This window comes from Coffea eugenioides, chromosome 1 (assembly GCF_003713205.1).
Source record: "Coffea eugenioides isolate CCC68of chromosome 1, Ceug_1.0, whole genome shotgun sequence".
Classification (NCBI taxonomy): Eukaryota; Viridiplantae; Streptophyta; class Magnoliopsida; order Gentianales; family Rubiaceae; genus Coffea; species Coffea eugenioides.
Genome location: NC_040035.1, coordinates 2638994 through 2711082, shown reverse-complemented (window position 1 = coordinate 2711082; position 72089 = coordinate 2638994). Strand labels below are relative to the sequence as shown.

At 34.1% G+C, this 72089-nt stretch overlaps 2 protein-coding genes, 2 long non-coding RNA genes, 1 other non-coding gene and 2 pseudogenes across 12 annotated transcripts in view; 6 read left to right on the top strand and 1 right to left on the bottom strand.

Moving 5' to 3' along the window:
* Positions 1-4052, top strand: part of LOC113771544 — a 9292-nt gene extending 5240 nt beyond the window's left edge. For 3 of the 8 annotated variants that reach the window (XR_003468452.1, XR_003468453.1, XR_003468451.1), the window contains 2 exons: positions 1-1422; positions 1543-4052. The exon at positions 1-1422 is cut by the window's left edge and continues 318 nt beyond it. This is a non-coding gene — a long non-coding RNA (uncharacterized LOC113771544). The remainder of the gene's footprint in view (positions 1423-1542) is intronic. The other 5 variants (XR_003468455.1, XR_003468459.1, XR_003468454.1 and 2 more) reach the window with 5 other exon arrangements.
* A 2543-nt stretch (positions 4053-6595) lies between these two features.
* On the bottom strand, positions 6596-10728 carry LOC113750063 (putative late blight resistance protein homolog R1A-3). Its single transcript, XM_027293985.1, has 2 exons — positions 7317-10728; positions 6596-6970 (listed from the first exon to the last, which is right to left on the bottom strand). The coding sequence occupies exon 1, from the start codon at positions 10461-10463 to the stop codon at positions 7356-7358; it is 3108 nt and encodes a 1035-aa protein (XP_027149786.1). The 5' UTR covers positions 10464-10728; the 3' UTR covers positions 6596-6970; positions 7317-7355.
* Positions 10729-12897: 2169 nt separating this feature from the next.
* LOC113775976 (linamarin synthase 2-like) lies at positions 12898-15194 on the top strand. Its single transcript, XM_027321042.1, has 2 exons — positions 12898-13451; positions 14093-15194. The coding sequence occupies exons 1-2, from the start codon at positions 12932-12934 to the stop codon at positions 15064-15066; spliced, it is 1494 nt and encodes a 497-aa protein (XP_027176843.1). The 5' UTR covers positions 12898-12931; the 3' UTR covers positions 15067-15194.
* Positions 15195-16865: 1671 nt separating this feature from the next.
* Positions 16866-23620, top strand: LOC113776715 (annotated as a pseudogene).
* Positions 23621-41079: 17459 nt separating this feature from the next.
* Positions 41080-54070, top strand: LOC113760935 (annotated as a pseudogene).
* Positions 54071-57331: 3261 nt separating this feature from the next.
* On the top strand, positions 57332-65487 carry LOC113762738. Its single transcript, XR_003467257.1, has 2 exons — positions 57332-58878; positions 58986-65487. It is a non-coding gene; the product is annotated as an uncharacterized LOC113762738 (long non-coding RNA).
* Positions 65488-66750: 1263 nt separating this feature from the next.
* On the top strand, positions 66751-66834 carry TRNAL-CAA. Its single transcript has one exon. It is a non-coding gene; the product is annotated as a tRNA-Leu (tRNA).
* Positions 66835-72089: the final 5255 nt, after the last annotated feature.

The window sequence follows — 72089 nt, the reverse complement described above, 5'->3', positions numbered from 1 at the left end:
AGTGGATTTCTGGTATGAGGAGGCTAGAAGAGCTCTCTCTTGGATGGATGTGAATAAAATCGGGAGATTTTCTTTTCAATCTGGTCTTTCTTTGTTCTCTCTTGCCTGAAAAAATCAGGGTGGTGATGGCTTCTTTCTGTTTTGATTTTAGGGAAGCTTGTTCCAGGAGTGTCGTTGTGTTTGGTACCCTGCTAACTGGTTTTGTAACAAGATATTGGATAAGCGCTCTCTTTCCCTACTCTCTTTTTTTGACTGTTTTGTTTAAAAAATGATTTTCTCTGCTTGTTCTTTAATTTACTATGTCTGTGTCGAATCAGAGGGGTGGCCAAAACATAGGTCTCTGTCCTCAGGTCGAAGGCTAGTACATTATTATAGAGGGGTTTATCTTCATACCTATGCTCTTATTATTCTTTTTTGGCTTGAGCATTTCAAGAGTTTTGGTACTTTTTGATGTCTGTAGACTATTATAAGTATAATCTAAATTCTTTGTAAATCTCTTCCTCCATAGTCCACCATGCTTGTAGAAATGCCTTATGCATTATTTGTTGTCAGTAATTTCTTGAAAGTCTCTGTTCCTGATCCTCAAGGAAAAGTTATCACTGTGTGTTTTGTTCTTGTTGATTTTTCAAGATTTGTCCTTTCTTCTCTGCTTCTTTTGATATCTTTCAAGAAAAGTGGATTTGTGGTGTGTGTAGGCGAGGAGCTCTCTCTTGGATGGCTGGGAATAAATCGGGGGATTTTCTTTTCAACCTGCTATTTCTATGTTCTCTTTCCCTGAAAAAATCACTGGGGGTGGTGGGTGATGGCTTTTGTCTTTTTTGATTTTTAGGAGCTTGTTCCCGGAGTGTTGGTGCATTTGGGGCCCTGCTAACCAGTTTTGTAACAAGATTTTGGATGAGCTCTCTTTCGTTGCCCTTTTTTTTTGCTGTTTTGTTTAAAATGGATTTTCTTTACTCGTTCTCTAATTTGCTATATTATTTTGTGTTGAATCCTGGATTTCAGTGATTCGGAGGTGTGGTTAAAACATAGGGGTCTGTTCTGTCGTCGGTAGTTTATCTTTTGTGCATGAGGAATTTAGGGGTTTTGATACCTTATTTGTAATTTTTCTGTTAACCTTTTCTTATTGTTTGTTACCTGGTCTGGCAGTAATTCCTGCAGAGTCAACTCTCCTGATCCATGAGAAATGGATTGGCGTATAACCAAGTGTTAAATTCTGTCATCTTAACATGTTTGTATAGGTAGGGTTTTTGGTGTTGCCGATTCATCATGGTCTGAAGAAGAATGAATGCTACATTTATCAGTTTTGATAAATATGGCAGATCTACAATTTTTATTTCATCTTTGTGCCAAGTTGAAGTCTGTGTTGGCTATTCATGTAATCACACACTTACAGAATTCCAGTGAGGGTGGTGACAGAGTATGGTACTCTTCTGATGTCAAGCCTATTATATAATTTAAATTTAATTTAAAATTTTCATGATCCTTTTCTTCTATAGTCCATCATGTTTATGGGAATACCTTATGCATCAATTATTCTGGCAGTAATCACTTGGGAAGTCCATGTTCCTGATCCTCATTTAAGAGTACAGATTTGTGTATCACTGCTTAATCCCAAACTTGGGAAGTCCATGTTCCTGATCCTCATTTAAGAGTACAGATTTGTGTATCACTGCTTAATCCCAACTGTTAGTTCCTGGACTCCTGCAACCAGCCCATTTAATTCACCTCCACTGATTTTGCGGCTGCTCCATTAATTTCCGATTAGCTTAATCCCAGGCCCTTCCTTTCTTTGGGGACTGTTTTCTTGTTAACTCATATAATTCTGAAAAGAATTAACGTTATGCTTGGTATGCTAATTTGTTTTGATGGTATGTATATAATCTAAATTTCTGGATGGTGGCAACTAATGGATGGCTCTGATATTGGTTTTCATCTTGGTGTCAGAGTTTAAGTTGGGTTCTGATGTCCTGGTATCCCTTGCAGAACTCTAATCTTAGCGAGAGGATTGTGAAGAAATAGAGGTCTCTTGGATGTTCTGATGTCCTGGTACTGTGGTTAGAGGTCTCTTGGACGTTATTCTTTTTCAGATGTTCTGATGTCCTGGTACTGTGGTTTGAATCATGGAATCTCTCTTCATGCTGTCCTGTTGTGTTTGTTGAAAACATTACTGATGCATTCGTCAGGCTTTATAATTTGTTTAATTCTGCAGATTGGATATAGGAGCTTTGATCATGGTTAGGTGCTCGAGTAACAGGTTCAAGAAAAATGTTTTATTCGTTATGAGTATTCATGAGCTTTTGATGGATGAATTCTGAATTAGTCATGGTAGTTACCCTGTTATGCTGTGTTTTCAGCGTTTTACTATTGAAGTTCATTAGGAAGTATTTGAAAGAATAAAGGGTGCATAGAAATATTTGGTTTGTCGTGTTCGTCAGGGTCCGGTATAAGTTCTTGGAAAATTTTGACATCAATTAGCTTCTTGATCTGTTAAAACTCTGTCACTATTCGATGTTCTTGCACAGAATGACAGATGGGGGGTGAATTATCAGAATTAGGGGATGCAAAGAAGAACTTCAGAGGAATGGGAAAAATTATGGTTTACCCTGATCCTGATTGATTTTGCATATGCTGTGTGTGATTATTGCTGGGCTTATTATTAGTCTTATCTGGTTTCCATTTAGGGAGCTTATTTGCAAGAATCTCTGGTTATATTGTTACCTGGTATTGTGATCTACATGATTTCGAAGGAGCTCTCCTCTCGTGGTTGTGCCTGGTTTTCTTTGTGGTTTAATTTCAGGAAGAGCTGGGAGTTGAACTCAGATGTATGTTTTCAAGCCTGAATTTCTGCATTACTAACCCATCCTAGTTGCATGCTACTGATCACCATGAAATCGAAGCAGATGTAGAGGTTTTTTTTATCCCTGATCATTTGTAATGGATGTCTTGAGCGCAACTGCAGTGTCATTTTGTTTGTCCTGGTTTATTCACGACGGTGTTTTTAATATTCAATGAAGTTTGCAGATTCTGCTTTGATAGCATGAAAGGAGTTTTGGTGGGTCTTTAGCAAAGTTTTGTATATTCTTGTAGCAAACATGCTTATTCCAGTGAATTTAAGATATCCAGAAATTGGGATTTTCTATTTTTGTCTCCTTTCAAGTCATATAGATGGTAAAGATGTGGCTCTTCCTAGTCTACATGGAATTTGATTGACGATTTTGATGTTTGAATGTGGAAAGAAACTTCTGATATGCCATGGGGTGCGGCCTAAGATGCAACTCAGTATGGGTTCATGGTCATGGCGAAGTAGGTATATTTCTTGCCTCCTATCGTTCTTGGGCTTTTGGTGTGTGGTATTTGGTATGTCCATTATTGTTGAAGAGGGTCTAACGGGAGTCGTCCTCTATCACCATTGAATACTCAGCTGCTAGCGTTCATCATCTACAGTTGAATGGAAGAGAAATTCGGTTATTCTCAGTTAGTTAGCAGATGCTTGTTCAGTCATGTTAGAACAGATGCATGCAATATCTGCTTTCGTAGTCATGTAAGAACAGGTACTGGTATTGTTCAGTCATGTAATAACAGATGTCATGTAAGAACAGGTACTGTTATTGTAGTCAGTCATGTAAAAACAGATGCATGCAATCTGTTTTTGTAGTCATCAACTTACATACCACTGGTACTGGTATTTTGTGTGAATTTCATTTCATACTTGAATTTTGTGATCCTCTGGTACGTAGGTTTAGTATGCAACTTTAAAGTGCATGTAACTGAATTCTGTCGTCCTTGGGAAGAAGCTGTTGGACAATCTTTGCTTATGGTCCTAACAGATATGGTGTGGCATCAAGAGGTCCAATCTAAGATTGGCAATAGTATGCGTTGCTGTTTTGGGAGATGGTTCCATTTTGGCAGGCTCTGGCACAGGTTTTTATGTTCATGTAACCATTTGTCAATGATTGACAAATTGAGAGGAATCCAAATGCCTTGTTTACGAGTATTGAAAATCATTAATTTGGTTGAAGTGCGTACACAACTTTGAGGTTGATTTCGTTGGATTTTTCATGAAATGAAAGAGTTCCTGTTTTCCAGGTCAACTTATCATTAGTTCTATATGGCTTGCCTGTGTGCAGCTTTAGCCCCTGTGATTGTATGACGGTCCCATAAGTAAGGTCTATTTGTTGGATGATTGCAATATATAATATTTGATCTTTATCAGTCTTTAGCATCATGACTTTTTTTCAAATTTTTTAAGTTTTTTATTTTATTTTATTTTTTGTATGTAAATCTGTTTTATATCCCATTCTCTTCACTGGAGCTTTCCTTGAACCTTTCCAAATTCTTTTTGGTACAATGCTGTAGAAAATTAACTGTTGCATAATATTTGTTTCAGTGGTTGATTCCTCTAATTTGCAAGTTCGCAACTAATGGTGATGATTTAGTTGATTTAATGGTAAAGTCTGCAGTTATGATAAAAGGTGAGACTTGGTATGAAAACAAGTGAAGAAAGTATATGGTAAGTCTTGGTATTCGTTTGGTGTGTCGCTTTGAAGGAATGTGTAGTAATTTGTGATATAAGTCTGCACTTTCTTCTCTGTTGTTCTTGATTGTGGCTTGCTTGTTTGTATGTTTGTGCTGTTTTGTGTGGTAGTATGCTTGTAACTCTGCCTGTCTCCACAGACAGCCGGTCCCAAGCCCGGGAAAAAGAGGAGGGAAAGCCTGATCTTACGCGATAGTATGGTTCTTCTCCAGGTCTTCCTAGTGAAGTTAACGAGGCAGTTGTGATCTGGGAAATACTTGCTGATGCTCTTCCTTCTGAGGGTATCTTTCCCTTTTGGTGGATTTGTGGATGGCTTGGGTGGTGGGGGTTCCATCATACGTCGGACAATTTCTGCCGAGGGGTACGGAATGTTACAATGGTTTGCCTAGTGCTAGTATCCGATGGATGATGATATGTGTTAGATTTATTGATATGTGTTTTTTACTCTCTTGATTTGCCTAGTATGCCCAAAATTATATAAATATTAGCTTGAGTGTAAAATTGGGTATCATGCATAATTTAGAGAATTTGCCTACATGTCGAGATTTACAATTTAGCTACAATTTGAACTTCATTAGCCTTATCCTCTTTACAGTCCATTATTAACACTAATACAAACACTTATCGCCAATATCCGATGATAGGTGGTGGTAGATACTACTATAAATTCAACAATTAAGCACTCTATTGAAATTACTCAGAAAATAATAATAAATGAGTACAACGATTATTAGATGTTTATATGCCCTACAAAATTTCCAACAGAAATTTCAATAGACAAAAAGAAAACAAAAGCAAAGGAAAAACTCCGATTTCATAAGGAAAATAATCGCACGATCATCAATAATTCATTACATATATGTTGTACTCAACATCACCCGTCTCGGGGTCAAACCGTCAAAGTTGTGAGTTGTCTTTTTTTTTATGGTAATAATAATATTTTTATAATTTAATCTATTCTAATTTAAGACAAAAGAGTCTAAAGAGGTTATGTAAAAATCTACTTGATCAAAAGGCATTCATTTAATTACAATGGTGTTTTTTAGTAGTATTTTTTTTCATTGGTTGTAGTTGAAAAAGTGGAAAAATCAATGTTATTTTTTTCATTAATATTAGTAAAATCAATTTCTTTATTTTTTTAGTTGTATTATTGCATTTTTTCATTGTTTTTCGATATTATTATTTTTAGTAGTTTTAAATTTTTGAAGTAATAATAATAATATTATTATCATGTTTAGTAATATTACTGGTATTGTTATTACTATTACCTATTTAATAAATCTTATATATAGTGACGGTGTATACACTATCACAGTTGGATATACGACATATATGTAAAATTTGAGTTTTAAATTAAAATTCGAATTATGTGTCATGCATCTAATGATGAAAGTGTATACATTGTCAGTATATAGAAGATTAATCCTTAGTATCATTAGTAGTGTTATTATTAATGTAATACTAATATAGTAACAATATACTAATAATTTATTATTAGTAATAATGTACTAATAATATTATAATATAGTAATAATGTTAGTAATAATGTATTAATAATATATTAGTATTAGTAATAATATAGTAATAATTTTTTATTAGAAATCATTAGTAATAATAATATTATTATTGTTATTAGTAATATTACTAATAATTTTAGTAACCATTATGGTAATATATTTAACTGATATTAAATCTCAACACAATAGCCATTACGAACTTTGATAATTAATCAGGGATTTCCTGTATCCAATTTCGAAAGTACAACAACCACTACCACCTCAAAGGTACAATACCTTTAAGCAAGGAGAAGCACTCGAAAGTACAAACCATCCATTTAAGCAAAGTTGCACTTGAAAATCGCTCTACTGTAGAAACGGAAAGCTTGAAAATCGTTCTTATGTATTAAGTAAGGAAGTAAGGATTTCAAGGCCATTGGTCCCAATACACAACATCCAATCTAAAAAATCCACCAAACATGCCAACAAATTCCTCAATATTCCACGATGAACAAGATCAAAATAATAAAAAGGTGGTCACCAATGAGCATATCCAAACACAAAATGAAGGGTGAAGAAAGTTGGTCTTTGACCATAACAAGCAATTGCATTCCAATTTCATCAAACAAGCATCTAGTGGCTCCCTGCTTCATCAGTTCTTTGTGAATTCAACATAAAATACTCACTGTATGATATAACAAGTAGGTAGAGCTCTATAACTAGAGGCAATGGCAAAATGCTAGTTAGCAATCAGGGTCAGATTGCTACATCAGTTCAAAAACATAATCTAGAATACAAAATTAGAAGGTTCCAATGAGAGGCAAAGCTTGGCAACAACTTCTTGCTTATGGTGAACGAGACCCTCCAAAGTTCCAGCTGAGTAGTCTTCAAGTTATAGACCTGAACCTCCATTCCTTTGAGCACCAATTCCCCAAAATATCTAAGGCAAAGAAAATGCTCAGAGGTTCAAGTTCAAACATGATTTACCAAATCAAAATCCTAGCTTAAGAAGCTACGAGTGGTCCGTTGCAAAATTAGCAATTAACAGTACTAACGAGTTTAAATCCAAGTTAGCACTAGAATTAAGACAACAACGCGCAATGAGTTTCGAGAGGACAGAAAATGCACCTTCCCGGATTTTACAGAGCTTTGCAATTTATGAAACAGCAGATTAAGTAGTTTTCGACTAGCTATATGTCTTGAAGCAAATAGAAATACAAGAGGTGTCATCTCAAAAATGAATGGAGCAATTGTATGAAAAGCTGGAAATCATTAAATAGACTTACAAGTTGCTGGAAGTACAACTAACGTGATCCAAATTGTGCTCATGAATTCAAATTTGAACTCCTGATAAGGACTTCGATACCTTCAGTTTCTTTTCCAATCTTAATTGCTGATTTTTCCGCCGATTCACTGCACCAATGTACTTCAATCATCTCCAATGTGTATATGTCTGCAAACTCTGCAGGAATCTCTTCAAGGTCTTTGCAATTTTGTAAGATGAGTCTTTCAAGCTTGGGAAAATCATAACAAGAGGCATTCCATTGAGCAATGTTCAAATTGTCTAAGCTCAGGAACTTGAGATTCTGAAACTCTTCTTCCACGTCCCATATTTTCCCCACAAAGGCACCAGAAAGTAACTTGAGAACTTCCAGGTTTGGTAGTCTCCCAATTGTGGAGATATGAGTCCATGGAAGGCGAAAGTTCCATAAAGTCAATTTCTTTAGATTCAAAGGGAGGTTGAACTCGCCATTGTTAAGAGGGCTTCCATAGTAGAATATCCTGAGTGACTCCAAGTGAGTGAGACATTTCAATCTCGGAAACTGATTGCAGTTCGTGGAAGAATCTGGTGATTCATAGAATATGCAACTCAATTTGCGAAGGTTTGGAAGCCTCCTTATTATCCTTTCTGCATCCTCACCACAAGAAAAAGATGGGCAGGAAAAACTGATCAAATTTTCTAATACGGAGCAATCACCAAGCTCTTCAGCATCTGAATCGAAATCAACGTGGACACTCACATGAAGATGCCTTAAACTTGTGATGCGCCAGATAGTATTTGGTAAGGTGATCTTACCACTTAATCCCTTCACAATAAGAGTTTTCAGTTTCCTGAGGTTGGCTATCGACTGCGGAATGGACCTCAAATAGCCTCCAACTGCTAAATATCTCAATTGTACCAGAATTTCAATTTCTACGGGAAATGAAATACCCAAATTGAAGCATTCAAAATCCAAGACTCTAAGCAATTTGAAGTTGTGCCAAATGAATGAGATGTCATAAGGGCGTTTAGGTTCTGAATCTGTAGAAGCAAAGAAAACCAAGGAACGGGTGGCCAAGCCAGAAGGTTTTGATTCAATAAAGTGGCTTCTCTTCAAAGATATAGCCAACCGATAGGATGCAAATGACACGGGAGATGAATGATGGTAAAAATCAAATTCGAAACCATAATCTGTATTAGGAAAAGAAGCATATGGATTATCCGACCTGGTTATCAGCTGAAAGAAGTTCTCATCCTCGGTTTGAGACTTACAGAAATCAAGGACAAGATCGTGGAGGCGACATGCTCTAACTTTGCCGTTGGATCTTCTTTTGGAGATTATCACCAAGCTTCTGTCAATTAGATCCATCAAGAAAGCCTCGGCCACATCTTCAGAGCCCTTATTAGTTTCTGGTATGAAACCTTCTGCGATCCAAAACCGTATCAGCTTGCTGACAAGAACATCTCTATCTTCATTAAGAACTCCCAAATATAGAAAGCATGATTTAAGATACTCCGGCAAATGTTTGTAGCTGAGATTTAAGACTTCTTTGCACCGAGCTTCGGGATTATCAATTATTTGTGAGCTCAAGTTATCTGCGATTGTTTTCCACGAATTTTGGCTTTTTTCTGTCGTTTTCAGTATACCAGCAGCCGCAACAACAGCAAGAGGCAATCCTTGACAGTGGTAAGCAATGTCCTTTCCGACTCCCACCAGCTCATTGGGGCAACATTCTTCCTTGAATACCTTCTTTTCTAACAACTGCCAACTTTCCTCCCGAGAAAAAAGACTAAGAGAAAGAGGAGGACTGTCTGGTTTAATTTCCGAGGCCACTTTGTGGAGGCGACTGGTGAACAGAATTCTACTTCCATTTGCATTATCTGGGAATGAGTTTTTCAAGTCATTCCAAGCTCCAATACCCCAAACGTCATCCATAACTACCAGATACTTGTTTTTCAGTAACAACTTACGCAATTTATCTTGGAGATCTTCATCCCTCATTTGGCGAATCTCTTCTGTAAGCCCATGAATCCCTGTTAGAATTTCGAGCAACAATCTCCTTTTCTCATATTCTTGGGAAACAGAGCACCATGCACGAAGATGAAAGTGACGCATGACTTTAAGACTGCTGTACACCTTCCTCGCCAACGTTGTCTTGCCTAAACCAGGCATTCCAGCAACAAAAACAATATCCAGCTTTGAGGGTCCTCTAGTCAGCTGGTTGAGAATTTCATTTTCTCTGTTACTGAGATCCACCACAATTTCGTCAATTGCTGATGTATTTTTTGTTGATAACTTGTCAACTGAAACCTGGGTGACACTCTTGGAATCTTGGACTTCCATATCAGGGGTTGTCAAATGAATTCCTCCGGCCTTCTCGCTAAGAAGTCTTAACTCATCCAGCACATTGTCCAACCAGACGAAATGCTGCCATTGAGCATCATCCTCTATTGAATCAATTATGTACTCCGCCTCATATGCCAACTCAGTGAATCGGTCAACGAGATCTTCTATCTTTGGATGCTCCTCAATGTCCAACTGTGAAACATTCTGGAGGTGTATTTGTATCTCTTCCGTGTGGAGCTTCGCCAATGCAGTTGATGCAGAATTATATTTCAGCAGCTCCCTGAGCTTCCTCCCAAGAAAATCAAGAGACTTCAGTCTGGAAGTTTTTGGGAAATTAAACTTTGGAAATTTAGGAATAAGATCCATGAGCTTTGCCTTGATCAAATGTGTCTCCTTATCTAACAGCTCAGGAAATGAAGGGTTGGTCATTTCATCTTGTTCGTTGAGGAAGAAAGGCAAATATGGCAGCCTGTGAAAAAATTCTCCAATTGCTCCTAATACGTCCTCTCTGTCCTTAATTCTTTCATCTGAGAGAATTAGTGCGATACACTCGAACTTCTGAACGAAAAGTTTAATTTGATCTTTCTGATGAGCCATAAGCCTTTCATCATTCCTGCTCTTCAGACGTAATAGCCTCTTCAGAAAGAACTCTCCCTTGTACATCTCAATCTGAAAACGAAGCAGCGGAAGTGAGTATTTCACCACAGATGACTCATGATCCTTGAATGTTGATTCAATCCGTGCCAACAACTTTTGGGGATATCTGCACAGTCTTCTGGGGATTTGTCTACATTTGTCCATGACATCTTCAAAATCAGGAGGCATACTGAAGGAAAGGATTTGCTCCTGCCTCGAGAAGACAAATCTTCGTAAGTAACTCAGAACACCGAGGTGAGTTGTCTAGTTTTGCCCCTTTCGACCAGCACTGTTATTTACACGAAAGTATGAAGGAAGACTGTATGAAGAAATAGTCTGGCCTCTTCTGAAACAAGATAGGCGCCGGCCAAGAGGAGGGGGGAAGAGCAAACGGGAAGGAAAATTTTTTTCTATTTTCTGTGGAGAAGATGATGAAGTGGGAAAAGGTGTGAGGGCTTTGACAAATAAATAAAGGACGCAAACCAAAGGCGGTATAAGCCCCCGGGTTTGCCTGGGCCTTAGATCCTGGTAACGTGTGGTCGCGATTCTAATCCTGCTATCGTCTTGTGTCTCTTGGAGACGGGGCACAAGTACAGTGAAAATAGTCGAGTCCGAAATATAATCCGACGAATCTCGAAAATTCACTGCATCAGAAAAAAAAAAAAAAATGACGGGCCACAAGTACAGTGAAAATAGTCGAACCCGAAATATAACGCGTCGAATCTCGAACATCCACTGCATCAGGAAAAAAAAAAAAAAAGAGCGAAGCAAAAGGCGGTATACCGTGTCCCGTGTACGTCAATAATGGATGAAAACGTGGCCCTTTTCTACGCGTGTTTGACGTTTCTAATGGACGTGGACATTTCTAAAGGAGTGGGTGACTACACGGGGAAGGCATAAGCTGTGAAACAAGCAGCGGGGTCTATTTGGATTATAATAATTTTAAAACATATCTCATTTCTATAATATATTAAATTATTAATTTTAAAATTTTTTTGTAATAAAAATTATATATATATATTTCTATGCTAAAATTTTGTCCCTACTTGCATATATTCTCTATTCAGCCCAAAACAACAGAAACAAATTGAATTTTTGGATTTGAGATGGATCTGAAGAATTTGGCCTACGAATTCATCTTCCAGAAACAAATTTAGAATGTGCTCAGCTTGTGAGCAAGTTGGTATACAGTATACTGATGAAAATATCTTAAAGTTGTGTACTGATGAGTGGGACCATGAATGTCTACTTTAGCACAATCTGGACAAACTTGAAGCTGAAATAATTGAAAACATTGTACTGGAAAAGAAAAGCTAAATGATTGTTTCCAAGCTATAGAGGGAAGAAAAAGGGATAACTGATTGGGGAAAGCTGTACAAGAGAATTAGAATTTAAATCTGCGGGCTTTAAACGAAATCCAACCAATCAGTAGTGTTGAATTAGAATTTAATGAATTCCATAAAAGTTAAATGTAAATTACATATAAAACATAAAAATTAGACAATAGTCATCACAAACAATCATTCCCTTGAGTTATAGTGAAAAACATTCCCTTGAGTTATAGTGAATTAAATCCAAAAAAGAAGAACAAATTTTTTTTATAAATAATAACAAAATAAATTTTAGTGGTGTAAGCAGAAAATGAGATTAGTCTGTGTGATGTTTAGGGCCGTAAATTGAACTAAATAGTTTGGTACTTGATTTGAACTCGGTCGAACCAAACCCGTTCAAGTTTGTTTGTTTAGGTTTTAATCCAAATTTGAACATAATTTCAATCTCGAAAATATGAACAATCACGATTTTCACGTTGTCTAGCTCGATATGTTTAGAAATATATAAGGCAAGTAAATTTCATAAATATACATCTAAAGTTTTCCTTCTTAACTCCACTTCTTTCCTTTTCGTATATTGCTTATCTTATAAAATAGCAAGCATATAATGCTCGTCTCTTGAATAGGTATAATTGATTTTGATTACATCCATAATTCATTGTAATAGTTTTCTTGGATAGGCATAATTGACTTTAATTGCATCCCTAATTCATCGTAATAGATTTCTTGAATATCATAGAGCAAAATTTAACGGGAAAAAAGGCAACAAATTCGGGTGAAAATCTCCATATAATACAAAATGAAATTTCAAGTCAAGCAAACTTTGATGGTATGTAATTGAACTCGATATTTTGACAAGTCAAGTTTTTCATGAACATATGTCTGAATTTTCAAACCAAACTCGATCAATTTCTTTCAAAAAATTATCAAACACAAACTAAGTTCAAACATCCCTTTTAATTTTCAAATCAATCCTGAACATACCTCTATCCAACTCGTTGAGACTTGTTTTCAGTCTTATTGATACCAAAATTACACTTCTCTAATAAATGGACAAATTGCATTGCATTTCATCATTAATAAATAATATAAAAAATGCTTGCAGTTACAAAATGAAAGATTCCTATACATTTTCACTTTGATTGGCATTGGACGTGTGTGACCCATGAAACATATGTTTGGTACTATATTTTGTAGTATAGTGTATGACTTGTGTAGACCTTTGTGTATGGTCCGAATCAATTTCTGCCCCAAATCCCATAAATGGCACCACCAATTAGGGACTTATGCATAATACTTCGCCTTCAACTTTCGTTTGCATAGAAAATGGTTTCTCTGGAAACCACAAGAACCACAGAAAAACCTCATGCGGTCTTGCTTCCATTTCCAGCTCAAGGCCATGTTACCCCATTGATGAGACTTGCTAAGCTTTTGCATGCAAAAGGGTTCCATATAACCTTGCTCAACACTGAATTTAACCACAAACGTTTGATCCGATCGAAAGGGCCAGAGTCAGTTAAAGGGTTCGATGATTTCAGGTTTGAGACTATCCCTGATGGGATGCCACCGTCAGATAAAGATGCCACTCAAGAGGTGCCTCAGCTCTGTGATTCTGTCAGAAAAAATTGTTTGGTTCCTTTTAAGGAGCTGTTGATTAAGCTGAACTCGTCTTCTGAAGTGCCTCCTGTTAGCTGCGTCATTTCTGATGGTATCATGAGCTTCGCTATCAAAGCTGCTGAAGATTTGGGCATCCCTGAAGTTCAATTTTGGACGGCTTCTGCTTGTTCTTTCATTGGATACTTGCACTATAGAGAGCTTATCAGGAGAGGAATTTTTCCATTCAAAAGTACATACTATAAACTTCTTCTTTGTTTGTTCTGTTGTCTCTGGACTGTATTGTTATTGTCTTTAACGTTCAATCTCAACTTAATTGGTATGATTAAACCTGTTTTTTAATCATCTCGTTTATAGCTTGTAATTTCTTGATCATGAGAATGATGAAACATGCATACCTGCTTAAAATATGAAATCGACATGTATCTGGACCACTTCCCACGTTATTGCTGGACCATTTCCGACGTTTTGGCCGTCCAGACCGAGTGTTCACCCCGAAGCGATTGGTTTTATACCCATTTATTGGCTTCAAATATGTAATGAGAATATTCTATTCCACTTCCTGTCTTACCTTCTAAATGGCTTCCTAGCTATGTATCCTTTATAAAGTTATATAACACTATTTTTTTCTTCAGTTCCAATGGCTACTAATGGAGTAGTATATGTATGTATGTAGGTATATATGTAAGAAACGATTACAATCTTTTTTCTGATATAACTGTTATTTCTGTTATTACTCTATTAGTAGTTATTGAAACTTAAAAAAAAATTAAAAATTGGATTCACATGTCCAAATTATGAAGTTCCTTCCTTGTTAGTCTTGATATAATTATTCATCGAACTTGAAAGACCCTTTTTTTTCTCTTTGTCCAGATGACGATTACCTCACAGATGGTACTCTTGATAAGCCAGTTGATTGGATTTGTGGCATGAGCAACATAAAATTCAGGGACCTTCCAAGCTTTTTCAGAACAACTGATCCCAACGATATTATGTTTGATTTCCTTGGAGAGGCGGCACAGAGTTGTCTAAAAGCTCCAGCGATAATCTTCAATACCTTCGATGAACTTGAAAGGGAAGCTTTAGAAGCAGTCATTTCCAAGTTTGATTTCCCAAATATTTACACAATAGGCCCTCTACATATATTAGCCAGGCACATTGTTACCGAAAGCCAAGTCAATTCCCTGAATTCAAGTTTATGGAAGCCTGACTCGAAAGTTTTCGAGTGGCTAGATCAAAGAGCACCAAACTCAGTTTTTTATGTTAATTATGGAAGTATAACAACCATGACTGACCATCACTTCAAAGAATTTGCTTGGGGACTTGCAAATAGCCAGCAACAGTTTTTGTGGATTGTTCGGCCTGATGTCGTTCAGGGAGGAGAATCAGCAATGTTGCCTGAAGATTTCCTGGAAGAGATTCAGGACAGAGGGTTGTTAACGAGCTGGTGTGCACAGGACAAAGTGTTGGAGCATCCAGCTGTTGGTGCATTTTTGACTCACTGTGGATGGAATTCTACATTAGAAAGTATTTCTGCTGGTGTGCCTCTCATCTGCTGGCCTTTCTTCGCCGATCAGCAGACTAACTGTCATTACTCTTGCAAGAAATGGGGAATTGGGATGGAAATAAATCATGATGTGAAGCGGAACGAAGTTGCAGAACTTGTACGCAAAATGATTATAGGAGAGGAAGGGGGGGAAATGAGGTTTAAGGCTAAAGAATGGAAGAAGAAAGCTGAGGAAGCTACTGAAGTTGGGGGGTCATCTTACATTAACTTTGACAAGTTTATCATTGAGGCTCTTCATTACAACGGATGCGCCGCACAAAATGTTTCTCCTGTGGCTTAAAAGAAAAATGGATTATATTAGTCATTTTTGTTTTGAATTATCTAAGCTCTATGGTTGGAGTTGCTTGCATGCCTTGGAATAAAAAGAACAATGCAATTAGAAAGTTCATAAAGCATCACTTTCTTCTTTTTTTTTTTGTCTTAGATAAAATATCTATTATCTCGAATTTGACACAACTAATAACAGGACATAATGTATAATCCTAATCAATATGATTAGGATAACCTGCGAGTATGTGCCTATTTGATTGAGTGGAATCTTGAGAATTAATGTGAGTGGAACAATGAAAAGAACCTGAATAGTAATTGCTTAAATTATCAATTACTTGTCTGTTTGGGAACCATCTCTATCATAGAATTCATTTCAATTCATCTACGTCTTGTTAAGTTTTTTCTATTAGCAAAGGAAGACACGTAAAAAAGTTGACAGGTCAAGATTTGAACTAACGTCATGATTTCAACTGGCAACAATCCTTGTGAAATGCCACGCTTAGTTTGGCACCTCAGCCGCAAATCTTCAATGTGAATATGCCATGTTATTAAATTTTTGACAGCCCTGATTGTGGCTTTGTCTTCAACTTCACAGAGACGGAGGCAATCTCTTATCTCTCTCTCTCCTTTTTTTTTTTTTTTTAAACAAAGAGGCAATCTGATTTAAGGGTACGTCCTACAAGTTCATATACTAGTGGAAAATAAAAAAGATACTAAATTGTGAAAAGCTGCAATGAATCTTACTGCACATACTAATTTAATGTAACCTTGTTGCATTAATTGCAACATGGACATCTAGAAAAATGGCAATGAATCAGCTTCAAGTTTGAGTTTCAAGTACGGACTGAAGGAATTAGTAATAGGTTAAAATATACAAGCAAATTCAAGTTATATTTCAAATGAAACAAATATGCTTAGGATTAATTTTTTTTTCACTTTCGTACACTATAACCTTTAAATTTCTGTATGATTTTTCTTTTCAAAAATCACAAGGCGCAGATGCAGCATTTCCAGTCTAACCATGGGTTCCAACAGAAACAATGAAATAGATTTTGTTGTCAAAGTGGTATATTAGTTAGGAAAACTTAAGGCTGATTGCATCTTTATTCCCTTGAAATATACAAAAATTCTCACTTTGATCCATGAACTAAAGTTTAGTATATTTTGGTCCCTAAAGTTTTAAACTTGTCCTAATTTAGTCCAATCGTTAACAAAATATACAAAACTGCCGAAATAGTTGCCACCCTTCATTAACAAAATATTCTAATTTTATTCGTAAGGTAATTGACAGTAGTAACTGATCCATTAGTTTTTGCCTGTTCCATTGTTTATTGGATTAAAATGAGATGAGATTAAGAATTTAAGAGCAACGTGTTTCAAACTAAAGTTCATGGATCAAAGTAAAAAATAAAGTATAATTAAAGGGTGCAAAATGAAATTATGAAGGGGTATTTTGTCCTTTCAGCTATTCCATTGAAAAGAATTATTTGAAGGAATCCTTTTCAAAAGGTAACAAGTGGTGCCTATCGTTTTTTATTCAAGGAAAACATACAAATAATTCCTACATTCAAGGGGTAATTAACCCTTTTAAAAATGTATGATTACTTGATTCAATGGGATGCATGGGACCTATGAAAGGATGTTTTCTATTTATATTTTGTCGCTTTGTGCATCTGGTTCATTGTGATAAAGAAATGGTGCATATTACATACAACATATGATTTTGTATATCTTTGTGCCTCAAAAAAAAAAAGAAAAATCAATTTCTGCCCCCTATGCTGCTATAAATGGCACCATCATTTTGGGACTAGTACATTCTGCTCCCGTCTATTAACTTTCATCTACGCAGGTAGGGCTGTCAACGGGCCGGGTCCGGGCCGGAATTCATTATTCCGGACCCGGACCCGAATTACTATGCCGGATCCGGATCCGACCCGTTTACCCGACGGGTCTTTTATTCTATGTTCCGGATCCGGATCCGACGGGTCCCGGATCCGGATCCGGGTCTACCCGAACAAATTTACCAAATTTTATAATTTCTAATAAAAATGAGAAAAAAATATATTTGTAAACTAATTTCTAACTAATGCAAAGAAAAAATCAAATAAGAAAAGAAATCAAAATTAACTTTATTAAAATACATCACCCTAATCAAATTATATTGATAAATATATATTTTTTAAATTATTAATTCATTTATATCCGGATCCGGGTCTAATACGGGTCGGAATACTATATTCCGTATCCGACCCGTTTTTTTGTTTGACAAAACGGATCCGGATCCGGATCCGGGAAACGGAATTAAATCCCTACCCATACCCGCAATAATTTCACGGATCCGGTCCGGATCCGGGTCTAGACCCGACCCGTTGACAGGCCTATACGCAGGAAATGGATTCTGTAGAAACCACAGAAAAACCCCATGCAGTCTTGGTTCCATTTCCAGCTCAAGGCCATGTTACCCCATTAATGAGACTTGCCAAGCTTTTGCACGCAAAAGGGTTCCATATAACCTTGGTCAACACTGAATTTAATCACAAACGTTTGATCCGATCGAAAGGGCCAGAGTCAGTTAAAGGGTTCGATGATTTCAGGTTTGAGACTATCCCTGATGGGATGCCACCGTCAGATAAAGATGCCACTCAAGAGGTGCCTCAGCTCTGTGATTCTGTCAGAAAAAATTGTTTGGTTCCTTTTAAGGAGCTGTTGATTAAGCTGAACTCGTCTTCTGAAGTGCCTCCTGTTAGCTGCGTCATTTCTGATGGTATCATGAGCTTCGCTATCAAAGCTGCTGAAGATTTGGGCATCCCTGAAGTTCAATTCTGGACTGCTTCTGCTTGCTCTTTCATTGGATATTTGCACTACAGAGAGCTCATCAGGAGAGGGATTTTTCCATTCAAAAGTAAGTTCTATAAACTTCTTTCTTTACCATGTCTTTTTCTCTTGTTTATGAGACCTGTTGTGTCACTGTCTTCGACGTCCCAACTTAATTGGTAATTGGTATGGCTAAGCAAATTTAGGATCTCTTCCTTTTATCGTATTATTTTTATTTTTGCACTGTCTTAGAAATTATGAGAGTGTTGAAAAGTAAGGTGACCATGGCTCAAGTCTTGACCCGGATGTGATCCGTTTTGACTTGGGTTTGAAGATGTTTAATTTTGATTACCCAAATTCAGCCCCGAATTATCCGCTTAAACATTCTAATAAAATTGATCGAATATACTTACAAAAAAAATAATTGATCGAGTAGGAATATTGTTATTTTTATCATATTAGGACTCAAATCCGACTAAACTTGTTAACATGTGTTTGGTCAATGAGTGAATAGTCGATAAAAGAGGTGGTGTTTATTTCTTGCAAGTTAATTTGAAAATAATAGTCAACTATAGGGATACAATAAATATAAATATGTGCATTCACCTAATACATTAGGTATAATTTAAATATATTCTAGGTGTACTGACCGGTTGCATCTGTTAGAAAAATTCTGTTAATGTTATATGCATTAATTTCTTTTTTTTTTGGTCCAAATATGCATTAGTTATGTTATAAAATTTTATTTTACCATTTCATTAAATAACATCTACATTTTTAAGATACATACAAAACTAACATATGTAATACTTTTTTTTTCGCAACGATAGATGTCCTATAATCTAATCTAGACTAATCTAGGAGGAAGGGGTAAGGGAAGATGGTCAACTAAGACCAGCCACATATTGTGGCAAATTTGAGGAAGACAGGATTGAACCCCTGACCTCCAGCGGGTGGCCAGTGGCACATACGTAATACTTACTTGGCTAATATGTGCTGTTGCTTGGACATATTAGAAAACATTAATGGTAGTATTTGGATATCAAAATTATTTCAAATAATATTTCGCTTGCATCACAAACACATTTCCCAACCTACCTTTTTATATTCCCAATCACCTTTTTATCTCACATACATCACATCACAAAAAATGCTACATTAATTATTCCAAATAATATTTCAAATAATACACTATCCAAACAAACCCTTATAGAAGTTTGGGTCGGACCAAGGACTGGGGACTGATGGGAATGGAGCATATTTTCGAGTTTCGAGGAGAAAATTTTGTCTGGGCGTGTGACAGGGCGATGCTTTTACATGATGAAGGGTTCTGTTTAATTTTATGGGAAAAATGCACTTTTCATCCTCAAAATTTGGGTTGTTGACCATTTTCATCCTCAAAGTTTCACTCAAAACACATTTCATCCTCAAAGTTACGTAATTTTGGCCAATTAAGGACAATTGACGGGAATTGGCAAATTTATCGTTAGAACCAACTGTAAACCCAACAAAAAATGGATAAAACCAAATGGGGCCACATTCCCCACCTTGATCACAAATCGGGCAATCTAACGGATCATCAAAATCAATACACAACCAACAGGCAACCAAACAAAATGTTTTTTCCCCCTCTCCTTTGTCCTTGGCAACTGCCGAAGAAAATTTAATCACAGCTAAAAAGTATAACTCTCCATAACAGAATCATCCATGCCTCAAAATTAAGCAATTAGTTTCTCAAAGAATGCAACATCCAGCTCAAGCTCAACGTAAGCAAACAATTTTTTCTTTTTCTTTTCTTAAATTATAAAGCACCAATCCTCACACATTAACATTAAACCCTAAAGTCCACATTTTTCTCATATTAAGTAGCAAAAAATCTAAATTTTTTGTTCGTAATAAATCCATTTTAGCAATAAAGTCAACAAAAAATTAATTCAATTATCAACTAGTTTAGTTTACCAGGAGAGCCAGCATAGCGCAAGAGGCGATAGGCTTGGCGGACTTTTCAACTTCAACGAGGCACATACGGCAATTTCCGGCAATAGAGAGGCGGCTATGGTAGCAAAAACGAGGAATGTCGACGCTGGCGATCTCGCAGGCTTGAAGGACCGTCATACCCTTAGGGATTTTAACTGGATATCCATCTATGAAGACTTCGGTAGCGTCTTCCGGGTTGGGGAAGTGGACTCGGGCCCCGCCGACGGGAGTTCTCTTGGGAAGATCTGGGGGGGAGAATCGGGCTGGGCTTGGGCTGCTTCAGCATTTTGGAGCTCACTAGTGGAGATGATGGAGCGGCGGAGAAGAGGAGTGAAGTTTCCTGGCTGGAGTTTTCCGAATCGCAGGAGAGTCCGGGAGGCGAGTAAACCCAGCCCCATTTTTTGGGTTTTATTGCTATCTCAGATGGACAGGATAACAATGAAATGTGTAGTTTTTCGATTTCTCTTCTTTGCTGAAAATTGAAATTGAGCTGAGAAAGACTGTGGAATGATTCTGAGGTGCGTGGTTTATCTGTGAAATTCACACGCAGCTATTGGTGGGGAACGGGATCGGTTAATAAATGACTTGGTTATCAAACCATGGGTTTTTCAGGTTGATGGACCATGTGATGTTCCAAGCTTTAATAGTAGAGCTTTAATTTAGCTAACTAATTTTGGTCCTTCGGTTTTACCCATTTTTGTTGGGTTTACGGTTGGTTTTAACGATAAATTTGCCAATTCCCGTCAATTGTCCTTAATTGGCCAAAATTACGTTACTTTGAGGATGAAATGTGTTTTGAGTGAAACTTTGAGGATGAAAATGGTCAACGACCCAAACTTTGAGGATGAAAAGTGCATTTTTCCCTAATTTTATTTTATTAAGAGACTCCAAATCTTGCAATAGAAAAGGAGAGACGAGGAGGCTAGCAAGTCACGGCCAGGATTTTCAATATCTCACCTACCTTTCTTTTTCAAACGATAGAGGTATCTCACATTCTCACCTACCTTTCTTGAATTAAAATTTTTTATAACGTATTAGCCTTCTTGGGAGAAATCAACATTAAAAAACTGCATATCACAAGAGAAATGATATTTTAGCTTCACTCTTACCTTTATTTATCCTATTAATTATGAAGCTTACAATAGAAATAAAAATTAAAATAAGGCTAGAAGGTAAATGTAAAAATATGAGAGCTTATAAATGTAAAAACAAAATAAGTAGTAGGTTTTGACCCCTCTCACCCCCTTCCCAAAAAAAAAAAAAAAAAAAAAACAAGAAACAACATAGAATGTTTATAAATATTTGGTTACAAAACAATTCTTAAACTAATATTTTCAATAATTTTTTTTATAAGTGGAGGTTACATGCATATACCAAACGTATGAAAATATTAATTTACTTTTAAATGCAACTTACATAACATCATTTATTAGAACGCACTTTCTAAAAAAAAATTTGCTTGCTTTCTACAAATTCGACTGATAAAATTCTCCAAGGTGTTACTTATTTACTAAAATTCTTCAAGTGACCAACTATAGACTAAACTCAAGTACCAGTTGGACACACAGAGAAATACAAACCAATTTGGAATGTCAATTTGGTTATCTTTTGTCCATAATTTTTTTTGATTAAAATTTTTTTCTTCCTTTTGGATTTTTTTTTTTGTAAAACAGTAGTTATTAATAGTGCAAGTGAGTTGATGGCATTTAATGAAATATCTAGTCATATCAAACTGATGAGATAAGGAATATTTTGAAAATCTCATGGATGATAAGCAATGACAGAGCCACCCTGTAATGAAGGATGGGCAACGTCGTCACTCAATTTTGTAAAAATTAAATAGTAGGCTTGAAAGGTTTGAAAGTTTTTTAGTTTTTTTATTATAATTGTAACCCCTAAATTTTGGAAAATACAATTTTTGCTTTACATTGCCCTTGAAAAATCCCAATCTCCCCAAACATTACCCCCTACAAAATATTAGTATTTTCTTCTAGATATCTCTCTGTCGGTGAAATTGTTTTGAAGCTATTAACGTACAAAATTGAATGATATGGAAAAGAAATAATGTTAGAAGCTTAAAACTTGAAAATTCAAGATAAAATACAATCTTAATGTAAACTACTTTTTTTCACATAACAATAATATCAATTTAGGAATATAGTACGGGCCCCAATGATTATAAGTCCTGACTCCACCACTAATCCTAAGTAATATTACGAAAAAGTTTAAAGAAGGTTTCTGAAATTATCACAAAAAGAAAAATAGGATTGCAATATGTTAAGTAACTCCTTCAATTGGATCTATTGAGATGGGCTTCCACATGAGCAAGTATACATGTACAGTGATAAGTTGTTGATAGCAAAACTGATCATACATAGTAGCTGTCGTAAACAAAAGAAGCAGTCTTTCTAATTTTTCTTCTTTCTTTTACCATTTTGATTAACGTGTCAACAACCTTGGTAGATAATCCTATATGAATTTTCTGAAACACAGATACTAAAAGGAATAAAACTTGATAAGGATGGTTGTTCAAATGTCTGAATTTTGATTTTGATTGCTTGACAATCTTCATAGTTGTTCCTCAATCTTGAAAAACCTTTTTTCATTTTTCTATCCAGATGACGATTACCTTACAGATGGTACTCTTGATAAGCCTGTTGATTGGATTTGTGGCATGAGCAATGTAAAATTCAGGGACCTTCCAAGCTTTTTAAGAACAACAGATCCCAATGACATTATGTTTGATTTCATGGGAGAGGAAGCACAGAGTTGTCTGAAAGCTTCATCAATAATCTTCAATGCCTTCGATGAATTTGAAACAGAAGCATTGGAGGCAGTCATTTCGAAGTTCAATTTTCCAAATATTTATACTATAGGCCCTCTACAGTTATTAGCCAGGCACATTGTTTCCAAAAGCCAAGTCAATTCCCTGAATTCAAGTTTATGGAAGCCTGACTCGAAAGTTTTCGAGTGGCTAGATCAAAGAGCACCAAACTCAGTTGTTTATGTTAATTATGGAAGTGTAACAACCATGACTGACCATCATTTCAGAGAATTTGCTTGGGGACTTGCCAACAGCAGGCAACAGTTCTTGTGGATTGTGCGGCCTGATGTAGTGCAGGGAGGAGAATCAACAATGCTGCCTGAAGATTTCCTGGAAGAGATTCAGGATAGAGGGTTCTTAACAAGCTAGTGTGCACAGGAGAAAGTATTGGAGCATTCAACTGTTGGCGCATTTTTGACACACTGTGGATGGAATTCTATGATGGAAACTATTTGTGCTGGTGTGCCTGTCATCTGTTGGCCTTTCTTTGCTGATCAGCAAACTAATTGTCATTACTCTTGTGAGAAATGGGGAATTGGAATGGAAATAAATCATGATGTGAAGCGCGATGAAGTTGCAGAACTTATACGTAAAATGATTGTGGGAGAGGAAGGGGAAAAAATGAGGTTCAAAGCTAAAGAATGGAAGAAGAAAGCTGACGAAGCAACTGAAGTAGGGGGATCATCTTACATTAATTTTGACAAGTTCATCAATGAGGCTCTTCATTACAAGGGATGAGTTGCAAAAAATGTTTCTCCTGTGGCTTGAAAGGAAAAGAATTGGCTGAAATGGCTTTGATACTCAAAATAATTCAATCACCCTTCTTCCCTCCTTTGCTGCTTATCATCTTTCATTTTGGTCTGTAGTAGTCCTATTCATTTTAAACTACATCTGTATTTGGAGTTGCATGCCTTGGATTAAGAAGAACATTGCAATTAGAAAGTTCCATAAAGCGTCAATTTTTCTTTTTCTATTTTGTTTTCTTAGCTACAATATCTGTTAATTGCTCATCATGAAATTGAAGAAAACACCAACAGGACATAATGAAGGCAGATATGTAAAAAGTACACAGGCCATGAAGTAACATCACGATTTCTACTGGAAACAATTTATATAAAATCCTACGTAGTTTGGCACCTAAACTGCAAATCTTGAGTGCAAATATGCCGGGTTTCACATTTTCACAGTCATGCCTTGAAGCTGCCAAATTAACTTTGGCCATTCCTGTTATTAAATTTTTGACAGCCTCTGCTTGGGGCTATATGGGCCATCTTCAATTAATAAGCTCAGAGACAGAATAATCTAATGAAAGGGTGTGCTTCCTACAAGTCCTCTTGTATCTGATGCAGCATATAGATATCACAGGATTACTAGATTCATCAAGATTGATTTTATGCATACCCTACCCAACCTCGCACGAGTTGACAGAGGATCTAAGTATCTACACTCAACCAAATGTCCTGTTCTGCAGAAAAAGGAACAACAAAAGGAAAAAAGAGAGAAGGTTAAACAAGATCAATCAGTGAAATAAAAATTATAGAGTATTCCAAAAAGTTCTTTCTCTAACTTCATAACCATTTTGCGGGTTTCAATGTAGATTAAAGGACTTAGAGAATTTTCTTCGGATTGTTGTCGCTGGTCATTGGCTTTGCATAGCTTGCACTGCCAATGGCTAGATCAGTTGGGATTTTTTCACATGACTGGTAATTAATCATGCAGATATTGGAAAGGCCAATATCCTAGCTTCGATATTCATTCATTTTGAAGTCCTTACAATAAAATGCATAGTTGAATTCTATCTCTTCATTCTAATATACCACACTCTACCCAAGTTATTAACCTGCAAGATATGGAACCTTCGTGTCTGTCAAAGTGATTGGTTGTACATGTATGTACAACATGCACATAAATCAACATGCAAGATTGCATTTGAAATGTTAGACATATAACTAGAATTTGGCAAAATTCATTTCTACTTTCTATGGTTATGAGTAGTTTTTTCACCATGTCGGTGCAAACCAAGCTTGTTGATCCAAGCCTGTTAGCTGTTATCATGCTTTTAATTTGTCCTGTTGCTTTTATACTTACTATTTACTAATAATAATTAAGTACCTAGTGATGTAATAGAAGTTTTTCATGTGTATGTATTGAAACTAACAATTATTTGATGCCGTAGAATTTGTTTTTGAATTACCTAGCTCTATGGTTGGAGTTGCATGCCTTGGAATAACAAGAACAATGCAATTAGAAAGTTTCATAAAGCATCATTTTCTTTTTTTCTTTTTTTTTGTCTTAGATACAATATCTATTAATTTCTCATCTCGAATTTGACACAATTAATAACTGGACATAATGTAATGCTAATCAATATGATTACAATAACCTGCTAGTATGTGCCTATTTGACTGAGTGAAATCTTGACAATTAATAGGAGTGAAATAATGAAAAGAACCTGGATAGTAATTTCTTCAATTATCAATTATTTGTCTGCTTGGGAACCATCTCTATCATAGAATTCATTTCAATTTATCTATGTCTTGTTAAGTTTTTTCTATTACTAAAGGAACACACGTAAAAAAGTTTACAGGTCAAAATTTGAAGTAACATTATGAGTTCAACTGGCAACAATCCCTTATGAAATGCTACGCTTAGTCTGGCACCTCAGCTACAAATCTTCAATGTGAATATGCCATGTTATTAAATTTTTGATAGTGGCTTTAAGGGTTATCTTCAACTTCATGAGCTCAGAGACAAGCAATTTCTCTCTCTCTCTCTCTCTCTCCCCCTTTTTTTCTTTTCTTTTTTTTTTTTTGAAACAAAGAGGCAATCTCATTTAAAGGTACATCCTACAAGTTCATATACTAGTGGAAAATAAAAAAGATACTAACTTGTGGAAAGCTGCAATGAATCTTACTGCACATACTAATTTAATGTAATGTTGTTGCATTAATTGCAACATGGACAACTAGAAAAATGGTAATGAATCAGCTTCAAGTTTAAGTTTCAAGTACGGACCGAAGGAATTAGCAATAGGTTAAAATATACAAGCAAATTCAAGTTATATTTCAAATGAAACAAATATGCTTAGGATTAATTTTTTTTCACTTTTGTACACTATAAACTTTAAATTTCTGTATGATTTTTCGTTTTCAAAAATCGCATGGTGCAGATGCAGCATTTCCAGTCCAACCATGGGTTCCAACAGAAACAATGATCGAATCGAGAATTAGTCAAATATCTGGTCTGAGTCTTCCTTAAAAGTCGGTTGTCAAAAATTCAGTCAAACTCGGCAAAACCCTAATTTGATCGAAAATCGGCGAAACTGGCTAGAACCCAAGTTTTAGAAATGGAGGAAAGCGGGTGGTGGTGGGGACTAGGGGCACTAAGGAAATGTAAGAAAAGAATATGTGTCTTAAGGAAGTGTCGATCAATGGAGTCAAAATCCACTACAGAGTGCCCGTGAGGGCCGTGACTCTTGATTCAACGGTATTCTCATTTTTCAATTTTCTATCTTGATGGTGTTTTTTTTTCCTTTGACAATTTGACCATGTAGAGAGTTTCATGCCTCTGCAATTTTCCAACAACTGAAAAATCCAAATGAAATGGTGAATGTCAAGCAATTCACTTGGAGATTGTAGCATGATTTATGCCATGGACACACATCTTTTCTTCTCAACTCTCTGTCATTTATAGAACATGAAGGAAAAGGAGGAGATCCCTTCTTCTTTGCTTGAATATGAGATCAATTCATGGCTTAGGTGAATTGTTCTTTTTATTGAATCTGAAATGTTTCATTAAGAACCCAAATTAAGAGAAAAATTCCATTCTCCAAATTCTTTAAGTTTTTGAAAGATTTCATATTAAATAGGAAAAATAGAAAAAAGAATAGAGAAGAGAGAGAGGGGAAAAGGAAAAAATGAAGAAAAGAGAAAGTTATCATGTTTGTTTATTGTGTGTGATGAAAGGAAAAAAATAGAGTTCAAGTGTAGAAAAAGAAGAAGAAAAAATGAAGATTGAGAGAGAGAGAGAGGAATTGATGGTCGCAAAGAATAAGGAAGAAGATGGATTAGGTTTAATATTTGTCAGCATTGATGAATACCCTAAAAGCTTATGTTAAATGCATTTTGGCCCTTCATTATTTTAACAAAGTGTAGAATAACCTAATATATTTTCCAAGTCACATTTTTAGCTATAATTTTAAAAAAATTTTAAATTGAATCCTTTTGGACTAAATGTAAACTTATCAAATTTGTAAATGAAGTTGTAAGCCACCAATTTAATGATAAATTTTATATATTATTTTGTTTATATATTATTAATATATATATGACGTATTTATGACGCCATCCGATTCAACCTTCTATCGATTCCATTGACCCTTAACCTCTCAACTCTGTCGACTCGATTCCTGGTCCGAGTCTGAAAACATAGCATACAACATATGATTTTGTACACCTTTGTCCCAAAAAAAAATTAAAATCAATTTCTACCCCATATGCTATAAATAACACCATCAATTTGGGATAGTGACGGGTTTTTGATATAAGTACAACTTTAATTCCGAAATATATCCATTTTGACTGCAAGTATACATGTCAAATTAGAGTTCAGTGCAAATATCGGGTCGATCCCACAGAGAGTAACTTTGCAAGTACTAGGTCCTTACTTACTCTATTATTTAGACTAATGATCGATTTAAGCAAAAGATGTCATAATTACTACTATCTACTAGTCTTAACTAGATATTTGCAAGGTAACAATGGAGAAAATTCACCAAATACTTGAGTCTAGAGATATACGTTTCACTTATGACATAAAAGATACAAGTAAATAAATTTACCTCTTGTTACAACTCTTGTTTAACTAGGGATTCATTTCTAATATTACCAAATCTCATTCTCATGATAAAATGGCTTAAAATAAACTAGTTTTCCCTATTCTCATGATGAATAACTAGATCTACTCTTGTTTCCTACATGAAATGCAAGTTAATCTACTTAAGTGTATCTCTATTCTCATGAGAATACTACTCAAGTTTATTTATGTTGTTCCATCATTATTACCAACTTTCATTGAATAATAACAACTATAAGCTTGCTATTGGTGATCAAGCAAAATAAGTGATAGGCATGCATAAATAAAAAGTTAATATAAGGTGTAATAAGTGTAAATCATATTCACTTCATATTAAGTAGCCATAAGATTCATCTACTACCTAAATCTAGAAATTTAGCTACTCATATAATATATCACTAGAAAGAACATTGCTTCATTACATGAACACATATTGAATCACAAGTAAGAGATAGATAAAGAAAGTTTAGCCAAGATTAGTGAAGAAACTCCCAATGATCTTCTATTTCTCCAACAAATGAGTTGTACAATGAAGTCTCCAATTATTCTCACAAAAGTTCTAGTTAGAGAGAACAAAACAAGACTAACCACTAAACTCTAATGCTAAAATCTTATGGTAACTCCTTATAAATGTCCTACTCTCCCCTCCTCTAATGATTCTTACATTTCTCTTGTTAAGAGAGTCAAAAAGTAGTTTTTGGACAAAACATAGAGCTCCTTTTTTCTTTCAAAAGGTTCCTTGAACATGTGCAGCCCAAATTCTTGTCTGGAGTAGAGGTAGAAAGTAGTATGAAAGCAGAGTAAGTTGCAAAAAATCTGGCTACAATACGCGACTTCAAGTCATGTATTCAAGAGTAATGTATTCACTTCTGTGAATTTGACATCATTTCAACTGATATTTTCTCAATGATCGACACTAAACTAGCTCTTGTGCGAAACATGAAAGTTGTAACCCTTTCCAATGCTGCAAGAATCATCAAATTTAGTGCTCTGTGAACCGAGATATTACCAAAATACCATTAACTGGTCAGAGTTCTATTTCAACTTTCGATCATGCACATGCACTTCTGTATTTCAACTTTTTGACAAGGAAAACGACTGAACTGGTTTTTGATATCTTTATACCAAATTTAGATCTATCTCTTACTTCAAAATGATATAAGAATCACTTCAATTTGATGCTTGTAACTCAAGATATAGTCAAAATATCTCAAGATATTAAAACTGTCTTTACTTGCATTTCTTCCTTTGAATGTTTTGCATTTCATATCTTCTTTAAACCATTTTAAGTCATCAACAATCATCCACAAATGTTCTCAATTCATTTCTTTTGATGATTGAATCATTAAACTAATAAAAATAAGGAAATGTAAGAAAAGAATATGTGTCTTAAGGAAGTGTCGATCAATGGAGTCAAAATCCACTACAGAGTGCCCGTGAGGGCCGTGACTCTTGATTCAACGGTATTCTCATTTTTCAATTTTCTATCTTGATGGTGTTTTTTTTTCCTTTGACAATTTGACCATGTAGAGAGTTTCATGCCTCTGCAATTTTCCAACAACTGAAAAATCCAAATGAAATGGTGAATGTCAAGCAATTCACTTGGAGATTGTAGCATGATTTATGCCATGGACACACATCTTTTCTTCTCAACTCTCTGTCATTTATAGAACATGAAGGAAAAGGAGGAGATCCCTTCTTCTTTGCTTGAATATGAGATCAATTCATGGCTTAGGTGAATTGTTCTTTTTATTGAATCTGAAATGTTTCATTAAGAACCCAAATTAAGAGAAAAATTCCATTCTCCAAATTCTTTAAGTTTTTGAAAGATTTCATATTAAATAGGAAAAATAGAAAAAAGAATAGAGAAGAGAGAGAGGGGAAAAGGAAAAAATGAAGAAAAGAGAAAGTTATCATGTTTGTTTATTGTGTGTGATGAAAGGAAAAAAATAGAGTTCAAGTGTAGAAAAAGAAGAAGAAAAAATGAAGATTGAGAGAGAGAGAGAGGAATTGATGGTCGCAAAGAATAAGGAAGAAGATGGATTAGGTTTAATATTTGTCAGCATTGATGAATACCCTAAAAGCTTATGTTAAATGCATTTTGGCCCTTCATTATTTTAACAAAGTGTAGAATAACCTAATATATTTTCCAAGTCACATTTTTAGCTATAATTTTAAAAAAATTTTAAATTGAATCCTTTTGGACTAAATGTAAACTTATCAAATTTGTAAATGAAGTTGTAAGCCACCAATTTAATGATAAATTTTATATATTATTTTGTTTATATATTATTAATATATATATGACGTATTTATGACGCCATCCGATTCAACCTTCTATCGATTCCATTGACCCTTAACCTCTCAACTCTGTCGACTCGATTCCTGGTCCGAGTCTGAAAACATAGCATACAACATATGATTTTGTACACCTTTGTCCCAAAAAAAAATTAAAATCAATTTCTACCCCATATGCTATAAATAACACCATCAATTTGGGATAGTGACGGGTTTTTGATATAAGTACAACTTTAATTCCGAAATATATCCATTTTGACTGCAAGTATACATGTCAAATTAGAGTTCAGTGCAAATATCGGGTCGATCCCACAGAGAGTAACTTTGCAAGTACTAGGTCCTTACTTACTCTATTATTTAGACTAATGATCGATTTAAGCAAAAGATGTCATAATTACTACTATCTACTAGTCTTAACTAGATATTTGCAAGGTAACAATGGAGAAAATTCACCAAATACTTGAGTCTAGAGATATACGTTTCACTTATGACATAAAAGATACAAGTAAATAAATTTACCTCTTGTTACAACTCTTGTTTAACTAGGGATTCATTTCTAATATTACCAAATCTCATTCTCATGATAAAATGGCTTAAAATAAACTAGTTTTCCCTATTCTCATGATGAATAACTAGATCTACTCTTGTTTCCTACATGAAATGCAAGTTAATCTACTTAAGTGTATCTCTATTCTCATGAGAATACTACTCAAGTTTATTTATGTTGTTCCATCATTATTACCAACTTTCATTGAATAATAACAACTATAAGCTTGCTATTGGTGATCAAGCAAAATAAGTGATAGGCATGCATAAATAAAAAGTTAATATAAGGTGTAATAAGTGTAAATCATATTCACTTCATATTAAGTAGCCATAAGATTCATCTACTACCTAAATCTAGAAATTTAGCTACTCATATAATATATCACTAGAAAGAACATTGCTTCATTACATGAACACATATTGAATCACAAGTAAGAGATAGATAAAGAAAGTTTAGCCAAGATTAGTGAAGAAACTCCCAATGATCTTCTATTTCTCCAACAAATGAGTTGTACAATGAAGTCTCCAATTATTCTCACAAAAGTTCTAGTTAGAGAGAACAAAACAAGACTAACCACTAAACTCTAATGCTAAAATCTTATGGTAACTCCTTATAAATGTCCTACTCTCCCCTCCTCTAATGATTCTTACATTTCTCTTGTTAAGAGAGTCAAAAAGTAGTTTTTGGACAAAACATAGAGCTCCTTTTTTCTTTCAAAAGGTTCCTTGAACATGTGCAGCCCAAATTCTTGTCTGGAGTAGAGGTAGAAAGTAGTATGAAAGCAGAGTAAGTTGCAAAAAATCTGGCTACAATACGCGACTTCAAGTCATGTATTCAAGAGTAATGTATTCACTTCTGTGAATTTGACATCATTTCAACTGATATTTTCTCAATGATCGACACTAAACTAGCTCTTGTGCGAAACATGAAAGTTGTAACCCTTTCCAATGCTGCAAGAATCATCAAATTTAGTGCTCTGTGAACCGAGATATTACCAAAATACCATTAACTGGTCAGAGTTCTATTTCAACTTTCGATCATGCACATGCACTTCTGTATTTCAACTTTTTGACAAGGAAAACGACTGAACTGGTTTTTGATATCTTTATACCAAATTTAGATCTATCTCTTACTTCAAAATGATATAAGAATCACTTCAATTTGATGCTTGTAACTCAAGATATAGTCAAAATATCTCAAGATATTAAAACTGTCTTTACTTGCATTTCTTCCTTTGAATGTTTTGCATTTCATATCTTCTTTAAACCATTTTAAGTCATCAACAATCATCCACAAATGTTCTCAATTCATTTCTTTTGATGATTGAATCATTAAACTAATAAAAATAAGGAAATGTAAGAAAAGAATATGTGTCTTAAGGAAGTGTCGATCAATGGAGTCAAAATCCACTACAGAGTGCCCGTGAGGGCCGTGACTCTTGATTCAACGGTATTCTCATTTTTCAATTTTCTATCTTGATGGTGTTTTTTTTTCCTTTGACAATTTGACCATGTAGAGAGTTTCATGCCTCTGCAATTTTCCAACAACTGAAAAATCCAAATGAAATGGTGAATGTCAAGCAATTCACTTGGAGATTGTAGCATGATTTATGCCATGGACACACATCTTTTCTTCTCAACTCTCTGTCATTTATAGAACATGAAGGAAAAGGAGGAGATCCCTTCTTCTTTGCTTGAATATGAGATCAATTCATGGCTTAGGTGAATTGTTCTTTTTATTGAATCTGAAATGTTTCATTAAGAACCCAAATTAAGAGAAAAATTCCATTCTCCAAATTCTTTAAGTTTTTGAAAGATTTCATATTAAATAGGAAAAATAGAAAAAAGAATAGAGAAGAGAGAGAGGGGAAAAGGAAAAAATGAAGAAAAGAGAAAGTTATCATGTTTGTTTATTGTGTGTGATGAAAGGAAAAAAATAGAGTTCAAGTGTAGAAAAAGAAGAAGAAAAAATGAAGATTGAGAGAGAGAGAGAGGAATTGATGGTCGCAAAGAATAAGGAAGAAGATGGATTAGGTTTAATATTTGTCAGCATTGATGAATACCCTAAAAGCTTATGTTAAATGCATTTTGGCCCTTCATTATTTTAACAAAGTGTAGAATAACCTAATATATTTTCCAAGTCACATTTTTAGCTATAATTTTAAAAAATTTTTAAATTGAATCCTTTTGGACTAAATGTAAACTTATCAAATTTGTAAATGAAGTTGTAAGCCACCAATTTAATGATAAATTTTATATATTATTTTGTTTATATATTATTAATATATATATGACGTATTTATGACGCCATCCGATTCAACCTTCTATCGATTCCATTGACCCTTAACCTCTCAACTCTGTCGACTCGATTCCTGGTCCGAGTCTGAAAACATAGCATACAACATATGATTTTGTACACCTTTGTCCCAAAAAAAAATTAAAATCAATTTCTACCCCATATGCTATAAATAACACCATCAATTTGGGATAGTGACGGGTTTTTGATATAAGTACAACTTTAATTCCGAAATATATCCATTTTGACTGCAAGTATACATGTCAAATTAGAGTTCAGTGCAAATATCGGGTCGATCCCACAGAGAGTAACTTTGCAAGTACTAGGTCCTTACTTACTCTATTATTTAGACTAATGATCGATTTAAGCAAAAGATGTCATAATTACTACTATCTACTAGTCTTAACTAGATATTTGCAAGGTAACAATGGAGAAAATTCACCAAATACTTGAGTCTAGAGATATACGTTTCACTTATGACATAAAAGATACAAGTAAATAAATTTACCTCTTGTTACAACTCTTGTTTAACTAGGGATTCATTTCTAATATTACCAAATCTCATTCTCATGATAAAATGGCTTAAAATAAACTAGTTTTCCCTATTCTCATGATGAATAACTAGATCTACTCTTGTTTCCTACATGAAATGCAAGTTAATCTACTTAAGTGTATCTCTATTCTCATGAGAATACTACTCAAGTTTATTTATGTTGTTCCATCATTATTACCAACTTTCATTGAATAATAACAACTATAAGCTTGCTATTGGTGATCAAGCAAAATAAGTGATAGGCATGCATAAATAAAAAGTTAATATAAGGTGTAATAAGTGTAAATCATATTCACTTCATATTAAGTAGCCATAAGATTCATCTACTACCTAAATCTAGAAATTTAGCTACTCATATAATATATCACTAGAAAGAACATTGCTTCATTACATGAACACATATTGAATCACAAGTAAGAGATAGATAAAGAAAGTTTAGCCAAGATTAGTGAAGAAACTCCCAATGATCTTCTATTTCTCCAACAAATGAGTTGTACAATGAAGTCTCCAATTATTCTCACAAAAGTTCTAGTTAGAGAGAACAAAACAAGACTAACCACTAAACTCTAATGCTAAAATCTTATGGTAACTCCTTATAAATGTCCTACTCTCCCCTCCTCTAATGATTCTTACATTTCTCTTGTTAAGAGAGTCAAAAAGTAGTTTTTGGACAAAACATAGAGCTCCTTTTTTCTTTCAAAAGGTTCCTTGAACATGTGCAGCCCAAATTCTTGTCTGGAGTAGAGGTAGAAAGTAGTATGAAAGCAGAGTAAGTTGCAAAAAATCTGGCTACAATACGCGACTTCAAGTCATGTATTCAAGAGTAATGTATTCACTTCTGTGAATTTGACATCATTTCAACTGATATTTTCTCAATGATCGACACTAAACTAGCTCTTGTGCGAAACATGAAAGTTGTAACCCTTTCCAATGCTGCAAGAATCATCAAATTTAGTGCTCTGTGAACCGAGATATTACCAAAATACCATTAACTGGTCAGAGTTCTATTTCAACTTTCGATCATGCACATGCACTTCTGTATTTCAACTTTTTGACAAGGAAAACGACTGAACTGATTTTTGATATCTTTATACCAAATTTAGATCTATCTCTTACTTCAAAATGATATAAGAATCACTTCAATTTGATGCTTGTAACTCAAGATATAGTCAAAATATCTCAAGATATTAAAACTGTCTTTACTTGCATTTCTTCCTTTGAATGTTTTGCATTTCATATCTTCTTTAAACCATTTTAAGTCATCAACAATCATCCACAAATGTTCTCAATTCATTTCTTTTGATGATTGAATCATTAAACTAATAAAAACATGACGTTTAACTATTAAAATTCATAAAAATGTAATTTTTACCACTTAAACCACAAAATGTGCATTTTCACTAAAATCCTAATAAATTAGCTATAAAACTAAATAAAATTCATCAAAAGTAACTAATAAAACACACTAAAAACACGTAAAATATGCTCTTGTCAAACTCCCCCACAATTGAACCATTGATTGTCTTCAAACAATTAAAAATACAAGCTAACAACGATCCAATATTTTGAAAATAAACATATGTGCACATTTCAACTTCATTTTCTCAAAAATAAGGTAAACAACTATTATACAATCATTCATTAATTCTCAAATACTCATAATATCAAGTAAAGGAAAGCTAATTATATTCTAGTTATAAATAGTTCAATTCAATTTCTCATCCTTACCCAATTTCACAAGCAAGCGATTCCTATGATCAATACAATTGCTTCCTAAACATATGATTATGGTCTTATTCAAATTTAAAAAAGAGTTTATTCATATAGCATAGCTAAATATTACTCAAATTGTGAAAGTGTCTTTTGACGTGGCGATCGATAATTTTAGATGAAAATCTCCAGTTACTCAACACTTCACATATTCAAATTACTTTGCATACTCTTAATTCAAGTACTGTTTTATACGAAAGTCAACATTTATAGATGAAGACTCCTGATTATTAAGTACAAAAACCACTAGAGTAGAAAAACTTTTATTTTCTCTTTTTTCTTTTTTATTTTCCTTTTTTAAACTTTTTTTTCTCGAAATAAAGATAATAATCAGTCCCTCAAAAGCATAATCATGAGATGAGTATTGAAATTATTGATCATATTTATCACTTAACTTATAAAATCAAGTAAAGAGAAGAAATTTCATCAATCATGCAAAATGTAGGCATAATTTTCTCCACTTTATAAGATATACTTTCCTATAAAAACACAAATTACAATCACATTATTTTCAAGTTAAATGAGAAAAGAAGTTTTCAAATCACATATATTTATTTCAAAAATAGAAGGAATTTGAGTTACTAAAAATGTGAAACTTGTTGCCCTTTAGATAAAATTTAAAAAATTTAAAATTTTTTGGGGTAAATTTGCAAATTTGAACAAGATTTTGAAAAAATTTTGACAGAGTTTCTCCTTAAAATGCCAGCAACCCAAGATTAACAACAATTAAGTGCAATTCATATTCCAAACATCAAGTCCAAGTAATAAACACAAAAAATATTAAACTATCACACATTTTCTCCCCCACACTTAAAACACACATTGTCTTCAATGTGTAGGGAAAGAAAAATAACAAAAGATAGAAAAAAAGTACTCCCCAATGCAATGGCTGAGATCCAGATCAATCATGAATCACGAACCTTTGCTAAAATACAAACATCTACTAACACTGTCCAAAAGATGAAATGTAAAAGAAAAAGGGCAAGTTAAATATCCTACAAACAAAAGATTAAAAACGACAAGAAAATCAGGAAACAATAATAAGAGCTATTCTAGAGGTGCAGCTTCAATCATTATCATCATCTTCATCGCCGTCATGAGGTGGAGGAATGCTTAGGTGTTACTCAATCCTCTCCAAGCAAGTGTCCATTCGTTCCAACTGATACTCGATATCGTCCAAGCGAGTAAAGAGCCGCTACCAATTCGATTGTGATGGTGGAGGAGGAGGTGCAGCAGTAGAAGGTCCCGCTTCCTCTCAGCTATGTCGTGCCTTTTGTCTACATTCTCGAACAGGCTAAGGAATGTTTTCTGTACCAATACCCATACGACGAAGGGGAAAAACCGATAACTTAGTTTTAGGCTTAACAAATTTCCGAGTTACCCCCTACAGGTTAACGTCTAGCCGCTCGAACACCAAAGAGAGAAGACGAGAAAATGTCAATTTGAACGAAATAGTCCTTCACCTCTCCGTAGACCTTATGTAGCTAATGATGATGTTTGACAACGGAATTCGAGCGTAGGAGAATTTTCGATTATAAAACATATAATCAAAAAAATAAATATAACTTTTTTGGACCTCTGTATGACCCATCTTTTTGGGTATGAGATTGTGTACCATCATATAGATAATGAGACGATGGCGAGATTTTAAGATGCTTGCCACCATTGTCTCCTTCCTTGAAAATCTAAAAGGTTGGTATTCAAGATCAAACCTAGTCATGGCGTACGATGAATACCATCGCCTATTGGGTGCGACGAAACTCTTATTCAGATCGACTGCCCGACCTTGGTTGTTACAACCCAAAATAGCAGTTAAGTACTCCCACGATAAAACAATGTGCCTTCCATGCACCCATGACTCCACTATCTCGCCACTATGATGTGCTTTGTTATCAATATTAACGTAGAACTCGCGCACCAAGTCAGGATAATAGTGAGTCAGCAATGTGAGCATCGGTGCCCAACCAAATTGGTTAAACGCCTCCGAAATACAATAAACCACTTTAATTTCTGGACTCATATGCATCTCAAAGAAAAACTCAAAATTATCATGTGTTTTGTGCCACTCGTGATTCCTAAGACTTGTAAACTTGGCATTATCAAAGCGGTAACTTCAGCACTTTGAAAAGTGCCCTTCCCTTGTAGTCCCCTTACCGATTGGGGTGAAGATGACATATCTTCTTCACTTTCTTCAATATTCTCACTCACCTCCATTTCATCACTACTAAATGATGAGTAGACAACTTGCTTTCTTCTTGCCATAATACCTAAGAAAAATGATTCCTATATCCACATGCACTAAGACATATTTCATAGCTTTAACAATAAACAACCATAATTGGCTCAAATAATCACAAATATATCCCTTCATGTTATAAGAAATCAAGTAAATATACTTAAATGACTACTATTATGACATACGAGAAATGACATAAAACATGTCCAAAATTGTCCAAAATTATCAATTTATTAAAATAGGCAACAAATATATCCCATTTAATCAAACTAGCAATAATCATGATTATAACAATCTATAATTAGCAACAATAATGCACAGTTAACTATAAATATAGCTAAACAAAAATCATCCTAATAACTCACAAAATTCATCAAATCACTCTCTATATACAATGCACATGCTAAAATATCATCAACAAACTATTTTGAATCATAATCATTTATCACAATTGGTTCAATAACATTCCAAACTAATTTTTCAGTTTTAACCAAATATAGTAAATTAAAAATTTAAAGAACTAATAATCCATCAATTTGCTACATTTGAACGTGTAAACATGCTTAAACAATCTAAATAATTATAATAGAGGCCAAAAACTTCAATAAACATCATCAAAAATTCGAAATTAGAAGATGTCAGAAAACTCAGGAAATTGAGAAATATCAACTTCTACAATACAAAAACTTATTGAAGAAACTCACTTCAATCACAAAGAGTGATGTTTGGAGATGATGATTATGCAAAAAGCCTTATGAAAATCACTCTAATTGACCTCCAATTGATGAATTTAAGAACTACAAAACCTAGCTCCAAATTTCTTAAAAATCGATTGAGTTATTTTTCTTCGATTTCAATCAGTTAAAAAGACTTTATGAGGACTAAATGATAATGGGTTGATGCTATCTAGCAAGAAATTGAGCAAAAAGTGGAATTTTGTGAAGAGGAGTTTTGGGCTGAAGGAAAAGGCGGCTGGAAGATGAATGAAGAAGAAAACTGAAAAGGAAAGTCACGTTTTAGGGTTTTGTATCAAGGGAAGAATACGCGCGTTTTAGGGTTTTGTATCAAGGGAAGAATACCCGACTTCCAGTCGTGTATTGCAAGTTGCGTTTTCTGTGAAAACATTTTATTGAATACGCGACTTCAAGTTGCGTATTTGAAGTTGTGTTTTTAGTTATATCTTTGCAGATGTGAATACGCGACTTTGAGTTGTATATTCGAAGTCGCATTTTCTGCAATGAACTTGCAGAACTGAATACGCGAATAATAGAACACGCGATTCAAAGTCGCGTCTTTCTAAGTTGTGCGTATTCTTCTGCAAATTTTGTAGAAATTTCAAGTTTCTCAAAATTATGCAAATCTACCCTAAAAACTCAAAATGCATTCTAGATCATTTTTTTGTTAAATTTATCATCGCATGCATATGTAAAATGATCGAAACATACATTGGGTTTTTAGGGTTCATACATTTTATCATCTCATTATCCACAATTTTCTTCTTTTTTGGCATGATATTCTTTAAGAAACGCGCATAAGAGGAAATCTATGTAATAGCATCAATAAAAGGAATGTTAATGTGTAATTGTTTAAAAATTTTGAAAATTTCTCAAACTCTCGATCTTTCCCATCTTTCTACAACCTGTGTGGAAAAGGAATCACATTAAACTTTAAATTAGGAGGAAGTACTTCTATATCAATTACAACATGATCATTTTGGATTTCTTTCACTCCTTCAATTACTTGCTCCTTATTTTTATCACCACTTGAATTGCCTAAGTTAGGTCCCTCAACCATTTTATCACTTCTAAGAGTGATAGCATTGACATGTTCTCTTGGATTCATTTCAGTTTTACTCGGCAATTCGCCAGAATTTCTGTTGTTAATTGAATTAGCAATTTGACCAATTTGAACCCCCATCTTTCTATAATCCCAATCAATTAGTCTAACCACCCCTCAATTCGCTCAAATCTTTTCGAAATGCCCTTAGCTAACTTCTCGATCGCTATCTCCCAATCCGGTTTAGTATTCGTCTGTGGTTGCCTTAATTAGAATTCCGACAGATTAGTCAGTCTTTGAGGGCTGCCTTAATCTTTTCACTCAAAATATGGATGATTTCTCCATCCCGAATTGTATGTATTTGAGTATGGATTATTTTGAGCATTCCTAATGTAATTATTGACAAATTGAACCTACTCAAGATCAACACACTCGTTAGCCTCATGATCACCTCTATATATAAAACAACAAGCAACATGCACAATGGAAGAAGAATGTGTACTACATCCGACTTGTCTATTCAACACCTTCATCATATTGCTCATTTGAGCACTAAGCACTTTCAATCATACATGTTAGGTGCCTTAGATTATCTCTTTCATTAGCCCATTGATAATTGTTTACTGCCATTTTCTTTATCAAATCTTGAGATTCTTGAGATGATTTTGCCTTCAAAACTCCACTTGCGGCTGCATCGATAGTAGTTTTAGTAGAAAAGGATAAACCAATATAGAAAATTTGTACAATTAGCCAATCGAGAAATCCATGGTATGGATATTTTCGAAACAAATCTCTAAACTTTTCCCATGTTTCATTTAATAATTTTTAAGGATTTCACCCAAAAAAGTTGGCAATATAAATAGGAAGAGGTTGCTTTTAATATCATTTGGTTGACGTCTTTGGGTCACTATATGTCTTTATTGTGTACTTTTAAAAATGAATTTTTTTAGCCATAAAATTCTTAAGCTATATTATACAATTAATGTTGGACAAGTGTACTAGTCTGCATAGGCCATCTTGTGGCATGACATCCCCGTGGGAAAAAGGTAACCCAGTCATGAATTATTGAAGTTTCAAATTCTCAAAAAGTTGATTATAGTTTGCCCCCTGCATGTGGGAATAATAAGCACTTTTCCCACTAAATGCAAACAATATTCTCTTTGCTCCGAGAAAAATATGATGCTTGCAATTTTAACTAATAAATTGTTTAAAACTTTGACGGTTAAGGATATTGTATAATTATACCCTTCATAAAATAACTCAAAAAATGTGTTTCCTCATCCAATTTATATGATTATTCATTCATTTGTACATGCTTAAAGTTTGATAATTGAATTATAATATTTTTCTTAAGCTCAACTTATGAAAACAATAAAAAAGGCTGCTATTATTTGATAAAATATTTTACTAGCGAAAGTGGACTATATGTTATTGCAAACATATTTAATGGGATCTTATTGCATTACAACATGGTCATCTTAGAATATTGATGAACCATCTTCAAGTTTGTTTACAGTAAATAAATATGCAGTAAATGAATCAGTAATAGTTAAATATATATATATATCCTCATTTCATGTTTATTTTTTTGAAAAATATATCTGCTCATAATTAACTTTTGTTACTTTAGTTAAAACTTAATTAAAGGGCTCATTTGTCTTTTTGGCTAATCCGCTAAGCAGATTTTTTTCTTTTTTTTTGGACATGATAAATGTTATTCTACACCTACTCTGTTAAGCAGATTTATTAGAAGGTATTTTTTCCCTAAATTCTACAAGCACAAAGTGCCTTTTATTTATTCAAGGGGAAAGTGCAAATGAACACCACATTCAAGGAGTAAAGTGTAATTAACCCTTTTAAATATACACAACAAAAATTTAAAAAGTTCACTTTGATTTTCATTGGACGTGTGTTACCCATGAAACAAATGTTTTGTACTATATTTTGTAGTATAGTGTATGACTTGTGTAGACCTTTGTGTATGGTCTGAATTAATTTTTGCCCCAAATCCCATAAATGGCACCATCAATTAGGGACTTATGCATAATACTTCGCCTTCGACTTTCATTTAAATAGAAAATGGGTTCTCTGGAAACCACAAGAACCACAGAAAAATCTCATGCAGTCTTGGTTCCATTGTCAGCTCAAGGCCACGTTAACCCATTAATAAGACTCGCTAAGGTTTTGCATGCCAAAGGGTTCCATATAACCTTTGTCAACACTGAATTTAACCACAAACGTTTGATTCGATCAAAAGGGCCAGAATCAGTTAAAAGGTTCCATGATTTCAGGTTTGAGACTATCCCTGATGGGATGCCAACATCAGATAAAGATGCCACTCAAGATGTACCTCCGATTTGTGATTCTGTCAGAAAAAATTGTTTGGTTCCTTTTAAGGAGCTTTTGATTAAACTGAACTCGTCTTCTGAAGTGCCCCCTGTTAGTTGTGTGATTTCTGATGGTGGCATGCGCTTTGTCATCAAAGCTGCTGAAGATTTGGGCATCCTTGAAGTTCAATTTCGGACTGCTTCTGCTTGTTCTTTCATTGGATACTTGCACTATAGAGAGCTTATCAGAAGAGGAATTTTTCCATTCAAAAGTATGTACTATAAACTTCTTCTTTATTTGTTTTGTTGTCTCCGGACTATGCTATTATTGTCTTTAACGTTCCATCTCAACTTAATTGGTATTGATAAGTATATATTTTACATATTTTTAGTATATTTTATTAGTTAATTTTGGTGTGTTTTATTTAGTTTTATAACTAATTAACTAGAATTTTGGTAAAAATATACATTTTGTGGTTTAAATGGCAAAAATTACATTTTCATGGATTTTAATGGCGAAAACTTCATGTTTTTGTAGGTTTGTGATTCAATCATCAATTGGCATGAATTGAGAAGAGAATTACATGATTATTAATGATTTGAAGTGGTTTAAAGAAGACATGAAGTGTAAAACATTCAAAAGAAGGAATGCAACTGAAGATAGTTTTGACACATTGTGATATTTCGGCAATATCTTGAGATACAAGCATCAGATTGAGGTAATTCTTATATCATTTTGAATCTAAGAGAGAGATCTATATTTGGTACGAAGACATTGAAATCCAGTCAGTCGTCTTCTTTGTCAAAAAGTTGAGATACAGAAGTACATGTGCATGGTCAAAAGATGAAACAGAGCACTGACCAGATTTTGGTAAAAATATACATTTTGTGGTTTAAGTGGCAAAAATTACATTTCTATGAATTTTAATAGTGAAAATTTCATGTTTTTGTAGGTTTGGTGATTCAATCATCAATCGGCATGAATTGAGAAGAGAATTGGATGATTATTGATGAATTGAAACGGTTTAAAGAAGACATGAAGTGCAAAACATTTAAAGGAAGGAATGCAAGTAAAGACAGTTTTGACACCTTGTGGTATTTTGGCAATATCTTGAGATACAAGTATTGGATTGAGATAATTCTTAACCATTTTGAAGCTAAGAAAGAGATCTACATTTGGTATGAAGATATCGAAATCCAGTTTAGTCGTCTTTCTTGTCAAAAAGTCAAGATACAGAAGTACATATGCATGATCAAAAGATGAAACAGAGCTCTGACCAGTTGATGGTATTTTGGCCATATCTCGGTCCGCAGAACTCCAAATTAAATGATTCTTGAAGCATGAAAAGTTAACTCAAAGAGTTACAACTTTTGTGTTTTGTGAAACTGGTTGCACATACAATGTTCAAGTAACTGAAGAAATTATCTTACCTATGCTCTGACTATGGCACTTTTATTCTCCTATTTAGCTTTTTCCACAATAAATATAGCTGTCTTAGCTTCTTGTGCAGCAATTTGCTTTGCCTCAATTGCAGCAGTAAATTCCCTTCCAAAAGTCAGACAGGTTATAGAAACATCATCAGGTGAAATGTTAAAGAAGGCTGCTTTTCTAGCCAAAAGGCCCCGAATTTCCTGACTGACAGTCTGCATAAACAAAAATCAACAAATGTATACCTCCTGTAATCTTAGAAAAGATAAAGAAGGATCCATTGAATGTTTGATTGAGCACAACTAAAAACTAAGCACCTGACAGATATCTATTAGAAAGATCAATGTCATACTTAGAAAGGCTCGTGTCTATGTCACTTTCATGTTTATGTGACTGATAAAATGCATTTCCAGATAAGAACAAGTTCTTGTATATCAGAAGTTTTCCTTTATTCCCCTTACAGTTAAAGAATTCTAATTGAGCAAATATCTGGTCCTCACCTCTCTTTGAGTTATGAGCTCGCTTGCATTGTAATGAGCAACCACGGCCTTCAAAGTATCATGAACTCTGGAAGGCAAGGCCCATGCATTAAAGTTAACCTACAACCACGGCCTTCAGAGCAACCAAGGGTTCGATAGACAGTTAACCTGATCTGCCACAGGGCGTGTAAGAACATGAAGAGCTATGTTAACCTGCAAGGAAATGGCAAACAGGAAACAAGTCGTAGATTGAAATAAATAGCAAGTATTTGACAAAAAGTTAGATTCCTAAACTACTCAAATTTTTGAACTACTAAAATGCAGTGCATGAGAAGAGAAGACTAGATTCACAGTGGTGATAACCATTTCAAGCATTTTATGCTTTCATGCTGGAAACAAGTATACGAGAGTTAAGGCATTTTATAAGCATGATTCTTATTCTTTTGCAGCCTCTGGCTAAAAGCATTAAGTTCAAGTTAAGGCAACTTTGGCACATTTAGTTTAAGCTTGTCCATATTGGAATTCTACAAGATCAAGATATTGAGATCAGCATGTAATCATGTGCCAATATTAACGCTGAAAAGCTAGGACTAAAAATCAGAATCTTATGACAATGAGGTACCATATGTTTATAGACGCACAAGTTAAACCTACAGAATATAATAAGCTACAGTTCTAGAGAAACATAAAAAGGTTAAACAATTCTCAAAATTGGCATTTCTCATACTTAAAGCCAATCCCCCTAAGTTTGCAACACAAATCGCCAGCAGCAGAGACAGAGAAAGTAATGAGCTTAAAAATTAACAATAACCTTTAAGAGAGTTCAGAATATGAACAAGTATCCCCCAAATCATTTTTACTTTTGAAAGAAAAACCTCAAATATCCTATTATCAAAGCCCATGTTAACATTCATGAAAATCAACACATAATCAAAAATAAATAACATCCTAAAATATGCTTTGGCTCAATAGATATATACACTGCAAAATGCAGAACTCACAGCTTCATTTGCTGAAAAGCACTAGGCTTCCTTCTCCCTTTGCCATTGATTTTTGGAAGAAGCACCAAGTTTTCCCCTTTTGCCACTTCTTTTGTTTCCTTTATTTCCACCCCCATCTTTGTCCTCTTCCTTACCTTTGGAAAGGCCTACTTGATAGGATTTTAGTCCCCTATGACACCAAAATATATCCGTAGGATACATTATCTTGGAGACGAGCTCTCTTCTAATTTTTCTAATCTCATTGTGTCCAAAACCAGTACCCCATGAATTCTTGGATTGAAATATCTCAACCCCATCTTTGACCCAAAACCCCGTCAACAAAATTGCATGAAGTCCCAAATAATTTTCCTCCTCCGTTGGTCCATGATAAATGTCCTACAATGCAATAACATTCAATTTTACGTCAAAACACATGATTGTGCATGTACATAATTTTAGTTGATTCTTTTCCTAACCCTTCCCTTGAGACGGATGAAGCTTTGATAGACACGCACTACACCAATAAGAGGAAATTGTGAGAGTGCCAAATTGACTTCTTCCTTTGTGCTTGGCTGTATAAAACTTCTTGCAAAGAATCGCTTTGTTTGTAAAGACAAAAATTCAAACATTTTATTTAGTATTAGCTATTTTTAAAAAAATTACAGAAAACATTAACTAGAACAAACTTACATTTTGAGGTGGATTACACCTCCTGTTGGCACGATCCCATGGATAATCCTCATTCAAACATTGCGTTTGTTTGGATAGGAGTTTATTTGGATGATTTATTTGAGATAATTACTGTAGCATTTTTTGTATTGTGATATATATGAGATAAAAAGGTGACTGAGAAAATAAAAATGTAGTTGGAATTTGTAAAACAAATTATTTTACTTGAAATCATCTCAATCCAAACAAGCCCATTGACGTATTCAAATACCCGTTGACAAGAGTATGCGTCTTCCTTCACATCGTCCGGTACTTGCATGCTATAGTAGTAGTCTCTAACGCAGTTGACAGCCTTCTGTATAGACAATGATTGGTGCTCCTCTTCAGGGTGGAGAGCTTTATATTGTGAAGAGATTACTTCCAATCCAACAATAGCCCAACATATTTCTTAAAAATAAATTAACAAATACATTAATATCCTAATATCCAAATATCTTAAAAATACATTAACATCCAAATATCCAAATACATTAATATGCAAAACTAGTGCCCACTCCTCATTACTGCTAAACTAAAATATTATATTATATTATAGGACACATATCTTAAAAAAATAGATTAATAAACACATTACCATCAAAAAATAGTGCTCATTACTAGTAAAATATTATACTAAATATTACTCACTAATACCAAACTAAAATATTAAATATTATATTATAGGACACATATATAATGATCTGGTTCAGAAAAGAGAGTTTAGGGAGAAAGTAGAAGAAGTGAGAATTGAGAAAGAGGTAAGTATCAGAGAAGAGGTTGAGGGAGAATGGGAAGATTTTATTATTCCAGAGAGGAGAAGTTATTACAACTCAAATCATTGATGCCTAAGATACAATCAATCCTCTATTTATATACAGAAAGTGGGTTGAAGATTTAGTAATAAGCACTACAAAATTCCCTCTATTACCTAACACTATTATTCTAGCAAACTGTTAACTTCTTGCTTGCTGGCAGTAACTAACTTTCAATTGCTTTTCATTTGATCATCATTGTAGCTGATCATATGATTAGCTCCATCACCATCCATAAGACTCAGTTCATAACAACATATCTTAAAAATAGGTTAACAAATACATTAATGTCCAAAACTACCGCTCATTACTAGTAAAATATTATACTAAATATTGGGAGATAGGGTCGTTACCTGAACCTGGGTCTTGCTTGATGACTAGTAGCACAACTCCAGCCTCATTGAGCCATGAATGATGTTCCTAGAAAGTTTTTAGATATGGAAAGAAAAAAATTAAAACACAAAGATGAAGTACTAAGTTTTACTTAAAAAAACCAATTTTTGTAGTAAAGGTGCAAGTTTTAGACCATCCCAAGGTTGTATAATGATCTTGTCTTGTGAGAGTGAAATGGCAAAAGCACCAAGAGCGTAGTGCCTTTGCTGTTTGCCTTGCTCTGCTGACCCTCCTTGGGAGCTACTCTTCCTCTCGTCTGCTAATAGCTTTCTCGTGGTGAAATCAAGAAAAGAAGGACCTTTCTAGAGAACGACGCTAAAAAGAAGGACCTTTCCAGAGAATGACGCAAACCGATAGGCTTCCAAGACTTGTTGGACTTATTTTCACTGGTAAGAATGACTCAAGATGGAGAAGTAAATACCAGGTAAGAATGACTCTGTGTAAGGTCGTATTGGTGTGGAAGATGATGTTGTGTAAGCGAGAGGGATAGGGAGGGATTGAGAAGGGTATAGAGACAAGTTTGCAAATGTTTTTTCTATCTACCGAACAAAAACAAATGCTTTTTTTCCATTTTTGGAAAAGTCTGAAGTAACATAATTATGATAATGAAACTGGTTTTACCTAATATGACAGGTAAAAATACGTTTAACGATCATTTGATTATCTGTTGGACCGGTCATCTAAATAAGATAATACCTAAAAATTTGGTTAGTAAATTTCGCATTAAAAATAGTAAGTTAACCCGAGGCAAATCGAATTAAATATGAAAAATTACTGTTTTTAAAATAAATTACTACTCTATATTGGAAACTTACTTTTTGGAGAGAAAGTTTATTTCAAGTAATAGTAAGTTTTTATAGATTAACAGTAAATCTTGTTGATAGAATAATAAATTTGGTTAATCGTCAAAACTTACTAGTTTGTGGCATAAATTTATTATTTTACTTAAAGAAACTTATATGAAACAAGTATTAGGAAGTTTATTTAAAATAATGCTAAGATTTTTTATTAATGATTGAAACTAAGTATTATAGTTAGTAATTGCTCATAACGTAAATGTCTAATAAACGATTGTATGCATCATTTATAAATGTTATGTGTTTCAAGCATTTTAAATATACTATGAAGGCTATTTTTTCACATGACCTTATAAATTATGTAAGAATAATTTGTCATTTTACAAATTTTTGAATTATTTTTGAATTTGTGAAAGGTTAGATAGTTTGGATGACAATAACAAATCTTTCGAGTTATATATAGAATAGCACTTATCTATACATCACAATTTCCGTATATTAATACTTATGAATTTAATAAAATGGTAAAATTTTAATAAATTTATTTTCTAGGTCACAATTATAAAAGTTAAAGGTGTATTAATGTAGCATGATCTTTGAAAATTATTAAATTTACCCATATATTAAGTTTTGTGACTTTCAAATATATTTTGTATCATTTACATTATAGATTTGTATGCATATTTTTTTATCAAACTTATTTTTAGTTGGCAAATATTATGTAAATTATTATAAAATGTCATTTTATAATAATCATAATTTTTTATAGGTGAAGGGTGTATAGACTGCTAAAATTGTCAACTCATAAATGATTAAATCTTACCACTTTATGGCATATATTGGTCTGATCTACTAAAAAATTACCATAATCAAGGGTACGTTGATTGTTGATTCAAAATTTGCACCACTGTCACCATTTTCGTTATTACTACCACAAGTTTTTCTAATCAAAGTAAAACAAAATCAAATATCTTTTTCTTTTGTATGCAGTATTTATGTTTAGTAAAAAATTATTAAACCATTTTTACATAGCATAATTTCTAATGAAATTACTAACACTTGCTAAATAAATTGGAATAATTAGTAAAGTATTTTATTTTTTTTACCAATATAGTTAAAAGAAATTTGCACTATTAAAAAGAAAATGGAAAGAAAGGATGATGGCATAAATATAAATGTGAGCAACTGCATACATATCACACCATGAGTTTAGGTTTGATTTATTTAAAACATCAGTAATTTATTCGTTAGTAGATATAAAATGCATATTATTTTTCTACAAATGGAAATACAATTTAGTATATACTAATTATCCATTAACCGAATTTGTAGTCTGAACACGATTAATTGAGCTCATATTTCATTTGTTTAGTTATCATTTATTTTGTCACTTGGGTTGATATTTACATTTGAATAGAGTATTGCTATCAGAACTTCAATTATTCTTAATGACACCAATTGTATGCGGATAACTGATAAAAGTTGGTCTAGACAATTAAGTGTCAACGACAACAATTGCTAAAATATAGTTTTTTAAAATTTTTTCAAAAATGACAATCTAAGTCCCAAAAAATTACACTTTTTTTTTTTGAAAATATCAACTTGTTAATTCAATTCAAATTAATTTTATGATAAAAAATATTACTCCTCAAACTAGTTGCTTAATCCGTATCTATGCCCGTACTAATGTCGAATGGATAACTAAAATAGAAAATTGCAAGAAAAAATAATGTTACAGGAAAGATGCAAATAAGTAGTACTTTTGCTTTATGGACTTTGTTACAGAATTGGATCAGGAACATCAAAATTACTCCTCTTTGTGGACTCATCCATCATATTGTCCTTTCATTTAGCTTTATGCACTAGAGGCGTGTCATTCACCCAAAGATTTTTGAAACGAGATGCTGAATTTATAATGCAATCTCTAGCTTCATCATATCCTTGTTGTGTCTTAACTGCATAAAAACACATTTGATTACTTAATGCATATAAAGCACCAAATTGAGCTATTTGAATTGCTGAATCTTCAAGTTGAATAGAATTTTTTTTTTCTGCTGGCTTTGCTTGCTGAGTCCATCTAAACAGAATGCATGATTTAGGAATCTCGTCCATATCTTCCGCTTTCATAACTGCAAACGCGTGGGAGCAAGGAATTCCATCTGACTCAAGTTTCTTACATGCAACCTCTCATATTTTTACATTTACCTTTTAGCCTTATTTTAATTTTTATTTCTATTGTAAGCTTCATAAATAGGATAAATAAGGGTAATAGCAAAGCTAAAAAAATTTTGGTTACAAAATAATTCTTAAACTAATATTTTCAATAACTTTTTTTATAAGTGGAGGTTGCATGCATACCACACGTATGAAAATATTAATTTAATTTTAAATGCAACTTACATAACATCATTTATTAGAATGCACTTTGTAAAAAAATTTGCCTGCCTTCTACAAATTCGACTGATAAAATTCTCCAAGGTGTTAATTATTTACTAAAATTCTTCAAGTGACCAACTATAGACAAAGTTCAAGTACCAGTTGGAGACACAGAGAAATACAAACCAATTTGGAATGTCAATTTGGTTATCTTTTGTCCATAATTATTTTATTTAAAAGTTTTTTCTTCCTTTTGGATTTTTTTTGGTAAAATAGTAGTTATTAATAGTGCAAGGGTAATGTTGTCAGTTGATGGCATTTAATGAAATATCTAGACAGTTCAAACTGACGAGGTAAGGAATATTTTTAAAATCTCATGGATGATAAGGAATGATAGAGCCATCCTGTAATGAAGGATGGGCTTGAAAGATTTGAAAGTTTTTTAGTTTTTTTCTTATAATTGTAACCCCTATATTTTGGAAAATACAATTTTTGATTTACATTGCCCCTTATATGTTGAAAAATCCCAATCTCCCCAAACATTACCCCTCCCTCCCCTCCCCTCCCCGGCCCCAAAATATTAGTATTTTCTTCTAGACATCTCTTCATCAGTGAAATTGTTTGGAAGCTATTAACATACAAAATTGAATAGGATATGGAAAAGAAATAATGTTAGAAGCTTAAAACTTGAAAATTCAAGATAAAATACAATCTTAATGTAAACTACTTTTTTTAACATAACAATAATATCAATTTAGAAATACAGTACGGGCCCCAATGATTATAAGACTTGACTCCACCGCTAATGCTAAGTGATATTACGAAAAACCTTAAAGAAGGTTCATGAAATTATCACAAAAAGAAAGATAGGATTGCAATATGTTAAGTAACTCCTTCAATTAGATCTACTGAGATGGGCTACCATATTAGTAAGTATACATGTGCAGTGATAAGTTGTTGATAGCAAAACTGATGATACATATTAGCTGTCATAAACAACAGAAGCAGTCTGTTGGTTTTTTGGGGCATGAACTAAGAAACAACACCTTAGTATTGCAAAAAAAACTTATAAGAAACTTGTATTAATGATGGAAAATGAGCTTGTGTTCTACATTCATCAACTCACTATTTATAGTGATTATATGAAACAAACTAGTAAAATATCCAACTAACAATTATTCTAAAAATTTCAACAAAATATAATCTTCTTCTACTGGCAAATCTTAACTAAAATATTTGTTAACAAACCAACATGATCTTTTGTTAACAAATATCCTTATTTTTCTAATAACTAAATTATTTTGATGTCAAATTCAATCTGATAAAATCTGTAGGAAAAGTTGGCATATCTCAACACTCCTTCTTGCCATTTTTGCTGTAGATTTTCAATTGTTTTCTTAAATTTTTGAACCTTGTTTTGGACAATGGTTTCATAAAAATGTCTGCAATCTGGTAATCAGTCTTGCAATGTTTCTTGAGCCAAACTTCAAAATCAATACCAAATTTTTTGATGTATTCAAATGATTTCTTTGCAACTTGAAAGTGGAACTCCCATATGTAATAGATGAACCTGAAGAAGAAATTTGCAATACAAAAAATGATTGCTATCAGAGACATAAAGCAATCCTTCAAATTTTTGTATGATTTTTTATCAGTTTTGTCACCACCATCATCTTTGGGTAGCTTTTCATGAATTTTCACAACATAAACTCCTTCAATTGCCTCATCAGTGATCTCCTCCTGAATTTTAGCAATATCTGAATTTTTTGATTCAAAATACTATACCTTAGTATTGTCAATTTCTGACAAATTCAAAGCAAAATTTTTGCCTCTCATTTTCACTGAGAAAAACTCATTCACAACTGGATCATGTATAACACAGGTCCTGTTTTTGAAAATGATAGAATAATTCTTCTCCAATAACTGTCCAACACTTAATAGATTTTGATTAATTTCAGGTACATATAAAACATCAAAAATAATTTTGATACCTGAACCATAATCAATAGCAACACTACCTCTGCCTTTCACCTCAATATAACCTCCATTTCCAATTTTGACTTTGGAGATTTGCGATTTATCAAGTTTTCTAAACATAGATTCTTCATATGCCATGTGATGAGTGCAACCACTGTCTATTAGCCAAGTTTCAGAACTAAAATTATTGTTTGCAAAACAAGTGGCCACAAAAGGTTGCTTCTCATCTTCTTCATCAACCATCTGAGATTGAAGTCTTCTTTTTCCTTTATTTTTGCAAACTCTCTCCATATGTCCCATTTGCTTACAAAACCTACATGAATGTCAGGTTTAAACCAACAATATATTGAAGATGTGAGGTTTTCTTACAGTGTGAATACGGAAGATTTTTACCATTTTTCTTCTCATCTTTGCTATTTTTCTCTTGATCATTTCTACCACCTTGTCGAATTTGATCCTTATTTGTTGCTTGAAAAGCACCTTCAATGATTTCTTCAGTTCTTATGGTTCGTCTTTGTTCTTGTGCCTCTAAAGTATTGATCAATTCTGGCAAGGTCATTCGAGAGAGATCCCTTGAATCTTCAAGGGAGGAAATCTTGGTTTCAAACCTTTCTGGTAAACTTATCAATACTTTCTCTACAACTTTGCTATCCGAAAGTTGTTCTCCAATCAACTTGATTTTGGTCACAACATTTCAGAGTCTGTCAGAATACTCTTTAATGTTTTCTTGTCTTTCATCCTAAAGAGTTCGAATTCTCTCCTAAGGTTCAAAACTTGAATCTGTCTTATTCTGTCATTGCCTTAAAAAGTCACTTTAAGAGCATCCCAAGCTTCCTTTGCAGTTTCACAAGCCATAATTTTTGTAAATACTGCATTGAAAACTGCTAAATGAATGCATGTCATGACTTTTGATCTCATTTTAACGGCATTCCTCTGGGCTCTCATCTCTGTAATAGTTGGATCTTCCGACAATTCAGAAACAGGATCTGTCTCTACCATATCCCAAAGATCATAGCCACCAAATAGAACTTCATTTTGACAGCCCAAATTTAGTAGTTGTCACCAGTGAAACTTGAAGGATTCGACAAGAAGTTGTTTCCTGACATTTTGATGTTGAAGGCTTAAATGTATAATTTTATAGTGAAAAAGAGATTTTCACTAGATTCACTCACTCTCAAAGAAAGAGGCCCTTAAGATTTAGGCTCTTGATACCACTTTGTTGGTTTTTTGAAATATAAACTAAGAAACAACACCTTAGTGTTGCAAAAAAAACTTATAAGAGACTTGTATTAAAGATGAAAAATGAGCTTGTGTTCTACATTCATCAACTCACTATTTGTAGTGATTACATGAAACAAACTAGCAAAATATCCAACTAACAATTATCTTAAAAATTTCAACAAAATATAATCTTCTTCTACTAGCAAATCTTAGTTAAAATATTTGTTAACAAACCACATGATTTTTGGTTAACAAATATCCTTATTTTTCTAATAACTAAATTATTTTGATATCAAACTCAATCTGATAAAATCTATAGGAAAAGTTGGCAAATCTCAACACAGTCTTTCTAATTTTTCTTCTTTCTTTTACCATTTTGATTAATGCGTCAACAACTTTGGTAGATAATCCTATATGAATTTTCTGAAACACAGATACTGAAAGGAATAAAACTTGATAAGGATGGTTGTTCAAATGTTTGAATTTTGATTTTCATTGCTTGACAGTCTTCATAATTGTTCCTCAATCTTGAAAAATGGTTTTTCGCTTTTCTATCCAGATGACGATTACGTTACAGATGGTACTCTTGATAAGCTTGTTGATTGGATTTGTGGCATGAGCAATGTAAAATTCAGGGACCTTCGAAGCTTTTTAAGAGCAATCGATCCAATGACATCATGTTTGATTTCATGGGAGAGGAAGCACAGAGTTGTCTGAAAGCTCCAGCAATAATCTTCAATGCCTTCGATGAATTTGAAACAGAAGCATTGGAGGCAGTCATTTTGAAGTTCAATTTCCCAAATATTTATGCAATAGGCCCTCTACAATTATTATCTAGGCACGTTGTTCCTGAAAGTCAAGTCAATTCCCTAAATTCAAGTTTATGGAAGCCTGACTCGAAAGTTTTCGAGTGGCTGGATCGAAGAGCACCAAACTCAGTTGTTTATGTTAATTATGGAAGTGTAACAACCATGACTGACCATCATTTCAGAGAATTTTCTTGGGGACTTGCTACCAGCAGGCAACAGTTCTTATGGATTGTTCGGCCTGATGTAATGCAGGGAGGATAATCAGTAATGTTGCCTGAAGATTTCCTGAAAGAGATTCAGGATAGAGGGTTCTTAACAAACTGGTGTGCATAGGAGAAAGTGTTGGAGCATTCAACTATTGGCGTATTTTTGACTCACTGTGGATGGAATTCTATGATGGAAACTATTTGTGCTGGTGTGCCTATCATCTGCTGGCCTTTCTTTGCTGATTAGCAAACTAATTGTCATTACTCTTGTGAGAAATGGGGAATTGGAATGGAAATAAATCATGACGTGAAGTACGATGAAGTTGCAGAACTTGTACGCGAAATAATTGTGGGAGAGGAAGGGGAAAAATGAGGTTCAAAGCTAAAGAATAGAAGAAGAAAGCTGAGGAAGCAACTGAGGTAGGGGGATCATCTTACATTAATTTCGACAAGTTCATCAATGAGGCTCTTCATTACAAGGGATGAGTTGCAAAAAATGTTTCTCCTGTGGCCTGAAAGGAAAAGAATTGGCTGAAATGGCTTTGATACTCAAAATAATTCAATCATCCTTCTTCTTCCCTCCTTTGCTGCTTATCATCTTTCATTTTGGTGTATGTTAGTCCTATTCATTTTAAACTACATCTGTATTTGGGCTTGCATGCCTTAGATTAAGAAGAACGTTGCAATTAGAAGGTTCAATAAAGCGTCAATTTTTCTTTTTTTTTTTTTTTTGTTTTCTTAGCTAACATATCTGTTAATTGCTTATCATGAAATTGAAGAAAACACCAACAGGGCATAATGAAGGCAGATAATATGCTCAGAGACAGAATAATCTAATGAAAGGGTGCTTCCTACAAGTATCTCTTGTATCTGATCCAACATACAGATATCACAGGATTACTAGATTCATCAGTATTGATTTTATGAGCTCGCACGAGTTGACAGATGATCTAAGTATCTACGCTCCACTAGTCTCCTGTTCTGTAGAAGAAGGACCAACAAAAGAGAAAAAAGAAAGAAGGTTAAACAAGATCAATCAGTGAAATAAAGACTATAGACTATTACAAATTAGAGATTTGGACAGGTCTATATAATTTTCAGTGAAACGGTTACATCTGGCTGGTGCATTTGATTTAGGTTTTGGTGTGAAAATGTACCAACCTAATGTTCTTGCATATTTTGTATTGTGGATTTTTTTCGTAGTTCAATCAATTAGATCTACATCCACCAGAAAAGATGAGCAAAATCTATTATAATGAAGACGAATATAAAATGTAGAACAAAATTTCTAAAGCCCCAAAACAAGAAAGTGACAATACAAGAGATTACTCAATATAACACAAAACAAAAAAAGATTTTTCTAATGAGCTATCATTTCTTGGGGCTGTGGTGGTGCGGTGCAAAGCTTCTAAAGTCTTTCTCTGTTTATAAGCTGGACAAACTCATCAAGGAAACATTCATAAAATTTGTTGATAATAGAGACAAACTCATCTTTTTTAGGAGATCAACACAGGAATTGCCTTTCTGGTAGGATTTGAGACTGCTTGCATTGCCAGTCACTACTTATAAGTTCCCAATTTTCTAACACAGGTTGAAAACTTATGATGAGCATCTGCATAATTGGCAAGTTGAATGTTCACATGAGAGTTCAACACAACTTCAATATGTCAAAATAGAGTTTTGAATGAGTTGAATCAACCTAAATACTTAATGTTGAAATTTTTGTTCATATAATTTATGAAAAGAGCTTTTAATGAGTCGAATCAAACTAAATATTTAGTGTTCAAATTTTGCTCATATGATATATGAACGGAGCTCAAGCTCAATTAGAGTATTATATACAAGTTGAACACGATATGTCATTGAGAGCTCTATGTCAAAGTTTACCATATGATATGTCATTTCGTGAAAAATTCAATTCATTGAGAGCTCTATGTCAAAGTTCCAAATGCCATGCCAAAGTGCTTACAATTCAATGTACTGTAATGATTTGATACATGTGAAATAAAAAGATAATTTGAAAAATATATTTATAAAAAAGTTAGAATTTTTCCGCGAAAAGCACAATCCAAACAAATTTGTTTATTTGATACCCAATCTCCTAGAAATTTGAACTGCCAGGCCCAACTATGGAATGACGCAATTCAAATTGGAGATGGGCATAAATGAGACTTGAGAGGAATGTGGAACCTTCTTGAAATACTGAATAATATCCCACCCGATATCCACCTTCAGAGGAATCTGGAATCCTTTAATCTGCTGGTGTTTTCATTTTGGCCATTTGACTTTTCATTCGGTCCATATTCATTGGATAAAAAAAAGAGAAAGATAAAAGTATCTATATTCACATTTTTTTCCGCTAGAAAAATTGTTATTGGCACTCAATTATTCATCAATGTTCCCTTAGTACTTATCTACCATGTTAATTAGTAATAACATCACCATTCAATCTTGCTACCAATTACTGCATTTCAATCACTATTTCATTATGAAATTGTAATTGAAATTAATATTTTAAGTATTTTTTATTCACACAAATTAAAAAATCAAGGAGTTATGAAGTAAAGTATGAATAATTATAATCTAATTAAAATTATTTTTTGTTAATCGTTATTTATCAATGTGTTTTCTAAATACTTATCTACGACATCCATTAGACAACAATATCCCTACTCGATCTTGCTATCCATTATTGCATTTCAACCACTATTTTATTATTAAATTGCAACCAAATTAAAAGTCTAAGTGTTTTTAATTTATTCAAGAAACTAAAAAATCAAAATAAGGAGATTACGTTAATAAACATATATTAAGGCAAGTGTGTTTGGATTGTACATTATTTGAGATATTTTTACTGTGACACTTTTTCTGATATGATGTATGTGAGATAAAAAGGTGATTGAAAAATGTGTTGATGATGCAATCAAATCAGTATGTGTAAATAAGGTGTAAATAAAGTGAAATAATCTTCAATCCACACACATAGCACACCAACAACATATTTGTGACATAAAGCATGAGTGTTTTTGATGTAATTAATTTTTTAAAAAATAATCTATTTAAACAAATCAATTTATATACTAAATTAGATCTTGTCATTTTTCTCTAAAACAATTTTATCTTCTTTATAAATTTATTTCTTAATTATATTTTTATCTCATATACATGAAATGATTATTGTACATTTTTCTAAAAAAAAAAAAAAAAAACAATTCGTACGGAGGTGCAAGTATTCAACCGGAAGTGTTGAGAAAGTTCCCTAAGCCTACGGGCTTTGACCATGCACAGCTGTCAAGGATTTTTTTTATATACTAAATTAGATCTTGTCATTTTTCTCTAAAACAATTTTATCTTCTTTATAAATTTATTTCTTAATTATATTTTTATCTCATATACATGAAATGATTATTGTACATTTTTCTACAAAAAAAAAAAAAAAAAACAATTCGGACGGAAGTGCAAGTATTCAACCGGAAGTGTTGAGAAAGTTCCCTAAGCCTACGGGCTTTGACCATGCACAGCTGTCAAGGATTTTTTTAAAAAATAATTTCAGTAAAAGAAAATGATTTCTATCGCACCCAAAAAAAAAAAATCTATAAATCTGGTGGCGACCACATTTCCTAAATCAAATAAACAACCGACTTTGGGGCAATACGCGTAAGGGAATCTTAGCCCGAGTCCAACGAGGATAAGAGCTCTTTTTAACCGTCCAGATCACGTAAGACCGCTTAATCCTAGCAGTTCATTCTCTTCCCAAGCATCTATAAATACCCCCAATCCCCGCTTTCCTTTCCAGTGGCCTTTTGCTTCCGTTTCGTTGTGTGGTAAGAAATCATCTGCTTTTAACTTCATCGTGGGTTTTCTTGGGATTCTACGGTTAGGCTTTCGCTAAATGAGATTCAATTGTTGTGGTTTTTTGTCTCAGCTGAAGGTTACGATCTTCGGTTGATGATTATCGCTAGGTTCGATCGTTGCTTCTATGGTTGTGATGATTTGATTAATTTGAAGCTTATTATCGCTAATTTTTTTTATAGCGACTTTTGAGATTTAATCATGGTTTTTTTTTGGCGGTTGATCGGGTATTTCGAAGGATTGAACGGGAAGGATACCAGTTTTTGCACTAGATTCGGTTTGTTTACGTGGTAATTTCTGGATCATTCCAATTATCGGACAAATTTGACATCAAATTTCCTTCAAAATTAGCCCTGTTTTGGTTCAAAAATAGCCCCGTTTTGGTTCTTCTTTCTGGTTTTCTTGCCGTGCTTCTTGTAGAATGATGGATTTCGGGCGGATGGAGTAGGAAGCAACTTTCTGTTGGATGGATGTGAGCGTAATCTGAATCTGGAGTTTTTATTTAATCTGTGGCTGTTATTGTTGTTGTGATTGCTGTAGGCGGTGCTCTGGACTTTCGGTAGTTTTGGCGTGTTGTCTATCCAGGATTGATGAGGAAGATTGAGTTTTTACTATTATTGGGTTTGTTAATTAGTAATTTCTCGATCGTTCTTTGTTATCAAGATTCGTCTTTTTTTCCTTGGTTCTTTTGATGTTCTCGTTGTGGCGTGGCAGAATCCTAGTCTTCGGTGGGGCTAAAAAAAGACTTTCTGGATGCGAATATCATACTACGACACCGGGAGTTTTTCCCTCGTCCCTTTTTTTTGGTTTCCTTTTTTATTTCCTGAAAAAATTAACTGGGGAGTCAATTAGCAACTGGCCTTATCTGTTGTATTGATTTAGGGGAGCTTGGATGCAGGAGGCTCTGGTCATGTTTTTTACGCTGCTATACTGGTTTGCAAGATTCCTGAAGTTTTCTCTGTCTTTGATTGTTTTCAGCTGTTTGATGCTGATTTGCTCTGTGAGACAGCGAGTTCGTTTTCTGATCTCCTGCATTTGTGTTGTGCAATATAGGGTTTCAGTGATTCGGAGTTGTAGTGACAACTGAGCCTTCCTTCCTCGGATGGTAAACTGTTTTGGAGGGAGTTATATTCTTCCAAACAATCTTGTGCTTTTGTCACCTTTTGATATCTGCAGACCTTTTCTTCCCAGGACAAACACCATTGAAATAGCTTCCAACCTCTCCATTCAATTTTGCCTCCACCTGGTTTGCTCCTGCTGCTGCGTTTTGCCCATTTGTTCTCTTTAGGCTTTTGAATTTATTTTGGTTCCCTGCCTTCTGTCTTTGGGAATGGTTCTCAGATGCTTAGGATCGTATCAATATGGTAATATTGATGTTGTCAAGTATTTCTTAGCTTTTAAATTCTGGTTCTTTTGATGTGATCTTAGAATGATGGAGTTCTGTGTATGAAAGTGAAAAGAGCTCTTCCTGGATGGATAGAAGCAAAAAGAACTCTTCTTGGATGGATGAAGGTGATAAATTGGGAGTTCTCTTCTGCCAATCAATTCTTTGTTTGTGTTCTTTGCCTAAAAATCACTGGCGCACGTTGGTAATGGCTTAACTATTATCTTCATTTTAGGGAAGTTTGGATCGGAGCATTTTCATCATGTTTGTTACCCTGCTATTCGGGCTTAACAAGATTTTGGAGGACCTCTATTTCCCTGCTTGTTTTCTGCTGTTTTGTTGAAGTTGATTAGGACATTTGTGGATTTGCTCTGCTTGTTCTCTAATTTCCTATATTACTAGGGTGTTGCAACTTTGGGTTCCAGTGATTTGTGATTCAAACTTGCCTTTCCATCCTCAGATCAAGGGCTTGTAAAATTTTTTGGAGGGAGTTAATTTCTCACCTACGCTAATTGTTCTTTTGTGCTTGAGGAATTTAGGGGGTTGGACACCATATTTATAATATAATTTGTCCGTGAATCTTTTTGGTCTGCAGCATGTCATGCAGAGTCAACTTTCCTGATCCACTCTGAATAGAACGGGTTGTAACCAAGTGCATAACTTTGCTATTCAACCGTTTATTTCTGGAAAAACTGTGTGAATGCTTTCAACCTACCCATTCAATTCACCTAAGGTTAGCATTTTTTTTTGGCTTTTGGATTTGATGGACTAGCTTAATCCAGTGCTTTTCTTTGGGGATGGTTATGTGCTGCTCAGTATATAACAGGAAGTAGATTCCGTCATCAAACTTTTGTATGGGTGGGGGTCCTGGTATTTTGCTTATGCAGCTTGATCTGAAGAAGAGTTAAGGCTATGCATATTGGTTTGATTGAATGGTAAATTGTTCAGAGTTTTTATTTGAGGATTATTCTTGGCTTTGTGCCAAGTCTTTTGATCCATTCCTTTATTGAGGGTGGTGATGGAACATGGGCTTTTGGATGCCATTTTTTTAGAATTATGGGATGTGATTCTTCGTGGAATTATGCAATGGATGTGAATGTGATCCTTGATTTTGCTTTCTGCTTTATTTTTGCATTGCTGTAGGCAGCAGTTCTGGTTTTTCAGCAGTCTCCCTATAGAGTGGATTGGTAAAAGGACTTGACGCTAATTACTGTGTTTTGTTCTTGGTGATTTTTCAAGATTTGTCTTGTCTTCTGGTTTTTTTGATGTCTTTCAAGAATAGTGGATTTCTGGTGTGTGGAGGCGAGAGGAGTTCTCTCTTGGATGGATGTGAATAAAATCGGGAGATTTCTTTTCAACCTGGTCTTTCTTTGTTCCCTCTGCCTGAAAAAATCAAGGTGGCGGTTGGTGATGCCTTCTGTCTGTTGTGTTGATTTTAGGGAAGCTTGTTGTAGGAGTGTTGGTGTGTTTGGTACCCTGCTAACGGGTTTTGTAACAAGATTTTGGATAAGCTTTCTCTTTCCCTGCTCTTTTTTTTTGCTGTTTCTTTAAAAATGATTTTCTCTACTTGTTCTCTAATTTACTATATCATTTTGTGTGGAATCTAGGATTCTGGTGATTCAGAGGTGTGGCCAAAACTTAGGTCTCTGTCCTCAAGATCAAAGGCTAGTACATTATTATAGAGGGGGATTTATCTTCTTATCTATGCTTATCATTTTTTTTTTTTTGCTTGAGCATTTTACAGGTTTTAGTACTTTTTGATGTCTGCAGACTATTATAAATATAATCTAGTTTTTTTGTAAATCTTTTCTTCCATAGTCCACCATGTTTGTAGAAATGTTATGCATTACTTGTTTTGTCAGTAATTGCTTGGAAGTCTTGTGTTCCTGATCCTCAAGGAAAAGGTATCACTGCTTAATCCCAGCGATTAATGGTTGGACACCTTCGACCTGCCCATTCAATTCACATGCACCCATTTTGCTGCTTATCCCATGCCTTATTTATGTCTGGGGAATGGTTCTCAGATGCTTAGGATCTTACCAGTTTGGCGATTTTGATCTTCTGAAGTATTTCTTAGTGCTCAAATTCTGCCACTAAACATGTTTTAAGGTAGGTTCTGGTGTTTTGGTGGTTCATCATGATCTGAAGTTTATGCTTGTTATATGAATAGGTTTGGGGTTATGGTAGGTAATCTAAATTTGTAAAAAGCTGGTGTTATTTGTTCATTCCATTGTCAGTTCTCATCTGTGTCAAATTTTGAATTTTTGTTGGCTTTTTGTGTTGCTTTCCGCAGTCAAAGGGAGGTCTCTGGGATGTGTCTCTTCGTGAATAAATTGGATGGGTCTGAATGTAATGTAAAATCTGGAGCTTTTACCTGGACCTCCAGGTGGTGTTTTGTTGTTGCTTTAGGTGGTGTTGCTGTAGGTGGTGGCTCTGGGCTTCCAGAAGTTTCTCTGTGGTGTTGATTAAGAATTGATCATGAAGGCCTGCACTTTCTTGCACTTTTGCAGTATGTTGAATACTTCGTGAATGGTACTCGTTCTTTTCTTTTTCCAAGATTGTCTCTTCTTTTCTGGTTCTTTTGGTGTGGTTGTCTTAGAATGCTGGAGTTCTGTATGGGCAAAAAGTGCTCTCTTCTCTTGGATGGATGTGGTAAATCGGAGTTCTCTTGTTTGTTCTGTTTGCCTTGAGATCACTGGTGTTTGTTGGTAATGGCTTCTCTCTTGTCTTCATTTTAGGATAGCTTGGATCAAAGCATTGTTATCATGTTTGTTACTGTGCTATTCTGGGCGAAAAGATTTTGGAGGAGCTCTCCCTTTCCCTACTTGTTTTCTGTTGTTTCCTTGAAATTGATTGAGAGATCTCTGGATGGTAGATCTGCTCTGTCTTATAATTTCCTATATTACTAGGGCTTCAGTGAAGGTGGTTCAACTTACCTCTCCATTCTCGGATCAAGGGCTAGTAAACTTATTTGGAGGGAGTTATTTTCTCACCTATACTAATTTATCTTTTGTGCACGAGGAATTTAGGGGTTTTGACACTATATAATTTTTCTGTTAATCTTTTCTTATTCTGTCTCCATTATTTGGTCTGGTGGTAATCCCTGCAGAGTTGACTTTCCTGATCCATGAGAAATAGATTGAGGTATAACCAAGTGTATAGCTCTGCTTATTCTCAACTTTTTTTTTTCTAAACCATCTATGAATTGTCTTCTGTCCATTCAATTCACCTATGTTATTGTACCCTATTGTTCTTTTCTTGTGTTTCGTATTTTGATGGATTAGCTTAGTCCAGGACTTCTCTTTGGGGATGGCTCTGCGGTGCTTGGTATCTAACGGGAATTAAATTCTGTCATCTAACATGTCTCTATAGGTAGTGTTTTTGGTGGTGCTGATTCATCATGGTCTGAAGAAGATTGAATGCTACATTTGTCAGTTCTGATAATATTCTAGATGATCTACAATTTTTATTTCATCTTTGTGCCAAGTTCAAGTCTTTGTTGGCTATTCATGTTTTCACTCACTTGCAGAATTCTACTGAGGGTGGTGACTGAATATGGGCTTTTGAGGTGATGATTCTTAAAAATTATTGGATGGATGTGAATGTAATCTGTAATCTGGAGTTTTGCTTTCTGCATCATTGTTGCATTGCTATAGGCAGTTGCTTTACTGTTTGTTCCGATCTTGGTGATGTTTCAAGATTTCGTTTCCTCTGGTTCTGGTTCTTTTGATGTCGTCTTTCAGGAATAGTGGACTTCTGGTTTGCGGAGGGTAGAAGAGCTTTCATTTGGATGGATTTGAATTAAATTGGGAGTTTTTCTTGCCAACGTGGTCTTTGTTCTCTTTCCTGGAAAATTCACTGGGGGTATTTGGTGACGATTTCTATCTGTTGTCTTGATTTTAGGGAAGCTTGAACGGGGACTATTGGCCATGTTTGGGATCCCTGCTATTTGGTTTTGTGATAAGATTTTGGATGAGCTTTTCTCTTTCCCAACCTTTTTTTTTCTATTTTTTTTTCATTTTCTTGAAAAATGATTTTCTCTCTGTTCTTTAATTTACTATATTATTTTTTGCGAGTCTAGGCTTCCAGTGACTTGGAGGTGTGGCGAAGACTTAAGGTCTCTATTGTCAGATCAAAGGCTAGTACATTGTTTTGGAGGGTGTTCGTCTACTCTTACCATTCCTTTCTGCTTGGGGATGTTACGGGCTTTGGTACTTCTGATGTCTATTATATAATTTAAATTTAATTTAAAATTTTCATGATCCCTTCCTTCCGTAGTCCACTATGTTTATGGAAATACCTTATGCATCAATCATTCTGGCAGTAATCACTCGGAAGCCCATACGGGCTTTGGTACTTCTGGTGTCTATTATATAATTTAAAATTTTCATGATCCCTTCCTTCTGCAGTCCACTATGTTTATGGAAATACCTTATGCATCAATCATTTTGGCAGTAATCACTTGGAAGCCCATGTTCCTGATCCTCATTTAAGAGAGCAGTGATTTGCGTATCACTGCTTAATCCCAACTGTTAATTGTGCTGTGACCTGCCCATTTAATTCACTTGCACCTATTTTGCTTCTCTATTAATTTCTGATTAGCTTAATCCCAGGCCCTTTCTTTTTGGGGATTGTTTTCTTGTAAACTATCTAATTCTGCGATTGAACATGCATGTATTGGCGGTTCCTGGTGTTTTGATGATTCATCATGATCTGAAAAGAATTAACATTATGCTTGGTATATTAATTAGTTTTGATGGTATGTATATAACCTAAATTTCTGGATGGTTGGGATTAATGGACAGCTCTGATATTGGTTTTCATCTTGGTGTCGAGTTTTAAGTTGGGTTCTGATGTCCTGGTACTCCCTTGCACAACTCTAGTCCTAGCGAGAGGATTGTGAAGAAATAGGGGTCTCTTGGATGATTATGTTATTCAGATATCCACGATATTGTGGTTTGAATCATGGAATCTCTTGATGCCATCCTGTTATTGTGTTTGTTGAAAACATCACTGATGCATTAGTCATGCTTTATAATCTGTTTAATTCTGCAGATTGGATTTAGGAGTTTTGGTCATGGTTTGGTTCTTAAGTAACAGGTTCAAGATAAATGTTATAGGCCTTATGGAATTGAATAGCACGGTGGGATGATGGTTCACATATATTTCTTCAATTTTTTAGCTTTTGATGGATGAATTCTGAATTACTCATGATGGTCGTCCAACTATGCTGTGTTTTCAGCATTTTTACTATTGAGTTCATAAAGTATTTGAAAGAATAAAGGGTGCATGGAAATATTTGGTTTGTCATGTTCTTCAGGGTGCATAGAAATAATTGGTTTGTCATGTTCTCCAGGGTCCAGTACAAGTTTTTGGAAAATTCTGACGTCAATTAGCTTCTTCATCTGTCAAAATTCTCTCTGTTGCTGTTTGATGTTATTGCTGTAGACTGACGGGGTGAATTATCAGAATTAGGAGATGCAAAGAAGAATTTCAATTTATGGTTCACCATAATCCTGATTGATTTTGCACATGTTGAATGTGATGTTGCATAACTGGTTTCCATTTAGGGAGCTTGAATTCAAGAATCTCTGGTCATTTTGTTACCTGGTATTGTGGTCTACATGATTTCGAAGGAGTTCCTCGCTCGTGTGGTTGTGCCTGGTTTTCTTTGTACAGCACTATAGTTTTTTAAATTATGGCATTCAATTTCAGGAAGAGCTGGGGGTTGAACTCGGATGAATGTTTTCAAGCCTGAATTTCTGCATTACTAATTCATACTAGTTGCATGCTACTGATCACCAAGAAATCGAAACAGACGTAGAGGTTTCTCATCCTGATCATTTGTAATGGTTATGTTTTGAGCACAATTGCAGTGTCATTTGTTTGTCCAGGTTTATTCATGACGGTGTTGTCAATATACTTTGAAGTTGCAGATTCTGCTTTGATAGCATGAGAGGAGTTTTGGTTGTCTTTAGCGAAGTTTGGTATATTCTGTAGCAAGCATTTTTATTCCATTGAATTTAAGATATCTTTACCTCAACCAGTTCTTGAGTTCAATATCCAGAAATTGGGATTTCTATTTGTCTCTCCTTTCAAGTTGTATAGATGGTGAAGATGTAGCGCTTCCTAGTCTACCTGGAATTTGATTGACAACTTTGAATGTGGAAAGAAACTTCTGATAGACTGGGGGGTGCAGCCTAAGATGTAACTCAGTATGGATTATCAAGTTCATGGTCATGGTCAAGTTGTTGGTATATTTCTTGCCGCCTCTATCGTTCTTGGGCTTTTGGTGTGTTGTAACTGGTATGCCCACTATTATAGACGAGGGTCAGAAATCCACGGTGGTCCTATCACCATTGAATACTTGCTGCTAGCCTCCATTATCTATAATTGAATGGAAGAAAACATTTGGTTATTCGCACTTGTAAGCAGATGCTGGTTCAGTCATGTTAGAACAGATGCATGCAATATCTGTTTTGGAAGTCATCGACTTACATACCACTGGTATTGCTATTGGTATTGTTTAGTCATGTAAGAACAGATGCAATATCTGTTTTTGTAGTCATCAACTTGCAAACCACTGGTACTGGTATTGTTTGTGAATTTCATTTCATACTTGAATTTTGTGATCCGCTGGTACATGGGTTTAGTATGCAATTTGAAGTGCATGTAACTGAATTTTGTTTTCTTTAGGGAGAAGTTATTGGACAATATTTTCTTATGGCCTTGACAGATATGGTGTGGCATTATGAGGTCCAATTTAAGATCTGCAATAGTTGTATGCATTGCTGTTTTGAGAGGGGGTTGCATCTTAACAGGCCCTGGCACAGGTCTATGTTCATAGAACCATTTGTAAAATGATTGAGAAATTGAGAGGAATCCAAATGCCTTGTTTTCAAGTATCGAAATTCATTAATTTCTTTGAAGTGTGGATTCATGATTTCGTTGGAGTCATGAAATGAGTGTTCCAGGGCAACCTTGTCATTTGTTGTGGATGATTTATCTGTGCAGCTTAAGCCCCTTGAATGCTATAGAAAATTAACTGTCGCCTAATAGTTTCACACAGTAGTAGATCTCCTAATTTGGAAGTTCATAACTGAGGGGTGGTAACTTAGTTGATTTATAGGTTAACTCTGCAGTTTAAGGGTAAGATTTGGTATGAAAACAAGTGAAGAAAGTTGGGCGGTTGTAATCGTGGTATATGTTTGGTCAGGTAACTTCAAGGTTGTCTAATGGGATTCAAGGCCCTTCTCCGTATGGAGACACACACACACACATACACACCCACCCACCCAAAAAAAGAAAAAAAAAAGTGTGTTATTAAGGAAAGGTGTGCTATTCGTACAGTTTCTTGTACTCTGATATAGATTGCTGCGGATGATGAATGATTATTGATGCACAAGTTTATTTTGCTATTTTTGTTAAAACTGATTACTTGAGATTGCTGTGTGGGGATGGCTTGATGGTTCCCTCGGCCTGACGGTCTTTTTTGACTTTGCTGCATCTGAGTTCGATTTTATTTTTGTTTTGTTTTGTTTTGTCGGAGATGCATCTATTGCAGCACTTTCTTGTCTGTGGTTCTTAATTGTGGCTTGCTTGTTTGTATGCTTGTGCTGTTTTGTTTGGTAGGATGCTTGTAACTCTGCCTGTCTCATCAGACAGCCGGTCCCAAGCCCGGGAAAAAAGAGGAGGGAAAGCCTGATCTTATGTGAGATAGCATTGGTCATTACTAAATATGGTTCTTCAAGTTTTACTAGAAGGTCACAATGATTGATGTGGTTCGGTTTAAGAGAGAAACACTACTGCTCATGTTTCTTCCGAGAGAACAAAAGCTATATGAAAGAAAAAGGTCGTTCTAGTGCGTATAATTTGCCTTGCCGTGCAGATAACTAGGAAATCATTGCCTAATAACTTGACAACTGAAGGGAATTAGTTTACGTTTAGCATTTCGGCTTTTATTATCATATAATCACTGTGTTGCTACAACTGGGCCGTCAGTCAGGATGGCCGAGTGGTCTAAGGCGCCAGACTCAAGTTCTGGTCCTCGTGAGAGGGCGTGGGTTCAAATCCCACTTCTGACAAACAACCGATAGAGTGACAGCAGATAATTTGGGCATGGTTATAAACTCCAAATCCTGTATATTTGTTTTCAGTCGAAACAATTTCTTCTTGTATAGTTCTTGAAGAAACCATGTGGATACGAATGCCTTTTTCCAAATACGGTGGTTCATTCTTTTCTTGGAGAAATATTTGGTGTAAACTATTTAGGAAGTTTTTAAATTATTTTAGTTAGTTACTTTTAGTCCGTCGTGTATTGGGATCGTTCTGTAGAATTTAGACGAGATCCAACATCTTTACACGATCAGATAAAAGCATCAAATGGAAGATAAATGTTTAAAAAGGCATTCGCATCCACATAGTTTCTTCAAGAACTATACAAGAAGAAATTGTTTCGACTAAAAACAAATACAGGATTTGCGTCGAATTTAACGATGGAGGAGTAAAATTGGACATACTTACTTTTGAGGAGTTAAATTCAAATTTAAAATATATTATTGATCAAAATTTAACAATCAAAGTAGTCTAAACCTACTAAATAGTTTATTCTTATTTCATTTTGGTGCGCTTAATTGAGGCATGGGCACAAAGGTGCATGTAATGATCAACTATTGTTGGGAGGTGAGAAAAATTTATGCACAACCATTTGAAAATTGAAATTTGTCATCAAGATTTGTTGTGCTCTATATATATATATATATATATATATTTGGTTAGAATGAGTATTGGTGGAAAAGTCTTGGTGGTGATGGGATGAAATAAAACAAAGGAGAAGATTGGCCAAGAGTCTTTTGCCTGGTTTCATGGCATCATAATAGTTGTAGGCACTTAAAATTCGAGTCTTAGGTAGTTCATGCCTTTCTTGTGTATGCCATTTTCCTTTTTTTCTTTTTTATTTATGTATTGACTTATTTCAGAAGTTGTTTATTTGTTGGCATAATGTTGCCACAAGGCTTTAGTCTACATTTGGGTGTGTCCTTATTTTTCATTAAAGGAATGCTACTATTGTCACACAAGATTTGTAGAAATTAGAGGTTTAGTATTACTAACAAAAGCATCCGATTGTTTAATTTCCTCCTAGATTTTTTTTTATGTGAGATAGATTTAAAGATAGTTTGTCTTTCATATTTTTTTGGGCATATGCACAGTTGCAAATATAAAGTATTACACATTTTGGAGGCATTTCTGAAATCTTTGAAAACAACTTCACTTTCTTAGTTTCGAATTTTTGAATGACAGGTTTACTCTTGTATCTTCATCTGCTGAGTCTAATAAATGGTATTGAAAAATATTTAGATATTCAATAAAATTGTTAAAACAATTGTGTTTGGTACAACCAAACTCTGATTACTTTCAATTTCTTAAGAAAGACCTCGGAAAAAAAATTCTTAAGAACAATATAGTGCTTACAAATGAAATCTTTGAAAACAATTTTACTCTCTTAGGTTTGAATTTCTTAATGATAGGTCTCTTTAATAATTATTGTTAATTAATCTAACATTATACCTAAAAAAAAGAATTTCTAAAATGATAGGAAGAAAGATTGTCCTTTTACTCCCATATCTTCAAATGTTGAATCTTTTATGTTTCTTTCTATATAATTAATGGTATTGAAAAATATTGATATCAAACAATTATGTTTGGTACAATCAAACTCTATGATTATGTTCAAGTTCTTAAGAAAGACCTCAGAAAGGAAGAAAAAAATTTTCAAAACCCGTCGGGTTTAACGAATCATTTGTTCGACCATCCGAATCAAACGGTTCAAAGCGAGTCATTTATAACTAATTCAATTGCTAAATCACTCGGTTCCATGATAGGTCCATCAGTTTGACCGGTTCAACCGTTGAGTTGGACCGGATTTAATAACTAGGAGATAAAGTGAAAGGATGTTTGTATGAAGAAATTCTTCGGGAATTAAATTTTTTGTATCATGATTTAAAGAGTAATATTATCATATTTGAAAATTCACTAAAAACTACTGTGTCTTCCTTCCTTTTCTGCCCAACTTTGGGTGGAAAGTTTTCAAAGAGATGGAGGGAAGTCAAATCTTTCCAAATATTTTCTTTTCGTACTTGTTTTTACTTTCAAACGATAGAAAAAGTTTTTTTATCCTTTCAAAACTTTTACTTTCTATTCATTTCCTTCTTCCCAAACTAGCGGTAAAGGTATCGCTTGAGGTTTACATCTTTCATAGTCTTTGTTCCTCGATCCAACTCTGAAGGTACTCGGAACTACAAGGATACAAGACTGAATTTTAAGTGTTTCGTAATTCTAAAGCCGCTTAGCTTTTCATAATTTCACGTCCTAAATCTAGTTCCGTCTATGACGGGAGGGAATCTACATATACTTGTCAATGTATTTACAGCAGAATCACAAAATCAACTAACTAGCAAGACAGTACATTTGGACAACATATGAACCGAGTTTGGTTGGTCTTGATATAGTTGGATGTACTGTCGATAAAAAAAAATAATAATAAGCAAACACGTTGTTTTAATGTATTCTGATGCCTTGGTAACAGGACTAAAAATCCTTGTGCAAACAATTGAGCATTTTGACAAGGGTGATAATTTAAAAAGTAAATATAATACAGGATGGATACATGTTTGAGTCTTACAGAATATTAGTAACCTTGACTTGAAAGGATAAATTCCAATTCTCATGAATTAAATGCTTTTCCTTGGAAATTATGTTAAGGCTACAATAGAAAATTTGGGCTTTATTTATTTAAATTTTAAACCATGAAAAATATTTTTAGACAAATCAAAATTTATCCTCCTGTAATAAAAATCTTAATTAGCAATCAAACTGTTGCATTAACCGTATTTAGATGCCTTGTTTCCAACTCATCTAACTGGATCAGATTTTAGGTAAACAAAATCAAGGTCCAAGTTTTGAATCCAGAATCCTATCCTAACCCATATACATCTTTGTAACTACATCTTAAAATTTTGGGACAATTTCAGAAACCTCCCCTGAGGTTTCTAACAATTTCACTGAGTTCCCTTGAAGTTTTTAATATTATACTTACTTCCCTTGATAATAGACAATGACTATAATAACCTTCATAATTTTTTAAAAAACAAGCCATTGATAAAAACGGGAAAAGATAACAGGAAAAAGGAAAATGAAAAAAGGAAAGCAATTCTTTTTGTCCAGATCATATATTGTGGCCAAACTATTTCAACTATGGCCATTAAATTGTAACATTTTATCACTTAAATATGCTAATCAAGATTGATGTCTCATTCTTTCTATCACTTAAATATGCTACTGTTGTTGAAGATGATGGAAACAATCATTACTGCCAACAACCCAATTATTTATATCATTGAACACAAAAAAACTATTGGATTACGAAAAAGAATAATTTGAAGAAGAAGTGATAATAGTTTGAAAGTTTGGGTGAATGTAGAAAACCATGGGGATGGAAAATATCAAGACATTATTGGTAGTATACAAGTGTATTCTTGACTTTTAAAAAATTTTAATGATAATTCATATTAAGAAAATTTAGATGAGGGCAATTTTGGGCATTCATATATGTTTTTGGTCTTACATCATCAAGGTGAAACCCTATGTTTTAGGGGAGGAATATGTAATTTTCAAAACGTGAGGGGAGCTGTCTAAAATTACTCTAAACCTCAAGGGGCATTCATATACTTTTTTGGTCTTACATCATCAAGGTGAAACCCTATGTTTTAGGGGAGGAATATATAATTTTCAAAACGTGAGGGGAGTTATCTAAAATTACTCTAAACCTCAAGGGAGGTTTCTGAAATTATCCCTAAAATTTTTATACAATTAAAATACCTTTTTACTAAAGCAGTTCAAAGCTACTATATATTGTAATTTTATCTTATGCAAATGACTTTCAATGATTAATTTTCATAAGTAATTGTTTAATTTAATGTAGAACTGTCAATAGAGCCAAGCAAGCAATAAGTTGGCTGCCAAAAGGGATTTGAAATCCCTTTTTGGACTCTAGATTGAGAGACTAAATCTCATAGTAGTTTAAAAAATTAAAAAAAAATGTGCTAGAAACCCTTTTGGTCTAGGTGAGTCCTCTCTCTAGCTCCTTATAGGCTTATACAACCTCTGGCTCATTATACAACCTATTTGAGTTTTCTTTCTCCTGTAAAATAGCATGATATAGATGTTGTCAATTAAATGAGCGAAAAGAAAAAAGTCAATAAGGCCAGGCTGGCTCGAAAGAAAAGGGATTGAGCCTTTTAAAATATTGGAACTGTAGAGTTTAAACTTAAATTTAAAACCCGATTAAAATGTGAGTCAAATTTCAGCCTCTAAAGCTCGGCCTGATTAAAGCCTAGGTGAATACACACACACACATACATAAAACACCTTCCCTAATGCTCTCGCCTTTTAAAACATTGGAACCAGCAGAATATATGATTTGCCAACTTACTAATATATAAGCTTAATTTTCTTTCAATTTATAGGCCGGCATTGATAATTTGAAGGTTTTATGGGGCAGGACAAATACATTTCGAAATGAAGCCCCTTATCCCGTATTTTTTTCCGACACATAGTTTTTACTCATCAACCCAAAAAAAGAATGAGGGACGAGTTGACGGAAAAATTCACTCATGGTAAATGAATTGGTATCAGTGGATTGTTTACTCATCAACCATCAGTGGATTGTTTACTCATACCCAAAAAAGTTTACTCATAAATGATAAATGAATTCGTATTTTTTTTCCGACACATAGTTTTTACTCATCAACCCAAAAAAAGAATGAGGGACGACAGTAAAAATAAACTTTCATTTCTTATTGCAGTTTTGAGAATTAAACCATCTTGACTTTCAAGAATTAAGAACGGGAAGAAGAAGGAGGAAAAAAAATTTAATTCATGGTCTATAATCCTAATGGTGAAAATGGCAAATAGCAAAGAACATGCTCACTTGTAAGCATTTTATCTTTCTTACAAACTTTCCTTTTTTTTTTTCTGAAATTAACTTTTTACCTAATCTTTTAATTTGATCAGCCACACCAACATGGGCCTTGTCGTTTTTTTGACAATTAGATTAGAAAAATTTGGGAATTAGGGTTTATTTTTTTGACACTTAGATTTATCATTTATGTTTGCATATAATATCAATATGAATTCATGAATTAAGGAACACGTATGAGTATGGCTTGTGTGTATGAACTATGAAATATGAATAGGTTATGACTTGTTAACATTTAAGAATTTCTGTACTTATATTATAATTTATATGTTTATTTAATTATATTATATTTTTTTTTATTAT

What these genes read in the sequence shown, in the direction of transcription:
- LOC113775976 (XM_027321042.1), top strand. Translation starts at nt 12,932, where the DNA reads ATGGTTTCTCTGGAAACCACAAGAACCACAGAAAAACCTCATGCGGTC. An exon ending in AGGAATTTTTCCATTCAAAA is followed by an intron (nt 13,452 to 14,092) that starts GTACATACTATA and finishes CTCTTTGTCCAG; the next exon opens with ATGACGATTACCTCACAGAT.
- LOC113750063 (XM_027293985.1), bottom strand. Translation starts at nt 10,463, where the DNA reads ATGCCTCCTGATTTTGAAGATGTCATGGACAAATGTAGACAAATCCCC.